The 72,089-nt window shown below is 38.9% G+C and overlaps 1 protein-coding gene across 3 annotated transcripts; it reads right to left on the bottom strand.

The window, feature by feature from the left end:
- Positions 1-18,836: 18,836 nt before the first annotated feature.
- Positions 18,837-64,723, bottom strand: adamts18 (ADAM metallopeptidase with thrombospondin type 1 motif, 18). 3 transcript variants are annotated; one of them, XM_043243445.1, is made up of 23 exons: positions 64,405-64,723; positions 64,239-64,311; positions 63,095-63,414; positions 50,803-51,076; positions 50,241-50,440; positions 50,044-50,127; positions 48,898-49,057; positions 48,186-48,291; positions 47,347-47,484; positions 46,866-47,019; positions 45,718-45,813; positions 44,821-44,969; positions 39,880-40,052; positions 37,773-37,903; positions 37,519-37,642; positions 36,622-36,869; positions 32,398-32,518; positions 31,631-31,757; positions 25,431-25,635; positions 23,710-23,904; positions 22,329-22,565; positions 22,055-22,232; positions 18,837-20,389 (listed from the first exon to the last, which is right to left on the bottom strand). In XM_043243445.1, exons 1-23 carry the CDS (start codon positions 64,504-64,506, stop codon positions 20,271-20,273), a joined length of 3,714 nt encoding a protein of 1,237 aa, XP_043099380.1. In that variant the 5' UTR covers positions 64,507-64,723; the 3' UTR covers positions 18,837-20,270. The 3 variants fall into 3 exon arrangements, with proteins under 3 accessions (XP_043099380.1, XP_043099382.1, XP_043099383.1); XM_043243447.1 differs by having other exon boundaries at positions 37,773-37,900; XM_043243448.1 differs by lacking the exons at positions 64,239-64,311; positions 64,405-64,723 and having other exon boundaries at positions 50,799-51,076; positions 63,095-63,230.
- Positions 64,724-72,089: the final 7,366 nt, after the last annotated feature.

Here is a 72,089-nt window from a genome sequence, read left to right as displayed (position 1 = left end):
GCCGAGAGCATATGTCCTATCTTTAGCACGGGGCAAGGTAAACACTACAAGCTGACAGATTGCCATCCTAAAACAGTGCTTGACTAAATAAGCTGACTGATAGTTTTGACCCCAAAAATATGGCCTTGTCTTTGTTCTCTCATATTCCTGGTCATAGCCTCATCTCACCTGATCTACTTGCCGCTGTTATTTGATGTCTGTTAAACTAGGCTGGGTCAAGGCCAAACATGTTTCTGAAAATACATTTTGACACGAAACATTGTGCCGTTTTTAGCTGCAATGCTCAATGTTTTTCTGATCAAGAGCATTCTTAGTTTGTTTTTTTTTCAAACATCGCTGAAAGAATTGCCGTTACCAAAGACAGCATCACTGTCTGGATAAAATGAACGCCTTTGACATCAAAAACAACACCCTATGAGTAATGTATCGGTTATGGGGCAAAAAACAGTGGGGGTTCCAAAGTCAATGAAGAACAACTGAGAAGAGAGAGGGGGCGATAACTCACACTTAGCAGATTTGCTGAAGAAACCCATGCTTTTGTCAAATAGACAAAGCATGGGCACAGAAATTTAAATGCTATTAAATGCTAAGATAATTGTGGTCTCCCAATTTTGTTAAAAAAATGTGTCCATTCATCCATTCTCAAAACTGCGTATCCTCTGTAGGGTCACAGGGATGATGCTAGAGCCTATCCAAGTGTCTTGGGCCAATATTGTAGAGCACCCTGGACAAAAAAAAAACAATTGTTAACCATTCAAACATTTTCATGCTTGCAGCATATAGCCATTTTTTCACTCATTACCAACTCCTACATACTATTGATCATACCATGACCTGCATGCTAGTCAATATGACCCTTTTAAGCCCTATATATATATATATATATATATATATATATATATATATATATATATATATATATGTGTGTGTGTGTGTGTGTGCAAATATTTTATATCTGACATTTACCTGTATGTATGTATGTATGTATGCATGTATATATATAAAATATTTGGATTGTAGAAGCTTATTATCTCAAATACTTTGTTTAAATATGACCTAAAATAATATATAAATGTACGCTGAAAAAAAATAAAACAGTCAAGTTCCACAAAAGAAAGTAAGTCACACAGATTTGGAATGGCATGAGTAAATGATGATGGGATTTTCATTTTTGGCTGAACCGTCTTCTTAGTCCTTACAAGAATACATTTCTTTGCAATGCTCAAGTAATGTCTGTAAAAGAAAGATATTTTTGATAAATGCAGCATAAAATGGCTGAAGTTAGTTATTGTGTCTTTAAAGTCATTGTATTCATCAAAGCAGACTTCTTTCCCCTTAGCTGATCTCTTACAGATACGATCGCACGCCTGAAGCAGTCATCTCTCTCACCGAGGCGATGCAGTGCCATCTTGTGTAAGAACATGCAGTTCACCCCTTACATTCAAAACAAACTCCTCTAGATGTATAAAACCTGAAATCTCACAATAGACTGAAAGATGCGGTAACATCAAACATTTCAAGTTTTTTTTATAGTGCTGGTTTCTTTTTTATCTCATCTTGAGACATCAAACATTTTGGGATTTTCCTCTTATCTTGCTCCTATTCTCTCCTCCTGATTCGATACTGCATTATGAGGTTTTTATGAAAGAAACACTAGCGCTTCTACATGTTTTGCAGAAATGGTAATAGCTCTGGCTAGGAAATGAGAAGATAAGGAGCGGGAGCATACATTAGTGCTGTGGTTATACGGTGCGTATGTTTGCCTTGTTCTTTCAGAGAGGCGTTTTTCAATCATTATGCTGTAGTGTCTATGTATGGTGATAAATAAGATGTATCGCGTTTCTCTGGAAATCAAGAGAGAGGAAAAAACCCAACTGGAATTAGATCCAGAGTTATCAGGTTCCATTCAACAGGAAACGAGGAAATGTTTTGGCTTGAATATTTTCAACGCTTTCCATCTCCCCTCTATCCAGTCCTCTCCCTCTGCCCTGCATCTGCACCACAGCACCTCTGTAAATCAGGCTTAAGGAGTCACGCCACTGATGGACTCTATCAAAATATTATCACAGGCCTGCACACACTTTAACACAGGATTACGCTCTCCGCCGTACGTTATTCTGCGACGACAGAGCCGTTTACATGAACAGCCTCGTCCTGCCAGAGACAGGTCACATTTACTGCACCCACGTAAATATTTATGTCTTACAACAAATGCACTTTTTGGCAGGGCCCACTATCAAACCATCAAAACAAAACTAGGAAGGAGTGAAGAATCTCGCCAAGGCTGTGCAGTTTGCTTGCACTCCAAAATCTAGGCGTTTTGTTTTCGCTTCAGATTGTGAAAGGAACGACCGCGACGAGATCATCAACTCAAGGTTAATGTGAAGAGGAGTTGGTGATATGCAGCTCCAATCTAGGCCCACTCAGCGCTGCTGCCTTTTCATTTCTAGTGTTCATCTTGTTATCTGTAATTGTTAAGGGATGAGAAGACCAAGGCCGGGGCATTGGCTGATAAGCATTTGTGTGACAGCTTTGCAAATTGATGCTTCTGGTCCAGTGCTGAAGGCTGCCGGCTGAGGATTGTGGGTGGGAAAGTGAGCTGCCTGGGCATAAGACAATACAATTATGAAAATGATCCATTTCATAATGTGTCTTTTAAACATTGACTGATCATATAGCTACAGCGGCAGTGGATGCAATAAGCGGACGGCAGAATGGAGTCAATTTGCCTGGAAACCTAAATGTAAATATAATGAAGGAAGTGTGCACACCGCGAGAGAGGGAGTTTAAAGAACATTGGTTTAAAATGTTCTCATTTCATAGCCACCTCAGATTGGCAATAAGCACTACCAATGATGTTTTATTCATCTACATAAGTGAGAGTCAAGCCAGTCCCCGCTGAAATATTACAAATTATCATTTATATTGCTTCATTTTGTTGGTGGTGGAGAGTGGCTCTCTTTAGATCTAGTGTAGAGGAGACTGATAGAACGGCTCAGCTGCGGTGGGACAGAGCTTTAGAGGTCACTAGGATGACAGCGGGCTGGTGTTCAGGAGATCACTCAGAGATGTGTGAGGTGTATGAGAACAGCAGAGTATGTTTGTAAATTCATGTACTACATACGAGAGACAGTGACCCCACTGAAACAAAAGAAAAAATGAAATCAGAATTTAAATATGAATTAAAACTGCCCATAGTCATTCATTCAACCAGCTAGTTCATTCAGAAACAAAGCAGGTGACTGTCTTTATGAAAGGGCCACTAAATCTGCAAAACTAACTACATCAAAAACAGACAATATTAAAAGAAGGGTATGTACAATGTAACTTGCTTAATATTAGCTGCTTGTTTATTGTGTTATACAATCCAATACCACAAATGCTACGGAGCTGATATTAGGTAAAATGTTTTTGCAAAGTTATATTTGATAATGTCAGCTCACACAATATTAAAACACAAATTTTAATATTACCATAGACAACAGATATTGCACACCCAACTTTAGTCACAAAGTTTGAAGTTTCTCTTAAATTCCAACACATGTCCATCACGCATATTCCACGATTAGAAAAGTACAAAGGACCATGTATTAATTGTGAACAGTAAATCTATTGCTTTATAAAAAATAAATAAATAAAACTCTGCTTGTTATGCATTTATACAGCTTTAATTGTAGTAAAAATGACAGAGTCACCCCAGCTATTAGAGCATACCACAACACCACCTGATACCACCACACAGGGAAGCCACTGAACTAAAACGTAGTCTTTTCACACATTTTTTCCAATTGATCTTACTGCGTCGAAAAGGTTAAGCCAAAGCTGACCTCCTAAGCCCAAAACTCTCAACAGCAACCTCACTCTCATCCACCAATGCAAACATCACTCATCCCGCATCTGCATCCAGTCATTTAACGAAACCTCTCTATGCGGTCCTCCAGCACGCAATATGCACAACTAAACAACAGCATGAGTGCAACGCACTTCAGACTAAATTAGTCGCTTCCCTTTTCCGTGGAGCGAGGCAGGGGAAAACAGATGACAGAAGCCCAGGATGTTGTGCTCCTATTGAAACAGGACTATGATTATAGATTTTATCCAGAGGATAAAAACAAGACAGCAAGCCGTGATCACTGTGCGCAGCCAGGATATACATCACAGGACAAAGTTGTCCTGCTGAAAACATGCATTCGCTATGGCTGCAAAAAAAAGGGAGGCAAAGTAAAGCGTGTGGGTTAAATAAAGGTTTGTGTTGCCAGAGGGGACAGGGTGGTAGCAGCGATATATATCACCCAGCAGATATTGTGCCTCCGAGCCTCCTGGGATGGGGAATCTGTGACTCTGCATGGGCGGTGAGTCCTGTTTGATGGACAGTGCTGTGACAGGCGGTGTCACACAAGCAGTGTGTGGCGGGTGTGGGCTGGGCAGGAGGTGATAAACTCTGTCACTTTTCCCAACTTCCAACGTTGATGAGAAAGGCATCTACAGCTGTCCAGCCATTACCATTTCAGAGTCTCCACCTGCACTGAGCTTATGATAACCAACAGCTGGTTAGCCTGATAAACCAGCATCTCCTCTGGCCATAAAAGCAATTCTGAACATTGCTTTGCGGTTGATATATAGCAAATCTGAACACAGCGCTTGGGCAGTGTGTGCATGTCTGTGTGTCTCTCAGTTTGTGTGTGCGTATGTTTGTTTTAGGCAGTGGTGGGGGTGTCTCTGCAACAGTAAAAGGTCATGGGTAATAGTTTTGAATGTGTGGAGGACTCCTGCAAATCCGGATGTGTCGTGCTGAGCTGATGGCCCTGTCACTGTGCCATGAATAGACCTACCCCTCCCGCAAACCACACACACACACACACACACACACACTTCCATTTAAGAACAGGATAAGAATAAGCAAGAGGAAGATATCGAGACTGACAAAACAACAAAGGAATGAATGAACAAACGAAGGCAAGGAAAAAAGGATGAGCGGTATGAAAGAGTGAACAAAGGTAGGAAGCAAGAGAGGAAGGATAGAGCGAATGAAGGCTGGAAAGAGCATGAGAGGAAGGGAAGAATGAACAAATGAATAAAGAAAGGAAGGAAGGATGAATGTATGCAAGTATACAAATAAAAAGAGAAAGGAAAAGTGAAAACACAAAGAAAGCAAAATGGACGAACAAGTAGATTGAATGAGAAGTTCACAAATGTAGACAAGAGGGAATAACAGATAAAAGAAGAGAAAAGAAAAGATGAGAGGAAGGAACAACTAAAGAAAGAAGGAAAGGATGGCAAGAAGGAAAGAGCCAACAGATAGCATGAAGCATGAGACAGAAGAAAGTAAAAGGAATAACTGAAGGAAACAAGAATGAGAAAAAAGAGAAAGGAAGGAAGGATGAAACAAAATAATCTACGAGAGACTGAAGAAAGGGAGGGAGCAAAAAGCAGTGAGTAAAGGAAGGATGAATGATAGGCAGAAAAATTTGTGAATGGAAGACAACAGAAAGAGTGAACAAATGAACAAAGGAAGAGAAGGAGGGATGGAGGAAGAAAGAGTGAGGACAGAATTAACAAAGAATGAAGGATGAGGAAAGAGAGGAGCAACAGTGTGGAGGAATGAAGGATGAAGGATAAGAGGAAAGGAAAACAAAATGGATGAAAAGTGAATAAAAAAAGAAGCAAAGAAGGACAGGACGGAACATGACAGGAAGGCAAGAGACTGAACAAAGAAATAATGAATAAATAATGGATAAGTAGACAAAGCAGTGGGAAAAGAGTAAACAAATTATCAAATGAAGTTGGTAAATAAGGATGAAAATAAAAAAGGAAAAAAAGGAAGACAAAGAAAGAAAGACAGCCAGAAAGCTCTCCATGTACGAGTGGAGTAGCTCACGCTGGATTGTGGCTGCAGGATTCAGTATCCAGGGATTCAGCCATGATGCAAAAAGCTCTCGTCCAATTAGAGCACAGCCCTGTAGCATCCAGAGCACATGCAGGGCAGCTCTGCCCGGACCACCTCTCCCTCTCCCTGTGTCTGTGTGTGTCTCTCTTTTATCAGCAGCCATTTTCTTCTATCATCACTGCCGTGGAGTTTCAGGTGATGTGGCGGGGCAAACAAGCAGCATTCTATTTCCTGTTCTACGTGTACGGTTGCCCTTTACAAACACTACAGACCGGACCCCAGCTCTAGCAAATATTTCAAAAAACAGAAGATCAGAAGTAATATTATGATAAGACACAACGATGATAGAATGTGAATTTCTTCCATAGTTCAATATTTTATATAACAGTTTATGTTTGCTTTTCATTTTTGGTTGCCCGTCCTCAGCTTTCTTTGACAGTGAGAGAAACGCACATCAAAAAGAAAGCGTGCTGGGCTTCAAGTCAATATTCTGTTTGTCACAGGTTTATTATTTTCCTTCAGCTTTTTTTTTGTTCAATTTCAATTTTAAATTGAAGCAAGCTGCGAAGCTCCATTAGAGTGATTCATTCTTAATTAAGCCGAGGACGATTTTTCATCAGCACTATTGTAAAATGTTATCAGAGCAGAGTTTGAAATGACCAGAGAGAAAAGACTTCCAGACTCATTTATAATCTTCATAATAGGTTAGACCCAAATTAATGCTTGGCTAAAGTCAAAAACAAAAGATTAAAAGCAAAAATGTCTATGGTTACTAAGGTGTCATCAATGAAATGCATTTAGGATTTGATGGGAAACCTTTTTTGCTTTTTAATTATTAGTCTCGCTATGCAACTAATATTTTACAACTTACCAGATTACTGGCATTATCTCGCCTTCTCTTTTCACTCTCAAACCTCTGACAGCTGTAAGGGCTCATATCAAGGTGTTGACCTCCAATGTGTCACTCCCTCTTTCGTTATCCGCATCTCTCCTTGTCCCTCTCCGCCTCTCTCTCCCATCCTCTCCTTTTCTTTCTCTCAAACCCTGTTATCTGCCTGCGATCCTCTGCTGATAACAATGTCTTTTATCTGCGGGTTACCTGCACAAAGGGACCTCCGAATTGATCAAATGCCAGGCGGCTGATGAGCCCTCAACAGAGTGCTTTTCCAAATCCCACAGGGCCAGAGGGGAGGGCGAACTAGGAGACGGAGACATGGCGTGCATGGAAAACACAACTCCTGCAGCTCGCCGGACCCCCGAAGCCATTAAAATGCATCATAAACACAAAAAAACCCCACTTCTGCTGTCATTCTCTCTAGATATACCCCCATTAGAGGCCTTTCCGGCTGCCTGCTGCGAATCCTTTCTGTAATTCCGAGAGGAAAACTCCCCCGCATAAGCAGAGTGAAAGATAGAAGACAAAGAGTTGTAATAGAACATGCTATTAATTTCATATCTACATATATCAAAGAGCATAATAGTAGGGACCAATGATTTCCACAAAATCCATGAATTTCTTGTTAAACATAGAATGTCACAATTTATTTTATTATAATTTTTTTGATGCTCGCAGTGTTATAAATTATAAAAACAATAAATATTTCGGGGGAGGGGGAGATGCATTTAATTGGGCCATAAAAATGATATTTTTGTTACACTTTTAATAATGTTGTTGAATTGTATAAATTTCGTGATTGTATACATTTCGTGGATTAACCGGATATGCTTTTTAATTACTGAAATTCATTCTAAACTGCAGTTTAAGAATAATTAACACAATCCAGAAAAAAAAAAAAAAATCAGAAATGGATCTTACAGGGCCCTCTAAAAGCACACAGAGAGAGAGAGAGAGAGAGAGAGAGAGAGAGAGAGAGAGAGAGAGAGAGAGAGAGAGAGAGAGAGAGAGAGAGAGAGAGAGAGAGAGAGAGAGAGGGCAATGTCATCCCCTGAGCTACCTAGGAACAGGTTTGGTATGGATCAGACCAGCTTTGATACACCGACACAATCCACAAATCCTCTTCCTTGTTTATAGGTGCATTCGTGTTCACTTTTCCGTTCGCTGCATGTTCGTGTATGCCGTGTATATGTGCACATGTTCGTCTCTGCAACTCAACGTACAGCGCTTGTTTGGATCTGCCTATACACCTGAGACTAAATATGCCAGGTTATATTTGGACTAGGATGCGCGTTTCTGTTCAAAATACACCCCCTCACCTATATGCATACACACAAACATGCACAGCTGGGCACAAACACTGCCAGCGAGATGTCTTTGGCAAATTAAACCCCTCCGCCTCACCTGTCATCTCACTAGTCAGCAGGGAATGAGAAGGCTTGTGCGTCTCTGGATGAAGCGACGTCCTCATCTCCGGGTTCTGTCCTCCTGCACGGCTTTGGCCCGTGTTGTTCACTGACCCTCTCACACAGCACAGACATAAATAACCCATGCTGGGTGAGAGGACTGCAGTGGCCACAGACGCTCTCGGGTATTCAGGCAGCAGACACTCTGCGGCAATATCCAGCACTTCCAAGCTAAAAGCGGGGCTGAAAATAAGCTGAGTAGCGCTTTGGGTTTAATGTTCTGTTCTGAAGAGGAGCAGGGAGAACAGAGCTGCATTATCATCCCTCATCTTTAAAAGCTTATATTCAGATTTCTGAAAAGGGGCTCTATTATAATAGACTAAAATAGCAGTGGATTCTCGACACTACAGAACATCATTGTCCTAATCAGCATTTTGGCTGGTTTCCCTGTAAAATGAACTACCATTAAAACAAGATACATTTACTTGACAAGCAAAAGTGTGTAATATAGTAAGACTTGTTTTCACAGAATTATCGCTTGAATTAAGTGTGTTTTTTCTCCGATCTTGCTGGCAAATTATTTTCTCGCTTTAAGCATAAATCTCATTAAATGTTGTTAGATTCTTGCTTTTAAAGAGAAGAAAAAATGCCAGTGGGGCAAGAAAAAGTCTTTGTATCATCATTTACTCACCCACACATTGTTACAAACATTATTCTCTCTTCCACAGAACACAAAAAGACATGTTCAGCAGGATGTTCTCACTGCTATTTCATACATTTAAAAAAAAAAAAAAAAAAAAAAAAAAAAAAATTTTTTTTACAATTAAAATTTGAATGACTCAAATGTCATTGTTCAACGACTCTCATCTCCTCCACTGTAGCTCTCAAGAGTCATTCATAAACTTTTAAAATTTGCACTTTTGTGCGTTTGGTGTAAAGGCAGTGAAGCAAATAATGCAATAAAGCAAATACGATCAGTGGATAACAACTTTAATTTCAGTAGTTTGTTCTTCAAGGGCTTTCATCTGCTTACTGAAAGAACAATTTGAGGGTGAGCAAAACCATTACTTTTTGTTTTGTTTTGTCTTTTGCCGTTTCTAAATAAAGCTATGGAGTTTGCTTCTCAGTTAACTATATTTTTAGAATGGAAAATGTGTTTATGGCGAAAAGTACCATGTCAAAATAAATTCAAAACGAGATTATACACTGTTTTCATATCAATTTTTCAAAATCTCAAATTCTATTACTCACAAAGAAGACAGTTTTCAAGATGTTTCTTATAATAATAACAACAACAAAAAACTATTTATAGCATTTTACACACACACAGTGCATGCAGAATTATTATGTAGGTGGATATTCTGATATTTTTTTACAAGCATATCAAAGCATTTTTACAAGCATTTAAAAAATGATTAAATGCCCATGAGAAGGATGCAATACTAATGCAATACTCGAAATTACAAAATGAAGGCGGGCAGTGAGATTCTCAGTGGTTCAACAGGGTCACAAAAAACAGGTATAAAATAAAAGAAGCATGTTAACTCCAAAACAATTATGAAATCACAAGCTGATGTGTTGTGAAATACATTAAGACCAGGCTTGACATTAACTTCTTTGTTCACAGGCCACTATGGCTGATGGTTTTCAAATTTACTAGCCACTCAGCATCGACTTACTAGTGCATATAAAATGTATTTAAATCAATTTCCAGATAATTTTTACCTATTTAAAGAGCATTTTCCTAGCCAAATTAAATGCATGCATCATCTTACACTTTGTTAATAATTTCACTTACCAATAATACCAATAACATTAAATGAGTATCTAGAAAATTGATTGTTCCACTGCAGAAACGGAAATGACAAGAGAGCAACATTCAGATGCATCTACAGTACACAGACAATTCTATGCAGCAGAAATATAGCACAAACGTTTTTAGACTGCGTGCAAATTATAACAGCAAAAAAATGTGAGCTCATGTTTTAAAATGTATTTTCATACGCAAATAAGAAACGATTCGTTCAAACGGCTTATTCATTCAAGTTCTGATTCAAGTTTTTCATTCATGCAAGTGCCTGTACTTGTGAATGAACCACTGAATCACTGACTCGAATGATTCAAAAATTCTCTCGGTCATGTCGTGTTGCTTAACTAGGCTGTATGTTATAATTGTAAAAACCTTTTAAATGTTTATGTTCCTTACACGCTAATTTAAGATAAATATCTGAATGTGCCCCTCTCAAACTTTCTTAATAAAACTTTCTTGTTTTATCGAAGTACTTGTCTAGTCGGTCTAGTTAAATTATTTTCTTTCACTTGCCCTTTGAAAAGATGTATTTATCCCAGACAATCATTGACGTCGAGCTCTTTTAAAGCCCATGTAAAAATTCAACCCACCGAAGTGGTCAGGGGAAGTGACTGGGTTGGTCATTTGTGGGAAAAAAAATGATCAGAATATCGACTTGCATAATAAATATGTAAGCGCACGACTCGTGCTTGATAACAGCTGTGAGGCTGTATGCACTCGAGGAGAGAAGTCCTCTTTATTGAGTGTGCCTTGTTCCGGCTCCAGCCTGGAACAGTGGGAAGGTATTAAGGAGTCAAAACAACTGTCTCTTTTTCTCCTCTTGTTGCGTCTGCGGTGGAACTAATCGTTGCGTCCTGCTGCTCTCCAAAACTCCACTTCACAGCCTTTTTTCTGAGGGTTGGTCTGGTAATCACTTCTCCACCAGCATGCTCCGCTCTGGACTAATTAGGCCCCCCAACCCCCCGAACGGGTTCCGGCGAAACGATTCTTTAAATCTCCGCTAACTGATGTGATGCCAGGGATGTGAACAGGTAGACGGTGGGCTCTTGGGGGGGGACCTGGCAGACTGCAGAGAGGAGAGTAAACTTCCCACAGCAAGGGCTTATGGGACTGCACTCATCCCCCTCTCCACCCCCGTTTGCGGATCCCAAATGAGAATGTGAGCCTCCCAGAGCAAAACAGACCTTATTGGCGCAGGAGAATGTTAATGATTGTTTATTCTCTCTTTGAGAAGGTGATGGAGGGGGGGTGGGGGCTGGAGAGGTGATTGATTTGCTTCATTTGCCGTGATATCTATTGTAATTGTTACCGTGTTTGACAGCTGTGCCTTGGGCTTTGGGCACATGCCGAGAAGGAGAGTGCGCTCGTGGCGCTCGCTGTCGCTCCCCTTAATAATGGAGTGATTTGTAAATATGATTTATTTATTCGAAAGTTATTAGAGGCGCACACGCTTTATTTGTTTTGTGTTTCACAGCGTCACGCAAAGGCTCCCGAGCCCGTCAGGAGCGTGGCTTGGCTTTCAGTGACAGCTTGTTTTGTGCTTTAATAACGACAACGGGTAGCAACACTGCCACAACTCACCACTTTCATGCTCACTTTACCAGAGGCGACGAGTTAAAAAAAAAAAAAAAAAAAAAGAAAAGAAAAAGAAAGAAAGAAAGGAACGAACGAACACGACTTAAGTGTGAGCTGTAACTGTCATCGACACTCCCCTGTCTCCTGCTGACAAATTTGACAGCTCTGAAGCAAAACAGTTCCAGGTAGCTGAGATAGTAGCGTTATCTTTGGAGATGGCAGGCCAGTTTTGAGTTATACCTGCCTGTCACTTGTCTTTTAGAGGGATCTTCAGAGACGGCTGTGTAAAAATAGCTCGCCTTTAGAGTGCTGAACACCATCTCTGTCAATTTCTATGAGTTTTTTTAGACAAACTATGCACAATGTCAGCTCCACCAAACAGACACTTAAACAAAGATGCACAGCAGCTGCCACCAACTAAAGTAAAGGAAGTGTGACAGCTCCTGTATACGTACTGAAAACCGAAAACTGTGATACCCCATATACATTTCATAAACGTTTAAATGTAAAATGTACTAAAAGTATCTGGGCTGTGTAAAAGAATTTTTTGTTTGCAAAAGTGAGAAGTCTGGCCTTGCTGGATTTCTGGATCATTGCTTTCTGGATGTGTCATTGAGACAAAATTACCTCTGTGATGAGTATCTTATTTTCTTAATTTTTATTTTATTCTGTTCTATTTTCTTTTATTATTATGAAGAACAAGAAGAAATATCGTTGAAAATGTCAGGTTCATATAACTGTCTTGATAAGATAATGAAAGAAAGCAGCCGTTTAAATTAAAAATAAATAATTAAAAGAACTATTTGTTTATTACCAATCGCTGAACCGAACAAAACTGAAAGAAAATTGTCTGTTATGACAAACAAAACTCATGTGGTGCAGCCAACCCACATGCACCATACAGGAGGGAAAAAACTAAAACCTGCAGACCCATGAGAGTGTCTCTTTTTTTTTTAAATCAAAATTAACCCATTAAATAAGGTTGTGAGCATAACAATATCAATTAATACTTTGTTTACATTTGTAAATTTTTGGATTTAACCATATAAAAATCTTTTAAATATGCTTTACAGCACTTGTGTTCAATTGTCATTTAAGGTGGAGACTCTTTTGTTACTACTCAAATGAAGCGATCTAAATGTAATGAATGCCTCTAAAACAAATGTTAATGGTCAAACAGGAATACATCAGTCCACAGATCTTTTATCCGAAAAGAAAGCCATACAAGCTGCATCTACACATCCTCTCTAAATGCTTGTGTGATCACTTCTTCATCTTTGAAGGAATCTAATTCTGGTTCCTGTCCTCAGAGACAAAGCCTGCAGCTCAACAGCAGGTAAGCACCTCCCTCTACTGGAGTCAAGCGGAACAGTGCTGCTTCACTTCCTGCTTCCACTCGAACGTCCCCCGTTCTAAAGGGACGGCTGGCATTCTTCACGCGTACTATGAAATATGCAGCAGCCACTCAAGCAGAAAGGGCTTCACTGACCTGTGCCATGTGCTTCATACCGACGCACAGGTGGCAATAGCTGAGGTGACCCGTTCCCTCCCACTGTTTGTATTACTATGTAAAATAAATCGATGTCCTCCAACACACAGCATCTCAGGGGAGACGAAAAGAGAGAAGAGGGTAGGTCGGTAGGTATGTGTGTGTGCAGGTACGAGGCTGTTTTACAATATCAGGCACATCAGCGCCTTGAAATACACTGACAAGAAATGGATCTGCTTTTGGCAGTAAATTGATTAATTCTGGAGTGTCAAAAGGAAGGACTTCACATTGCCTGTGGTCTTTAAGGTAATACACCACGACGGTTTAAGAGTCATGAAATGCATCGCAATAGCCTTGAAGTGGAGAGGTTAAAGCAGAGGAGAGAGAGAAAGAGAATGGGGGACAGAGCGCTTCTCTCGTCGTGCGCTCGCGTCTTTTTCTCTGCGCCAAGGTCAGCGAGGCTGAAGAGGAGGCAGCGGCTGTCTGCAGCTATAGGAATTGTAATCAATTCTTACATTTCAAGGGGAGCAAAATCTGAACAAGTCGCTCAAAGGAAGATAGATGAGAGAGCACAGCCACAAACACACAGATCAATAATATTCATAGCGCACAGGAAAAAAAACCCCAATAAATTACAGTTTTAATCAATGATCTGTGGAGGAGATGTACAGAGACATGCTGCAGTAAATTTGCCCTTAACCATTGCGAAATGCATTATTCAAAAAAAGCCGGGGGGAGGGGGTGTTTGCGGACTTCTCTTTTTGAATCGCCGACATTACCGCACTTCCGCGACACCACTAGGTCTACGTGTAAGTGAGGGAACATGAGGAGGAATACTTTGGGACTTCGTACAATCTCAACGAGATGTGCAGACTTCCAATTAGAAGCTAATAAGATAAATAATAACTGTAATTGTGTTCTATCATGCTGTGTCTGGGCATCTCTGACTGGATTTTCGCAATGGGATATGGGGCAAAAGAGCAAAGCTGAAAGGAAATTTTCGAAATAGTAATTTTCATTTCAGTCAGCGTGACGGGCTGCATCTTCTGATCCTAGTGCTTTCTAAGTTTGATAAGGTGAAAATACTATCCCAGTGCCACAAAACATCTAGCTCCTTTATCTCTGTCTGTGCAAATTATGTGAAAATGTTCAGTTGTTACCTTAAAGGGATGGTTCTGTCATAATTTACTCCAAACCCGTATTGCTTGCTTTCTTCTGTGGAACACGAAAGGAGAAAATGTGAAGACCATTTGTTTTCAATGATCTTTTGCGTGCGATTGAATGAACTGAAGCTTTTAAGCTTCAAAAACGACACAAAAACAAGATAAAAGCATCATGAAAGCGGTCCATGTGACTTGTGTGCTAAATTTAATGTCTCGTGAAATTATTCAATGTTTTATGAGAAAAAGTCCAAAACTGAAGTCATTTTCAATGATAATCTTCAGATCAGATCAGTCGATAATAGTACTCAAAATAACAATGCTTTTATGATTCAGATACCTCTATTTCTCTCGTTAGTGAGCCAAGAAAGGTTAGCAAGGGTGTTGACATTTTTAGCTGATTTTAGTGATTTGTTTCTAACACAAAGATATAGTATTGCTGCAGAAGACTTTACATATATAGCACGAGCTACGGACTGCTTTTATTACGGTACTTGTGCATCCTTTTTGAAGTTTGAAAGCCTGAGTCTCTATGTAAATGCATGGACATAAGCATAGAAGTTTTCGGCTTTCAATTTCTCCTTTTGTGTTCTGTAGAAGAAAGTAAATCAGCATGGAGTGACAACTAAAAGATGAAAGAATTTTCATTTTTCCCTTTAAGGAGCAACTGTATTTCCTTCCACCTGATCTGACCCTTAAAAAATATATTGTTGTTGGTATAATCCAATATAGCCAAATAAATAATATGTTTGCCTTGAGTAAAACCACTTAATTGAGAGTTTACCACAAAACCATTTTTACTGGGCAGGTTATTAGATATGTCAAGCTCCATGATACAGCCCCATTTCCCTCCAAAAGCCTGTAAAATGTAGGTGGCATTCCACAAATCTTGCCTATATAGACTTTCTGACAGGGTTTTAATGCCACCAGTAAAACTTTTCAAAGTCGCAGAGCTTCCAGGAGTGGAGACTGTGGGGGTCGGGGGTCTTCCGCTCAGCTGGAGAGGCAGCCACACAAAGGTGGAGCGAGCCGCTATCAGTCCCTTTGAGATGATAATCTGCGAGATCGCTCTTGCAGCGACAAACGGGGCCACGGAGACTGCCATCTTTACATTACTGAGAAAAGGCCAATGCCGACTGACAGCTACAAATGAGCCCCGCTCCTGAGCCTAGACACAATCACAGCCATCTAAACCCACACTGACGTTTTAATCCTCCCGAAATAACCTACGCTGAAATTCTCCCACAGAGGCAATGAGAAAGGGTGTGTGTGTGTGTGTGTGTGTGTACGTGTGTGTAAAAAAAAGCAAGAAATAGAAAGAGAAGCGTAGACATGGACGCTTGTGTGAGGTTTTTGTATGAATGCAATTGTGATTCGAGATCAGTTCACACCTAACAAGGGATTTTATTTCTTAAACAACGACAGGCATCACAGTAGTTAATATTTCTATAAACAAGACTGCTGCAGCACCAAAATATTAGTCACCGGTTAAAACATTCTGATACCACAACAAAAATAAAATAATAGCCCAGATCTTTTTCTTTCATTGTTTGATAAGCACACTGAAAGCATCAGGTATTTATATGAGGCCCCTGTCAATTGTTTACATCCACTTAAGCATAAGTGTCTGTACACACACACACACATACATACATATTGTGTGTGTGTGTGTGTGTGTGTGTGTGTGTGTGTGTGTGTGTGTGTGTGTGTGTGTGTGTGTGTGTGTGTGTGTGTGTATTTGACCATCCATCCACAAAAGCTGTTAAAAAAGTACTCAAAAAAAACTCAAATGTCCATAAAATCAAATCAAAAGCCGTTAATATGTAAAGCACCAGACACCTCAAGACGCCGCAAGCAACAAGCAGGTAATTACTGCGCGCGCACAATTATACGTGATTGATCACAGATGATCAAAATCGCACGTGGACGAGCTCTCGCTATTTTAACTCTGTTTAGCAATCCCAAACACAAAGAAAGCGAAAAACACATACCTTAAAGTTTCACAACTTCCGTGGTGCTTTTTTTCTTCAAACAAGTCGATGGGATGCATCAAGTAATATCCAATTCCATACTTTTCAAGTCGAATTCGAACAGTCTCTCTAACATCCGACCACATTTGTTTATTAATATGCATAATTGGTAATTCAGTGAGATCGCCGGATGGGCGGGGCAACCTGTCGTAGTTTATTTATTTTTTTTATTCTTATTTTTTTAAACAAAACATGACGGATGTATTTATGCTATAAACTAATAAAAGTTTTTATTTAGTTTGTTTCCTTACACTATACACCATTATATGAATAGTTTTTCTCTATCATGTGTTTTCTGTCCTATGATCAGAACTGACCTGTGACCCACCTGTTGTGAACGACTATTCTATAGGATCCCTTACATGTGCATTCACCCTTTGAGTGATCTATTGTCCGCAGGGGCACAGAGTGAATGCTGGATGATATCCTTTAGCTGATGATTGGAGATACGTCTGGAAGAGATGACAGCTCTCACTTCATCTGAGAGCTGGAAAAGAGTAAAAGAGAGAGTGCTCATGGCCAGTGTCCTGTTAAGATGTGATTAGAAAGCCTGTCAGAAGTGAGGGGTACTCTAAAGAAGCATCATACTGCTAGAGCTGAAGTGACAGTGAATTCTAGAGAGTGAGGAGACTGTGTGTGTGTGTGTGTGTGTTTGTACGAGCAGGCAAGGAGAGAGAGAAACAAAGAGAGTTTGCACCATCGCAAGAGGATATAGAAATGCCACAGACGTGCTTGGTATTCAGTCTTCATAATCAGTGTCTGTGCATCCAGTGACACGGATGAGGAATTGCTCCTTTCTTTTACGAGTCTCTCGATGCTGTCAGAAATTATCACAAATAATTGTACACACAGGAAATTAAGAAATATGACACAAATGACAAATGCGTGCATATTATGAGGAGGAAAAGATATTCAAGAGTGTCGAGGGAGGACTTAAGCAAACTCAGTGTGATTTACTAGGGCATTTAGTACATGCAGGAACATTTTGCCTGGAACACAAAGCGGAAAGGGAGGAATATGAATGTTTGGGGTATTTAATGTTACGATTGGTTGGGAAACATTGCTATTTGTATCAAAGGATTTTTTTCGTGTGTTTATAGCTTATTATATTATTATGTCTGTCCCTTAGTGGCACATTTTAAATAAGATTTTATATTTGCACAGAGAACAAGTCTGTTTTCCTTGTCGATAATATGCTAGGGAGTATTTTGTCTAAAATCCACTTTGCTTCTGGCTTGATGTTCGTAGTAATTTGTTGTGATGACAGCATATCATTTTTCATTCCTTAAATGTTGCAGCATTTTCATCATTCAAAGGCTTCCTGTACTCATCTCAATCTCTCCGAGCACTAGTGGAAAAAGCATCACTAGAGGAATACAGTAAATCAAATACTTTTTATTATAAAACTTTCAGTGAAAATATTAAATATCACACTTCACAGTGTGCTATTGTACAGAAAGCTCCTCTCCAGACAACACTGTAGCCCAGGAACTATTTTTGACATATAATAAATTACACACCGTTTTCAATTTAGACAGTGATGAAAGACATTTGTACAACATACGTAACATCACAATGTGGCTAAACTATGAATTTTTTTCCCATTCGTTCATGATTAGAAACACTTTTAAAGTCAAGTAATGAACAAATGAAACATACCGTAAGAGACCAAGAGTTCACTAATGGAGATCCAGAAGTTATACAACTAATAAACGAAAGTACTCTTTTAAATGGTTCGGGAAAAAAAGGACAGAGCACCCTGCAGTGCAACATCTACTTTTAAAAGTGACCTTTTGCACTTATTAGTGTATGCAAATGTCCCTTCAAGGGATTGGGGACTGTTAATGAAGTGTTCGGAATGAAATGAGGACAGAATGAGTGCTTCTGTTACACCTCATGTGCCATCTGCTCCAATGTTTATTGTCAGAGCAGGACCATCATACTTGAACCCTGGGAAAGGATTACTAAGCTGAGACTCCGCTCTTCGGTTAAGCACAAAACAGTGGCCCGACGACTGCGGCAAACACAAAGAGATGAAGAGAACTAACAAAGTAAACTGAGATGAGGTCCCAAGTCCTGAGAGGCTTGGGTTTGTTAGCTTCTCCTCCTCCTGAACATGACACTCACTCCTGCACACTAATTGGTCCCTACAAAGTGACTGAGAGCAACCTACTCTGCTCTCTCTGACATACATCTGGGATGAGCCCGGTCCTCTCATACACCGCGTGGGAGACAGTGCTGCATGAACCGCAGACAAATTTCACACACATGCCGGCAAGTCATACACAAACTTAGTTCATCTGACAATGGACCCGCTATATATTTCAACAGAAGCTCTTATCTTCATTAATGATAAATCTATCCTGTCTGCTTTAGTCTTCTGTTGGCGATCAGACTGGATTGTGACTCAATCTTACAGGTCGCACCAGTTTCACCGACAAAACTGATGCATGTTCATGTATATTAAAATTAGAAGCCTGCAATGAAGGAGATGCATAATCTCTCTTGACAGAGGCAAAAGTTGAAGTTAGTTCATATATATACAAGAAGAGTGTTTTTTGTATATTGAAGTAAACACATGAACTAATAAAATATATAAGTTTAATTGTTTTGAATAAAAGATGATGGATTGAGAACGTGCGCTGCACTTCTTATTGCACCAAAAACACTGATTCAACAGATTCACTGATTCAAAGCAGTCATGTAAAGCAGGCGGTATAAGGTGTGGTCACATTTAAGGTCATTGCATACTGAGTCTGATATTTACTTACACGTTTTTCCATTTTTATTTTCATATTTGTCATCCTTTCCTATCAAAATGCTTGTTACAGATGCAAAAAATCTAACCTGACCAGTGTGTAAACATGATTGACACAACATGAGGTTGTATTTATTTTTCAACGTGCAAAAATTTCAGACAAATATTTTGGACTGTGCAATGACCTTTACCACCGTTCTGCAAATTCCAGTAATTTCAATAGGAATCCATTCGTTCAAGACTTTTACATAAGAAAGAAAGATTTCCCTATGCAGATTTCGTAACAGGTTCAAGCTGCAAAACATTTTTACGAGGCCAACAAATAAAGTTGCTTGTTTTGAAAGTGACTTCTGTATATATGTTCATATATCACTACACTACATTAGACAAGGGATCATTTTGATGCAAAATTTCACTAGTGTGACCACACCTTTAGACTAAATAATGGAAAGCTAAGAATTTGCTCAGTTAAAATGTACAGTTTTTTAAATGAAGACAACAAAATTATTGTGTATAATAACTAAACTCTTCCTCCAACAAATGATGAACAGTTTTTACTATAAACACCTTTATCTTTGCCTCATTCTTGCTTTCTACCGATTTTTCATCTGATTGGTCCACTGTTTCGAAACTGACATTTATGAATTGTGCTGTGTCAAACATTCAGCTTTTCTTAACTTGACACTTAAAAACAAAGCATTCACCTGTGAGAGGTTAAAAAAGCAGCAAGATACAAAGCAAAGGACAACCATTGAGAACATATGTACATGGATGCAGCTATTAAAAAGCAGTGAAGTGGAATGGCCCTTAGTTCTGTACAGATCTTCTGGTAAACATACTGTCTCGTGGGTTCTAAGACAAACTCTAGAGTACTTCAGATGTGCACAGTCACGCCAGTGTTCACCTGGTGCTCTTCAATGTAGCATACAAATGAACTGATGATGGAAGTCTCTTAATGGCTCTAACCGCTGATAACACCTTCCCAATCATAAGAGAACAAACAGAGATATGTACAACATAAATGTTCTGTAGATCCACAAATCTACTTATCATACACCACTGATGAAGCCAGAACCGGGAGTAGATTTTCAATGTACAGAGTTTGTCGAGTTCCTCGAATCCCAGGTTCTCATTATCTCTCAATGGTCTACTGGAATGCCTCTTTACCACATCTTGCAAATATCAACTTTGTCCATAGTGGTTATCTGTATGACAATGATTTACAGATCTACGAGGAGGCTCGTGGGAAGATCTTCTGCTTTAATGTCTTTTAGCGGAGCAGGACTTGCAGCATTGTTGACCATAGAATTTGTGATTGCAAACACCATGCTGAGGCACCAGATGACACCAGCTGAAGAAGTCGATGCAAGGCTGGTCTTCTGTAAAAGGAAAGACACATAATGACTATTATTTATTCTAACCCTTAAAAACAACAGTGCTAACACAAACACTCAGTGTTTTTGTAAGTGCTGTTTACTCTGAATAGAGACATTGTGTGGATGTTGCAAAGCACTTGGAAATACTGCACCAGCATACCGATAAGGACCTGACCTGCGCTCTGAAGGCCCTCACACTCAGTTCTCCCATGAGAATAAACAATTATACACACACTTCTGTTCTCTGTGGAGGAGAGATCTTTATGTTTTCATTAGCATTATAATTAAGCTATGTACAGTACATGACTATTATGATTTGCTCATTTTAATGATATTGTTTAATCGCACAATGAATTTCAGTTTCTTATTTAAATCATGGCAGACGTTCATTTGACCCGCCAATGTGGTTTCAAATCAACAAGTAAAAAGTGCATTGTTTTCCCCACTCCTTAATGAATAAGTGTAAACACCACTGATGTTTATCAGGCACAATAATTGCATATGATACACATGTAAACAAAACAACAACTAACAATTAACACCGTGGCTGTGGAAAATATGCATACATTTATGTAACTGGTAGATATTTTATCTAAAGCAATATATTTTATCAGTATATGTTTACTGAGAATCCAACCCATGACATTACTAACTTCATGCTTCACCAGCTGAGCTACAGAACAAGATATGAGAGTTCATGACAAATAAACATTCAGCAGAATATCCTAACCAATGAACATTCAGTGGTACAGCCCATTCAGGCATTACAGGTACTGTTGAGTGAGATAAGAGTTGAGGAAGTTGGAGTCGTGTAGTGTTCAAAACTCAGGGATTTCAACCAAACCAAATTGCAACAATCAATTTCCTGGTTGTGTTCTATAACTGCAAAGAAGGGAGGGAACTAACAAAGCAGTGCAACCTGGTCAAGCAGATTTATGTACAACTTGGAGAAGATCAGACCATTCATACTTGATTCTGCACCACAACTCTTTATCTAAACTCTTTAACCTCTAGATTATAATGCTTCACTAGCCGACTGGCCCACATGCCCAACAAAACCTCTGCAAATGATTGACTCAGAATACAACTCACACTTCTCTTTGTCTTGTTTCACTGGCAGATCATTTCAGCTCGAGACACTGATAACTGCACAAAACAATCATCTAAATATCACTTTCTTCTCTGTTCTATTCTGAAAAAATCTCACATCGAAGCACATTTCATGTTAATACCTCTTAAGGAGAAATTGTTATGTAGTATTGCCTAAAACATCGGAGTCTTGGTTTTTATTCTCAGGAACACTCAAGCAGATAACACCCTGACCGTGATCACATATACACACTAAAGTCCTAATGTTTAAAGGTCAGAATAATTCAGAAACATTTCAAAAATGCTGATTTGCTGCTTAGGAAACATTTCTTATTAGTAACACAGCTGAACACAGAGACACATTTTTTTAGCATTCTTTAATAAAAACTAAACTTTAAAAGAGATTTTTTTTGAAACAATGTTATGTAATATTATACTGCAACTTTATACTGTCACTTTTGAGTATCCTAAATAAAAAAAACTACAAATTTCTTAAAATTTCACCAACCTCAAACATTTGAACAGTAGTGTACATTGGATTTAATGGTCTTCTAAATCAATAAAGCAAAACCAGCTCACCTTTAAGTGTAGGTGAGGGAGGTGGGACAGGGACTGGGATTGGACCAGGACAGAAATGTGTATTGCAGGCTCGTGAGCTTAAGGGTCTCTGATGAGGTAAACAGCCCACCGATGGACGCCCTTGTCTCAGACACTGAACGCTTCTTGTCTGCACCCCACCACCGCAGGACACCGTACACTAAAAGACACACAGACAAGACAGGAAGATTAGATGTCTAGCAAAACAGAGAAAGAACAGCACCCTGATTCGTTGTGAAGAGCTATTTGAGCACACCTGCAGCCAAGGAGAAGAGTACCAGCCCAGAGTCACAGACGCACCGCCAGACTGGTGGAGCTGAGGAGGTGGGGGCTCTGGGCAGGGGCCATTATTACAAGCTTGTTCAAGGTCTGCTTGGGGCTTGCGGAGGTTCCTGCACCTCCTCGCAGGGTACTCCGTGTAGCCTCCGTGGGAGTCTTTCTCCCCACATTGCAGCTCTCTTCTCTTCACTCCACCTCCACAGGAGGCCGAACACTGCGTTAAACAACATGACAATCAGATCATAAGGTATTTTATATTTATATATATATATATATATATATATATATATATATATATATATATATATCTATACCTATCTATACATCTATCTATATATACATATACACACACACACACACATAAATATTCCTGACTCCTCACTACAAGATCATCTCGTTCCTCCATAGCAACAGGTTAAAAATGCTGCTAGTTTGGAGGAGAGAGGTACTGAAGTACAAATGCAGAACGGAAAGTGCCACTTAGCTGTCTGGGATCAAATGCTTGTTTGTGAATAAACATTGTAAGGCTGGAATACACTAATGAGATTTTAAAGTAAGAATCAAACGCTTGCTCACTTTGTAAATGGCTGCAGAGGAAAAACTGCTCATCACATGACTGGGGATCACACACACTCAGACTTTCAAGTCAATTCGAACACAACAAACTAAAGCAGAAACATTCGCCTACACACTAGGAAAACCATAATAAAGGAAAACTAAAATCAGCTCACAATATCAAATTATAGTCTGAGGCTGAAAAATTCTGAAAAACCGTCAACTTAAAGGAATAAAAAATTACAATTCTGTCAAGATTTACTCATCCTCGAACCAAAACATCCAAACCTTTATCAATTTTGTTCTTCTGCCAAACTCAAAGGAAGAAATTTTTGAAAAAAACGTTTGTAAGCAAGCCGGTTTGAGTCCCCACTGATTTCCATAGTAGGGGAAAAAATACTATGGAAGTCTACAAATGATTTCAAAATATTTTCCTTTGTGTTCAGCAGAACAAAGAAATTCAAACAGGTTTGGAGCTACTTGAGAAAATGATGACAGAATTTTCATTTTTGCAGCAGCTTTACATGTAAACGTCTAGATGTTCATTAACAGCATATCACTGCAAAAGTGTTTCAAAAAACATTTTTACCCTTAAAATGAATTCTCGAAAAACTTATATCCTCCCTGGCTATGGATATAACTTAGCATTGTGAGATTTCCATGGAAATGTCTCTTTAACATGCACTAACATGCACATGAATGATTTTTCATTAGGGATAAATGGGTGAAATATGTGCATGCTACAGATGTTCGGGTTGTGTGAGCGCTTACATAACCTTTGATATTCCTGTGAGGGGCCTTACCTCTCCCCAGGTGGTAGTTATCCATTGAAGACGCTCATTCTTGGGGCAGCGGCTCAGCACACAGGTCTCCTGGGCTTTGGGCTTCAGGTGTAATTTACACATGCTGTCAGGAACCACCACAGCCCTGGCACCTGGATCGGTGCTCCTGCAGAAAACACTGCGTTTCTTCAACCCTCGCCCACAGGTCTTAGAGCACTAGAGAGAAAGAAGGAAAGCAAGACAAACACGGAGAGAGAGAGTTACCCTCATGTGGTCTTTGAGTGATGTTAGTTTAAACATTGTAAAGGTCGCAGTGGCATGCAGTTCACCTCAAACAACAGTTGATATGAACTCTGGAGACAGGCGGTGCGAACTCAACCTGACCTTTAGGAGGAATTCAGTCAATATCAACTACTACTGCAAAATCTTCTCAAAGATTTATGATTTAACATATTACGTAAGATTAGACTAAAAAAAAAAAAAGGTTAGAGAATTCAGCAATTGCTGCTAATGATGAACTGAACTCTGGGAATGTGTTTCAACACTCTCCGGCTTCTGTGAGTGTACTTGGAAACTTAAAGTATACAGAAGTAGCAACGGCAACAGTTATTACAAAATATTAGATTAAACCACATGAGAAGCAGTCATTTATCTGAAGTTTCAGAGGGAACTCTTTTAGAAGCCCAATATATGCAGAACAGTTTCTTAATGGAAACAATACAACAGTAAGACGTATAGCACAATGTGTTGCATGAGCACTAACAGCAGGGGGCAGTAGTGTTTCAGCACTGATGTGACGTACACGACGCTTTCCATTGTGTTGTTCTGGGCATCTCAAACCTTCATCTCATATTTAGGTCACTTTTCACAATTTAATACGCCTGTGTTATGATTTAGGATGGGATTACTATAAAAGGGTATAGAGAAGAATTTCAGAAACATGTTCTGGTCAAGCTCAGACAACTAAACTTTATTCAACATAAATTGATTATTTACACAACGGCAGGAAAATGAACAGGGGCAAAATAAAAGACTTAAAATTGCCCTTTTTTAGCCTGGTGGAAGGAAGGAGAGTAAGCTTACATCATTTAAAAAACACCTTTTACATTATTTCTGTAACTTTAGCAAAAGGTTGAAACGTATGAAAACGAGACAAACCAATTAATACCATAAAACAAGACAAAATGCACTGCTAGTGCTTTTAAGGTTTTGCTAAGGTGGGATATTACAAAAGAATAGCAGAATTTACAAGAAATATTTTATGAATATTGGGTTTCGTACATGAATTTAAACATTGGTAATTGTTTTGTTATGCTCACAAAGGCCACATTTATTTGTACAAAACTACAATAAAAAATAATATTGTGAAATATTTCTATTGTCTATTTAAATATATTTCAAATGTTCATTCATTCCTGTCACTGTAAAGCTGAATTGTCAGCAGACATCATTTCAGCTTCCAGTGTCTTATGATGCTTTAGAAATCATTCAAAGATCCTAATGTGCAAATCATGAAATCTCATTATTCTTAAATGTCTGAGCAGCTTAATATTTTTGCGGATGTGTGATGTTTGAGGATCCTTCGATGAAGAGAAAGTTCAAAAAACATTTTATTTGAAACAGTAAAGGCTTTATTATCATTTTATTTCTTTTGAATAGTCACACACACACACACTTGAAGATTAAATCCTATTTTTCCGCTGTCTGTAATGTTATGTAGGTTTCACATTTCGTAAACGTACCTGTGACCAGGAGCCGGTGCTCCACTCCGGAGGACATGCCTGTGTGTTGCAGGGTTGTAGTTGGGCGGGAGCCATTACCGGACATAAGGAGTGAGCCGCGACCTCTTCACGCTGGTATGTCACCTTTCTCATGCAGCGGATGTTTCGCGTCTGCTGCCCACCTCCACATGTTCTACTGCACACTCCCCATTTACCTGTTGTCCAACTGTCAACACAAACAATTTGACCTTCAGGCATGAACCATGCGTTTGAAAGTTTCAGCACATTTTAGGAAGAAAGAGAACATTTTACACCCATACGACACAGACACGTGAGATGCGCGCACAAAGAGCCTTCTTCAAACAAATCTACATTATGTGATGATTATTAGATTATGACCAACACAATTACTCCGTAAACCTCATGATGGAAAAACTAATGAAGAAACCACATATATTTGTGTACACCCACCCCACCCTCTCTTGTGGGCTCACATGAGCATATACAAACGTGCGTTTATCCTATATGTTGAAGTTTTGGAGAGACGCAGCAAGATTTCTAATTATGCAACATGATCATTACAAAATACCGTTCCAAGGTTCTGTAATAGATTAGTCAGTTTCACTACAGCAGTATGATTAACAACAGTTGGCAAGCATCAATGTCTTCCTTCTAAATTCTTATACGAGTGCTTCCACACATTATTTGTGAAATTGCAACAGTGCCCCCCTATGGCCAACCATCCAGTTAAAGCTGTGACAGCTTTAATCTTTCCAATGAAGTTACTGATGAACACGTACATTAAAGAAGCCCTTTTTGATTATCAGTGAAAACGAAGAAAACAAAGACAAGATTAACTCCCCTAAATGCATTCTGTATATGTTTGATTTATCAGCACATCAAAACAAGGACAATAAAAAATTAAAGCATAAGGAATACACACAATATGTTATTCAGCAGATTTTCGCAGCAAGGACAGTACTTGCATATTTTGTTCAATGTTGGTATGTTTAATTAAAATAAAAAATAAACTATAATTCAAAAGTCTGGAGCCATTCATTTTATTATTCTTTTCTATTACATTTTCTATGTTTCTGACTTTTTTGCTCACAAAGGCTGCATTCATTTATTCAAAAATACAGTAAAAGCATTAATATTGTGTAACATTACTACAATTAAAATACCTTTTTTTTTTCTCTGACAGTAAAACAAAGTTTTCAGCTTTTATTCAGCAAATCCTTCTAATATGCTGCTTTACCACTTATGAAATATTTAATATTATTAGCCATATTAAAAATTGTCCAGATTTTTAAGCATCACTGTAAAAGTCCATGTATTTCTTTCAAATATTTATATATATATATATATATATATATATATATATATATATATATATATACTGAACCACTGAACCCAAACTTTTACTGACCCTAAAATATGTCTTCCATCAAATAAGATGTTGTTTTTGTGAAGTATAAATAATGGCCATTTTGTTAACTTCAGATAATGGATATGGCATGATAAAATACTGATTAAATTTGGAGTTAGTTATATATAAAAGCCAAAAAAAAAAAAAAAACAGTGTAAAACTCATCACTAGCTGCCAGAGAAGCTCGGCTCCAGTGCTCACATTGCAACTCTGTCCTTGCTTCTCTTGGCTGTAGATGAAAAGAGGCTTTAAAATAGAGCTGGGAAGGCCGGGGAGAGATTAGAGCAAATGACAGCTATGACGAGAGCCATGGCCGCAACACCGGACAGACGCCCCGGGTCGACTTCTTAAAAGACCCAGTTCCACCCAACCACTCACACAGACCTGAGCCACCGAGCTGAGAAAAATCCTTTAATTTTCTCTCCAGCCATCTGACAAATTGGAAGGAGATGGTTAAACTGCTATTTTAATTGAGAGAAGAAACACGATCTACAGCACAATATGCCTTTTCACTCCCCGTCGTCCTCTCCTCGCCACATAAATGACAATGTGTCATTGGTCAAAGAGCTGACTTGTCGTGCCTCACTGCAAACCACTGCTGGCGCTTGTTTTAATTTTGTATTTCTGGAATCTTTCAATAACTCGCATATTTCAAGCCATACAATTAAAGAAGACATATCTTTGGGGACAATACTGCAGACTGCTTCACATTTCCGGATACGGTCTGATTTCACTGGCATTTTCTCCATGTCTACCCAGAATGATTCACCCATAATAGATACTCATTCTAAATCACTCAATGAAATTTAAGCTACCATTGGCTGTACTGCGGGACAAAAGCTGAATTTTTAGCGCTCTCTGGGGAACGGTTTGGGTTTGGAAGTATTTGTAAGTTTAAGAGCACTAAGAGAACCATGTATTTTCCTAAACCCACGCGACATTTCGCATTTTTGCTAAAAATATTACTTTAAACAGACCAAAGCATGTGCTCTAACCACTTTAGCTATGTTTGGTTGTATTATATTGGAAATTGGATTATATTGTTATTCATACAATACTCTTTGGTCATTTTGGGTGATCATATACACAACAGTTCAAAAGTTCAGGGTGAGTAAGACTGTTTAAAGTTACTAATGCCCACCAAGACTATATTTTCTTTTTTATTAAAAATACTGTAGTAATATTGTGTAATATTATTGCAATTTTGAATGACTGTTTTCTATTTTTACCATACTTTAAAATGCTGTAACGGTAAAGCTTTTCAATTTCCTTCAAAAATCCTAAAAAAAATTTGGTGCACAAGAATTGTTATTTATAAAAATATTTATTATGTTGAAAACAGCTCTTTTTTAATTATTTATGCATATGTATGCAATTATTATTGCAAATTATTAATGCAAAAATGCATATTTGCTAAAGAAAAAAAAATCTGGTAGGTAATTCCTAAATCTGTCCAAGCTTGAAGAACGGTGGTTAAACAGAAAAGCAAACATGCAATCATGCAACACAACAAAGAGAAGGAATATTCAGAGGGCACTGCAAAAGTCTTTAAAGCATGTGCATTTATCTCTTTTCGTGACATTTTAGGGAACAAACCAAGCTGGCCGCTTCTGGGCCCAGCCTGTGTTTGAAGTCTCTCCGCTCCACGCTTCACAGAAGCAGCAGGGCAGCGTTTGCAGCCGGGAGCACGTCGTCAGACTGAGTCCTGTAGGCCATAGTCTGGAGATTAGCGCTCGATTCCTGGCCAGCTAGACGCGTTCAGTTTCCCACAGGGACACGGCCTCTCTTGCTCCATAATAAAACATGGGCAGACCTGTCAACACTGAAGATATTTGCTGGAAAGATAAGCAGAAGCTTCTGTCTTGCTCTCCTGTTTTGAATGGATGCCCATACTTTTTTCTGGAAGTGTTTCCAAAGGTCTATTTATTTTCCCTTTCCTGCACCCTTTTTTTAGTTTTCCTCTTTTCAGCAGTCATAAATCAAAGCGCATAATGCCTCAAACAAATAATGTTCCGGGAGTCTGTAGTCGATATCGTAAGGCCGTGATGTCATTCAGTATGGAGGGAAATGGACTCAGCTCTGCATACAGTGGGGGAGGTCATTAGTAACTGTGGGATTTAGGACCTGTCTGTCTGAACAATAAACACACTTACAGAATGACCTACACAGAGAGAAGAAAACCCGTTCTGAATGGTGGGAATCTCGTAAAGAGAGAAGAAAAAGCACAAGGCCATTTAAGATTTAACATAATACCCTGACGTACTCGTACCTACACTTGAAAAGCACTTAAATGGATGAAAATTAAAACTCTGTCATCATTTGCTCACCTTCATGTCGTTCCAAACCTGTATGAGTTTCTTTCTTCTGCATAACACGAAACAAAATATTACGAAGATAACACTTGCTTTCATTGTAAGCACAAAGCAACACTGAGACATTTTTCAAAATCTGTTCTTTTGTGTTCTGCGGAAGTCATACAGGTTTTGAAAAAAATTACAAGGTAGAGTAAATGGAACTATCCCTTTAATAGCTTTCCCAATGTAAGCTAACTAACTCTTTGTGTGACCCGCAGGATGGTGAAATCATTGAGTCTGGAATCACTAGTAATCTCTACTGGCAATCAAAGCCTCTCACCAAGTTAAAGTGTCATAGGGTTACAGGCAGACACTGGTGGTGAGTGATGGGAACCTGTGCAGTCTTTCTCAACATATCCAGCACCACCGCAGACACGCTGCTCTCCCGTCAACCCTGCCGTTGTTTTCAATTACAGTGTTATTGGACTATTTGTCAGGCTTTGAATGGGACAAGCCAAATCGGTTAGAGCTTGTTGCTGTAAGGAAACAATCATATGGTCTTGATTTCCCCTTTTAGCATCGCCTCGCACATTATAATCGGTCGCAGCCAACATTTCACACGATGCAAGGCCAGAGAGAAAGAGAGAGCGAGAAGGACTGAGGGAGGAAAGCCAGGAGGGGTGATTTGTTATCCGAGTTCCAGAATGGCGTGTCAATGCCTTTCACCCTGGCAAGTGAGGGATGCTGGGTATGTAGATGCCTCTGTAAGGCAAGAGATCAGTAAATCAAGGCGAGTTGAGTGTTGCTCTTGTAAGAATGGCAGCAGGACTCTCAAAAGGAAGATGGACCGGCAGATTGACTTCAGCTTTGAGACAGCCAGAGAAAGGCTGTTTTGAGCAGTTCCTTTTATAGTCTCCAGAGCCCAGAGGAGGTTTCTGACACCTAAACTGAGAATGCTTTTCCCAGGGTCTCTAGAGAGACGGTCTCTGCTTTTCGTTCTCTTTTTTTTCCATGCTAAAGGATCATTAAGCATGTTTTTCGCACAGCACAATGCCTCTATCCAATTCATTCATCAACTTCTATAAGGTGCCTTTTTACCATTTATCTTCCACAATCCAAATATAACACTTATCCTTTTCACTCACAACTCTCGTTGTAAATATAGTGGGAGTCTTCAATAAATATGGCTTCAATTCATGGAGTATACGAAAGGTAATTCACTGTATTCAACAAAAAGACAAGACAGAATGAAAGACTAGTATTTGTGTATATATATGTGCCTTATTATAAAAGCTGCTGTGTGTTTATGTATATATGTGGGTTTGAGTTTGCATAATTTAAAAGGTGCGTTTGTGTGGCAGGCTGTGGCTTGGAGCAGGAGTTTGGGTAGTGAGGGTACAGTCAGTCACTGTCTGGAGGCTATGTTAATCCTGTTTTCTTTAAGGAATGAAACAGAGAAAAGAACTCAAAGAAGAACGTGACTTCTCAGAGCTTTAGGCTGGGTTCTGCTCATGCTAAAGCCACCAGAGCTGATTTCACACAGACATACCAGGGCACCGTGCCCACCAATAGTGCTGGAAAGCAGGGTTGTACACCATTTCTATTTACATTTTTGAATTTGAATGGAAATTGAATTTTTAGCTAGATTTGCAAAGGAAGGTCTGCAAAGATCAAATTAGTACGGAGCCCTGCACACGACATGAAGGAAAATAATAAATAAATCGTCCCCACGGTTTACTAAAAGTTGTATGTGATTTCTGTTTTGTTCCCTCGATTTGCTAAATTGCACATTTGATTTGCTAATTCGTCCACTGGATTTGCTATTTGTGCACAATTTTGTCCTGCATGTTGTGTACAGGGTTCCATAAATTAGAACTACTTGAGATCAGCATGGAATTAAAATCCACATTTTATTTTCTAAATGCGTGTTATACCTACTGTGCATGATTCATTCATGCATGTTTTTTTTGACGTTATATTTTTTTACTGTTTTACATGTGATTTTTTCATTATGTCATAACATGTCATAACGTGAAAGTAGTGACATATGATCAACCTTGTTGCATCCACTTAATCACTGCCCCTTTCTTATAATCAACCGCAAGCTTGCATTCAGGTATGCCCCCATTCAACCAAAAACCCAAGTACCCACCCTACATAACTTTTCTTTTTCTGTTTTACAAGGATGCATGTAACAATCTGTTGCTACTTCCATTATATCAAAACTTTAAAGAAGATTCAAAGGTCTTATGTGCAGGATTTATGTATTGTTTCTTTGCAATTCAACTATAGTGTTGGGTGTAACCAAATTCAAACTTGAACTTTAGAAAGATTTAAAAGTTAGATAAAACTCTAACTTTGTTAAACTTATATCCAACCTTGGAAAGAAGCAGGCAAAGGACAAGGAAGTCAGACAGAATATCACACCCACAAGTACACCCAAACCACATGCACGCGCACACACACACACACACACACACACACAAAAAGACTCTTACTAGGCAGGGCAGGGCTGTGTGTTGCACAGGTGAGAGCCCACCACAGGTCTGGTCTCAAGGTTGCAGAGTGAAGAGTTGACCTGCGTGTTCTGATCCTGCAAACAAATGGCTTTCGTCGAGACCCGACCTGAGAGATTTATAAAGAGATACAGAGAGATGGTGAGCATAAACACAACTACTCTCTTTGGATATTTTGGCAAGATCTATCTCTCTAACCCGGCCTAACATACGTCTTTATAATACGATAAACTAATGCATCCTCTGAGCAATCTTTTGAAAAGGAAAGCTTGGAGCACACTGTCCGTGAATAGTCTTTCTGGGGATTATGGGAGCTCAGGATGAATGGCAGTACTGTAGCGTGGCTTCTGTTGTGGCAAACAAAGCCGGGCCTCTGTCAGTGTGAGAGGCCAGGAGGGGCGGCCCAGAGGTCCGCTCTAAAGAAAAGCATGAATGAAACTGTGTGAGAGCGCAGATAGAGATCTGTGCTCTGGGCATGTCATAGTGCTGTCTGTCTGCCACCAACACTCAGACAACTGACTGTGAATGGAGGAGCCACTACCACAGAGATGAGCCAATGTGATTCGGAGGTCTGGAGGAAGGAGGGGCACACTTTTGTTTTTACTCTGCTCACAAAGGTGCGTTTGATGGACCTAGACAAATACACACATACACTTCGTTCCCCACCGACACACAACCATGGAAATTTTGGCTTGCTCACACTTGAGTCAACAAAGTAAACATTTACTGGACATACAGTATCCACTCACCTCCAGCACAAGGCGCAGAGCAGTCAGAGCGCACTACGGACCAGGTGTAATTGTGCTTCTTCTCCGGATGGGGTAGAGTGTATTCCCATGATATACCAGGATTTTTACCCTGAAGAAGAATCTGTGGAGAAGAAGAGATGGTCATGGGTTAGTGAAATCAATCGAGTAACAGGTTTCTGTTTTTTTAAGTATACACAACTGTTCAAACGTTTGGAGAAACCGCTAGAAATATCATAGAAAATATTTGGATTCTGCAAAGGATGCGTTAAATTCATAAAAAAAACAATTAAGTCATTTATAGTTTTGCAAAAGATTTCTATCTCAAATAAAGACCATTCTTAAAACATAAAAGAACCCTTAAAAACACAAACACAAAAGTCTATAATGCATTACCATGTATAACTGTTTTCTATATAGAAAATGATTACACATAAGAAATATTTTTGTCAGCATTTTAGAATGATTTCCGAAGGATCATGTGACACTGAAGACTGGAGGAATGATGCTTAATATTAATCTCTGCAATCACAGGAATAATTTCTATTTTAAAATATATTAAAATATAAAACAGATAATGAGGCCGCTAGTAGTCTTATTAAGATACATACATGCTGGAGAAAGTCTAACTACAATCACATTATGAGCTAATAGTCTGAATATGCCAAAATTATTGCTTAAATCTGACTGAAACTGAATTGTTAAAGTGCATGCAGTCATGCTGATTGTCTTGTTAATGTTCTCATATTCCAGCAAGGCAGAAGGTGCCAGGGTGTCTGCTGCTGTTTTGTGGCTGTAGCTCCATTGGGACTGTGAGATGACACCACAGTGCTCCTAGTGACCCTGATTTAAAGAGATGCTTGAATTAGACTGTCTATGTGTTTGAACTGAAGCTTGTCAGCTTGCAAAACGGCACAAGTGGACCAAACTGTGGGTTGGGTGAATCTGAATATTTTCACATAGCGGTGTACTGTGAGACTTTATTTCCCACCAAGTTTCACATTGATGTTTATATTTCAGTAGGCCTGTATGCTGTAGTTTTGGAGGTTGTTCATGGAGAAGATCCTGTAGTCGTTCAAGTGAGACTAGACCACAGAGGAAGTTCAGCCAGTTCCTCACTAAATCCGTGCCCAAGGCCACTGAGGACATCCTGAGGATACCTCTAAGTGGAAATGTTCTCCGACAAGAAGAGGACCTTTGTTTTTACTCAGACTTTGCCATACTGGGATTTTCCTCAGACTATTTGTAATAAAAATGCAATGACACCAAATTCACTGGAACTGGTAAACCACCAAACTATATGTAGAGAGTATAAACAAAGCAGCTAAACAAGGATCAAATCTTAAGGGTCACAGAAGAATTGCAGCAATGTTTACACGAGCCAAGAGTAATTGAAAGGCTGCCCAAATTTCTCTTAAGTAAGAGTGTGAACTTAAGCAGTGGATTAGGCAGATGCCACCCATCCTCTAATTACTATGGATTTACCCTTAGTTAATGTTTTGAACAGGAAGTGTGTGGCAGGCTGCTGCTGATGTGGGAAGATTATCCTTAAGTCAGTCACACAATAAATGCAATAAACCATTCTCAATGTTCTGTCAGATAACTGGGTTATCTAAAAACATTCAAAATCTTTACTAGCCAAACCTGGGTTCAATTTACTGTCATGGCTATGTATTGAACATTACAGATGGAGCAGTATGGATTCATGTGAATTCAAGATGCAGGTGAATGTTGAGACTGAACCACTAACTGAACGTAACACAAGTAAGTCCAGACCTGTAGAGCAGGAAAGAATCTATCAACATAACAGCAGAAGACATTGTGCAAATCAAACAAATGCGGCACTTGAAGAATGGAGAATTTCCAGAGGAAGTAAAATAAGTATATTGAAACACAGTGGCAAGTTAGCAAACTTTTAAACATACTGTATCTTGGCTCACTCTCCCACTGAGCGTCCAGGCTGAATCTATTGCCCTGGAAGCAGTCCATGAGACCCTGCACGCTAGCCTGTTCAAAGCTGGTCCAGATTTACAGTTGGCACTAAACACAGAGTAGCTATTCCAGAATCAGGCTCAGGAGGAGGTCTCTGATCCATCTGTGATCCAGCTAGCCATCTGACTATGGATACAACACATGGGGAAACTCTACCTCTTCTGATCCAGTGTCAAACCCCACAAGAGTCCATTGCACCATGTCTGTGCTCTGATATAGGAAGTCTAGAGTTTCACTCTTAACATATGTAACAAGAATCACAATTTCAACTTCCCAATCCAAATACTTTAAAAGCAAGTTTTCCAATGCTTCCTTGCATCGTCTTTTGTCTTGTGTTGCAATGCTTCTTGTTCTAGATGCATCATCTCTATCTTTCACTATAGTCATTCTGAATAATGACGGAAAAACTGGGGTAATTACTAAACTCTGTTGAACAGCACTACTAGGACAGGTTCGTTATCAAGCACTCTCAGTATAGGGTTACTGCACAAAAATCCATCTGTGCTCTGGCTAGAAGTGCAGCAGTTCCTGTGGTCAAGAAGAAACGAGAGAAAGAAAGACTGATGAATGCAAGCACAGATACCACATCTAAATGAACTGGTATGACATTCCTCAAAAATGCCAATACTTGAATAAATCATTAAAAGTGTTTAAACCAGAAGCACGTCAAGTTTGAAGGAAACTGCTCTGTTTCATTTAGTGCCTCCCGGTCCACATTGCTGAGCCGATTACTAGCTCTGGAACCAAGTCAACGTTTACATTCATATTTCTCAAAATGCATTTTCTAAGCATTCGGTAAAGGTCTTGAAGCTGATACTTATCCATTTTCCATAGCAGGTTAAACTGAGAGATCCAGCCAAGCATAATTGACCAGCTGCTTCCCTCGAATCATGACCCCAAGCTTCTCTGATCTATTGAGTTCAATTGCAGAAATCTTAATCTTTTAATCTCTCTCTACCCTCCTCTTCTTTTTGAAATTACAGAGCATACTTAGAGAGATTAATGCCAACTCATCTGCAAATCAGACCTCTGTTACCACCACCCACCCTGGGGAAAACGTAATGAAGAGAGGGCATGTGGGCTGAAGGGGAATGCTGCATGAACATAAAGCACAGGTTGAGGGAAGTGCAGATCAAAGGCCAGTAAATAAGATCAAAATGAAAGAGTATTAAATGAAGCATGCCTAACTTTTGTACAACTTACACAACACAATAGTATCAAGGGCAAATGTTTTTTAACAACTTGAGGTATTGAAAATCAGAAGTATGAAACAATGGATCTGCATTTGTTTTAAGTTATTCAAATAAGACATCATATTAATCGCTCTTAAGAGATCAAACGATTTTCACAACAACATTTTGATTGATTACAATAAAGATGTTGCCAGCATAAATATTGAGTTGTTTGGTGCTACAACATTATTCTTCATTTTAATGTTTTCTAGATTTTGAAATGACATAGACATAACATTTATTTGAAATAATTTCTCTTCAATGAGTGGTTGTCTTAAAATGTTATCTCCTTATTCATTTACCCGTGCCTCAACATTTTTCTGGGACATTTTTTTCTTGGCCTGGAGATAACAAACATGTAATATGCAGAACTGTAGTATAAGTACAACTATAGTATATAAATAATGCGGCGTAATGGATGAGCAAATTACTATTTTCAAGACCTAACGTAACGCTACATATTAGCCCATGGAACTACTACAGTACATTGATAAAATGTAGAAATGATTCTACTGAAATCGAATGATCTCTCTTATCCCCACTTCAGATGTGTGCAGATATATGAAACATCCTTGCTATGACTTAAGCTCAAGGGTCATCTGAACCCATACCCATCACCCTTCCTATAAGTGGTGCCCTGCACTGCCCATTAGCAAGAGCACAGAGTGCAGCGAGTTCAAAGCTTAGTGCTATTCACATTGTCGCACCGTTTGATCTTGAATCTCTACATACTGAAGATGAAAGTCACAATGACCACGTCGGCTCTATCCTGCAATTAATCCCAAACTGAGGCGTTAGTCTGCCCGTTCAAATCATTTGTGTGCCTTCTCTTCCATCTCTATCTCTCCTATCCTACCCTCATTTGTTTCTCATCTCTCTCACTCACCCACTGTCCCTCAGCCTTGTTTTCATCTGACCGAATGGCCACAGCACTCTTGCCAAGACCCTGTCACGGCTAATTCGCTAACAGGTGTCAGGCCGGACGGGGACGGGGGTGACTCACTTCAAAGAGCAGGGTCTCATTAGTGGGGCCTGCGGCGTACAAGGTCTCAGGCCGGTTGAAAGAGCGTTGATAGTTGAACGTAGTGCCTGCGAACTGGAACCTGCCAGGCCAGTCTACTGTCCAATCCCCCGTCAGGTAGTAGGTACCACGTTTCAGGCTGCGGACAGCCAGGTAGCTGGTGGAAATCTCCATCTCTTGCACCCTGATGCTCCTCGCTCCAGCGGGTACCATCACAACGGGGTAATATTCTGAAGAAATGGAAAAATAGGGAAAATAGGTTTGCCATGTCTGCTCACTTTTGCAGTTTCTGCATTTTTAAAGGCCAGAGGGAACAGACATCTTTGAGCTGATGCATTATCACCTCCTTCAGTCGGAGGAGAGCAATGAGGTGCCAGACTTGCAAGAGCTCCTGCTGTGTAAGTGCTCTAAAAAAATATATCGCAGTTTTCAGTTAAGCCTGAGGAAAGGGCTCTAAAGTGACAGACATGAAGATTTTTTTTCTTGTTTCTTTTAGACACTTTGATTTTTTATTATATTTTATTAAAGAGCACTCAAACTACTTTGATCATATCAGAAGAATTTAAAACTTTGGGGTCAGTAAGATTTTATTAATAATTCTTAGTTGTAAAAGGTTGAATCAAAAGTGACCTTAAAGGCATTTACAAGATTTCTATTTGATCAAAAAAAAAAAAATGTGACATGGTTTTCAATAAAATATGAAGCAGCACAACTGTTTACAACACTGATAAAAATAAGAAACACCCCAGGTGAGAACCGGCGCTTTAGGCACTTTTCTATTATTTTATAATGATTTATTCCTTGTTTCTTTCTCTTGAAGCCTGTTATTCTCTTCAAAATATTGATTTCTCAGAATAACAGAAGTTATAAAAGCCTTACCATTGGCTCTGTGCTGGAGGGTGTACTGGCCACTGTAGAACTTGCAGGTAGAGTTGTCTCCTTTACACACTCCACAGGCATCCAAAGTAGCCTTTGATCCCAACACCTGGTCACAGCCCACTGGCTACACAGGAAAAGTTATTAAAACAGCATTTTTTAACTGACATACACAGATTAGCCCACTGGGCCTGATGAATATAACAAAATGTTTATGTCAATCAACTGATGCCTGAAATATGACCCCCCTCATGTACCTCACATATCCCATCAATGCAAACGCCTCCTTTGTAGTCAGAGCAGGATGTCCCATCTTTGACTTTGCTGGACATAGCGAAGAAAAAATCAAAGTCCTCAGCAATGCAGTACAGCTTACAGATGTCCTCTTCTAGATAAGAGATGAATGGGGTCATTAGATCTTATAGCATCAGAGTGATTTTATGTTAGATCTTCTGAGTCTGTGTACTGGTACCCTCAGCATACTGCTATGATGTCTCACGCATTGTGACATATGGAGCGATAATCCTGTGAACATTTCTCAGAGTGAGACAATATGCAGGTGGACTTTTATGTAAAACGGAAACCAATTTTTTGAAAAGAATGCACAAACCCAAACTATACAATGATTCCCAAATATTTTGGTTTGAGCTTGAGAATAAGATCGCTCTATCAGCACTAATTGCTAAACAAAAAAATTTAAATTATTTCATTTTAATTAAAACTTTTTTATTAAATTACATTTAATTTAAATACTTTATTTTAACCTTTTGTCTGAGAGTCATCAATACACAAAACACAGAACTTTGCTGTCCGTTATGCATCATTCATTTTTAGCAGACACAATGCAGATGTGTACTACTGTCTAGTGCTAATTACTGGGCATGTTTAAGCTGTGTGTGGTTGGCTGTGAAGCAACTGGAAGGCTCACCATGCTTTTGAGAACACAGCCACAGAACACATGTTACACTAAAATTTAAAACTCTGTTACAAATGGGCCCATAAAGCTGGAATGCAAGAGAGGCGACTCTATCCAACTCTCCTACCGAGAGAAAAATATGGACCTATCAGAGATGCATCCACACACAAATCCAGACTCATTCAATACAACGGCTCAGTAAAGACTGTCAGATTTCTTTTCAAGGAAAATATTAGAACCTAATTATAGTGCTCTTACTTCAAAGGAAAAAAATATGTTGTTACAGACTTAGAGGTCTAGCTGAATAGAAAACTAAACAACAGTTTAGATTTCCCATTCAGAGAGTAGAAATGGAGGGGTTATATTAACACCTGCACTAGCCACTGAAACACATGACCTACTGATTAGAGCATGGAGCTCCATTCACCTCACTGGTCTTTCTCATTTGTTTAAAAAAAAAATCTGACAGTATAGTCCCTAGTATCCTTTGCCTTTTTCACTCTCAGTCCGCGAACTCATAAGAAAGCCCTAATACACTAACAGGGGCGTATTCAGGTCCAAACCTGCCCACAGGGATGATCAGTGCACTGCACTCACAGAACGAGTGGATACATGTTTCCCGTTCAAATCCATGCACAGCTTAGACAGCACACAGTAGGGGAGATGAATTGCTTGGGTGGAATATATTTGTCCTATGTAACAATCTCAATACATATTGTCAGAAACTAATAAGAATTATTACTATTTAAAAACACAGCTGTTCTTGCTGACTCAGATAACAGAGGGTATTAAAAACTAAGCAGGTAAAGTCTGAGATTAATGTTTTTAGATGTTTTTGTTAGTTATGTCAGACAATGTTGCATACAGGCTACCGTAAAAATTCTTGAGGGTTATTAAGTTCATTACATTGGTATTTTTTTCAACAATGTTGCATTAAATTGATAAAATAAAAGGGACAATACAACTTTTACACAATTAAACTATACTATATTTATAAAGGAATTGTAAACAAAAATGTATAACTATTTCCACAGTAATATTAAGCAGCCCAACCAGTTTTCAACATGGATAATAATAATACAAAATGCTTCTTGAACACCAAATCAGCATATGATTTCTGAAGAATCATGTGATACGTAAGACTGGAGTAATGGCTGCTATTTTAAATACAATATTTAACAATATTACTGTATTACTTTATTTTTGATTAAACAAAGGCGAGAGGCTTTTTTTTTAACTGTTAGAACGCATAAAAGCTGACCGAACTCATACATTTACAATACATTCCTTTTTGAAAAAAAAAAGTGTTAGTCTCACTCGTCCAGTAAATGAAGACGCATGGGGATTTTGAACCCACAGCAGAGGTTTACTGTGCTCTATTCCAGCTGTTAATGAGACATTTGCTTTTGTTCGTAATGAATGCATTAAGGCCCAAATATCTCCCATACCTTCCACTTTGGTGTATGGCTTCCATTTGTAGTACCATCCCCTGAAGGGTTTGCTGTTATACTCTGCGCACTGTTGAGCTCTGAAGTCCACTCCATTGGGCTGGCATGGCTTGGTGTTACACAGCTGGTGCAGTCGACCAGGGCCTTGGCAGAACTTGCCGTTGTGCTGTGGGCTTGGGTGAAAAAACCAGCAATTAGCTGAAGCGAACATGGAAACAAGGAGAGAGAGCGAGAAGCAGAGAAGAAACAGATGTGCCTCAGCAAGCATTCAACACGCGAGAGGAATGACAGCCATTCTGTATTTTTTTGGAAGAGGGGCTGGTGAGAAGCATTTCATATGATGTGCATTAGCATCTGCACTAAGGGAATGTCTTTGTGCGTTATCGTGATGTTTCTGACTGAATCACATCCCAACTGACAGCTGTAAAAGATATAAAGTGCTTGGGATACAATTCCATTCATGACTTGGACTCGCCTGTGTTTTCAACAGCTATGATTTTTGAATAATAAACTTCAACGAGAACAAGACAACATGCAGCTGTGCTGATGTACTTTACACATTGTGTTATCTGAGTCGACTTGCTCGCAGCCAAATAGAAAACCTGGTTGAAAAATGGTTTGTTTTGGATGGCCGCAACAATGATTTCTTAACTAGTCCGCTAGTTTGATAAGCAACCACCAAGCTAACAAATACTGGCTTGGAACAACATAGAAAATCATTCATTTGTACTTCTCTAAAACCTGTAATGGCCAACTCATGCAAGCAAGGCTGGATATCATAAAAGGTCAGCCCTGAGGCTCTGGACAATGGGTTCAAACCATCACCCTGTCTTGCTGAGGCAGCTTGAGGCTGGAGAGGAGCGGTAGCCTCCTCCCAATGCCACAGGAATGCCTCCAAGTGCCACATGAAGCAGACAGTCACCATCTTTCCTGAGGGAAAAGCGGTCCAACAGCTCCTGTAACTGAGGCTGTAAGAGCAGAGGCATGCTTGCGGCATGGCTGCATGTTTTAAAGTGGAAGACTCTTGGGTACCCTCTTGTAGCCTAACCTCAAAGCAACGGACTCGCCATGGGTCTGTCAATGTGTGTGTGCTTGTGCTTGTTCCTTTAGTTTCTGGCCTTTAGCTTTTTATTGCATGTTCACACTTGAGGTTAGGAAACCACTCACAGAGAGGACAGATGAGCCTTCCACGCACTTCTAAAAATCACTCATCATCTTGCGATCAAACAGAAAAAGCATTGGGAAAACACACAGTGAGATACATGAATAGCTTATCTTTTTTAACACTGACTACATAGTTGCAATGTCTAGAACAGCGCTTTTCAAACTGTGGGTCTTGACTCTGCATTATTTTAATGAATTGTTACATTGTTATAAAGTTAATTGTTACAATAAATTGTTACAAAGAGTTATCAGTCTGAATCAAGTTGATAACCAAAGTCAAATCCATTAGAGTGCCTACTGAATCACTTACTGAACAGTACATTTGTGCATTTTTGAATTTCTGTTTTCATCCTATGAAGTCAACAGGGTTTTGGTTAAATGCCAGTGGTTAATATGAGTATTTTTAAGTTTTATTTTACAACATAAAATACATCAGTAATACCCCACTTGTTGTTTGAGCTGTTTTAAATTTAAGCACATTTTTTATGTGCCTTGAAATAAGGTTACAGCTAACAAGTTGCTAAATAGGACTACAGAGGTTGCAATGCAGAACTCGCCAGTGTGCTTTTACAACTTCATTGTGTTTATACTCAGCTCCTTGCAAACGATGCTAACTAAAACATTTCAGCTTGTAAATTTAAAGTAAAGATCACAAGATTGGTTGGAAATTTGCAGGTGACTTTGAAGTTGTATGACAGTAGAGTATGTTTATAGCTTATTTTAGTTCATAAAAGCTGTGTTAATTAGTGAAGATTATCTTCACCAAAACATAGAAGAATTATAAACATTTTCAGGTCACAAAGCTTATTTTTTGCAATAATCTAAAGACCAATACAAAATAATATTGTTTTTTTTTGTTGTTGTTGAGGGAAGCAGACCAGAGTAGCTCTACAAAAACATATAGGCAAATACTATATATCCAATTATTTTTAAAGATTACACTTTTCTATGTGCATCCTGGAGTGAAAAAAGTCTGGAAACCCTTGATCTATGGGTGCATATAAACATGTTGCATTGGGAAATTATGCCTCACTTTTCAAGAGAAGTCAGTGAGATCAATGATAGCCTAACAGTGCTGTCAGACGGCTGTTTGTGCATGTCTGCTTTTGTTTTTGGAGCAGGTTTTCAGGCTGATCCTATTAGAGCTTTAGCGACAGTGTACTATGGGCCCATATGGTAGAGCAGTTACAAAAACAGAACAGAGCACAGAGAGAGATTGAAAGAGAAGGGGCGGGAGGGAAAGCCAAGTGCATGTTTTCTGATTAGACGTTGAAATAACTCTGCCCAAACTAATTGTGTACTACATGCTAAACTCCACACAAAAAGTTGTTGGCAAAAGTGGACATTGTTTTCTTTTTCTCTTTGTCTACAACGCTTTGTAGCATCTTCAGAACAGCACTATAAGTGCAAACTTCTGAGGAAACAGGGTCACCCTTTTTGTCTGCTTGCTTGAATCTCTCCAAACCTCTCCACATAGACCCACATCCTTCTCTACCCCACTCTCTCAATACATCTCCCTTGTCTAAGACCTCCTTTTTTAATCAAACCCTCATTATGCCCACACTGTTAGCCATTAGATATCCACTTGAAAGTCATCTGTAGAGCCCTCTACAGATAAATAAACAATACCAAACAATGATGCAATGAAATTTAAACTTTGTTTGTTAGGGGCTTTCCAAAGTCCTGAGGGTGATTGTACATGCATCCTATTCTTTCAACTTTGCCCTCTGATAATGGTGCATTAATGCTACCCATATTCTGTTAGTTAAGACTGTATCCTGTATGGTAAACAAACTTCAAAAAGGCAATCCCATCAACAACCATCTCCACTGCACTGTTGCCAAGAAATGTATTCCTCAAACAATCATATCAAAGACATATGAACCTGTAAATCTGGCAGATGAGTATGGATAAAGTCATGGGAGCACATTTATCAGATCATATTTATTGATAAATGTTGTTTGAGTGAGATGACATCTCATGCCTCTGGCTTCAACAGCTGTCTCCTGAGGGTTTATATTGAAGTGATGAGTATGGGGATTCCCCTTGAACCTCACCACCACAAACAGAAGACATACCAACACCTATTCCGCTGCAGGTGCTGTCTGAGAGCCGCAAGGGAAGATTGTCTATCAAAGTGCCTTTTTTTCATTTCTGAGTGAAATGATATAGATAAGATGTTCTGGTCGACATGAACTCTGCTTTTCATGCAGAATGGAGGCAGATGTTCATGGTTTGCACCCCAGCTTCTTAGTAAGGAGACAAGTGAAAACCATTACAATTATCACAGCACACTTCACTGCAGTGTTAAAAGCAGCAATATTGTCTAATTTTTACTGAACCATTAAGGGTGACACTCATACAGAAAATGGAGGTTAATACCTCCCCAAAAATCAGATTATAGTGCAAAATAAAAACATTCATTAAAAACAAGCCCAGCTAAGCCGATCTCTGTGAATCAGATGCCATTGAACCAACATAGACCAACAAAATTAGGACAAAACAAAAGAAAAGAAAAAATATATATAAAGCACTCACACTAAAAAACATTTTAGTGTCTTACAATAGAGAAGTAAATGCCTGGTCTTTTCTAGCACAATGCTTCCAAAAAAGCAATCATTTTGCAGCATTTGTCCAAATGTTGTGCATCTATGTGAAGGATTTTAAAATCAACCTAATCTTTAAATGTACCTAAACACTTTGTATGAGATCACAATGGATAATATAGATCATATGTGCCCGGTTTAATGTTTCATATAACCCCAATTTAACAAACACACAATGATTTTTGTTCTGGGTATTTCCAGGGCATTAATGAAATTCTCCACTTCAACTCGCATCACTTTGAATAGTTTCTTTCTTGCTTTCTTGCTTTCTTTACTGGAACTGTTCATGTCAGACATGTTGGTCTGGCTGTCTAAGGCATTATAAGTATTTCCTATTCCAACAGAAATATGTTAAGATGCTTTAGACAGCCAAATGTTGATGAAGCACAACTCCATGTTCCATCAGCTTGACCAAACCACATGTAGAGCCACATGTGGTCTATAGAAACCCAATCTCAAATAAACCTACCACCACATACAGAGAGGAAGCACCTGAACCTAAATGCACAAAAACTCCATCTACTATTTGACAGACACTTGAATAATCTTTATATAAGCTTTATATGACATATATGAAATGCAATGTAATTCACATTGATACATACATCTTATTGTTTATTTATTGTTTGTTTGTTTTAAATGACTTTCTATTTTTTTTCTAGAGCTGGAATGATTATGAGCTGCAATTATCTGAGTACTCTAAAACAGTGAACCATGACATACCAAGATACACTTAATCCAAGATTACTCAGTGTGTCAAAGTTCAGGGGTAATCTAGGAGTCTCAGTAGGTCAGTTGGTCAGGAAACACATGTGCTTCTACCATTCACAGCTAATCTACCATTCATGGGAGCTTTGAGATGAGAAATGTAATTTTTACTGCAATGAAAGTTTTAATTAACATAAACAACCAACCAAAGCACAACATTCAAATAAGGTAATTTTGCAAATTGATGCCACATTAATATGGATTTCCACTCTCACATCAACACAAAACTGAATTTAACCCTATTCTTTAAATGGATGGTTCATTAAAAAAAAATATATATATATATATATATATATATATATATATATATATATATATATATATATATATATATATATATATATATATATATATATTCATTCTTTTGAAGCATGATGAGTTTCATCTCTGAGTTTTTAGTTACCTGGGGCTATTGCAGGATCGTTCTCGGTACATGACCCCTCCACCACAGGTACGTGAACAGTCAGACCACTCGGACCAGCCCGACCACTGGCCATGCACTGCTCTAGGACCATGATCACCAAATTTGACACACTGTCCTTTCCGGCACCACTGCAAAAAGAAAAATAAAGAACACTAATCAGCAACGTATGCCTGTTTTATGCCATTAGTGTTCATTTTTTTAAATACTGTGACTTTTACAACCTTATATCTCACAATGTTATTATATCTTACAGTTTATTATATCTTATACTTATGTCTTTTTCTCGTAATAATTTATGTTATTTCATAACTTCAATTTTAAGTGTGGTTATAGTGTGGTTAAGTGGGTTAGTCTTGGCTTGTCTGTCATATTTATCTTTTTACTCTTTTTTGTTTGGTTTGTTACTGGTTACGTTTTGAAGCATGGCAGTTGGTTGGAGCTGGTTTAAGCTGGTCCTGAGAAGAGCTATAGTTGTTTCAGACCAGCACATGACAAGCTTAAAACAGCTGCCATTCTTCAAAACACATCTAACCAGCATATATATATATATATATATATATATATATATATTTTTTTTTTTTTTTTTTTTTTTTTTTTTTTTTTTTGACAGACTACTGTAAGACAAAATGATTTTTTCCATGTCAAAGAGAAGAAAGGAGAAAGTATCTTGAGCCTAGCCAAGCCACAAGGTCCCACACATCAGCACCTCTCATCCCCATCAACCAGTGGAAAAGACCAACTGTCCTTACGAAACACACAAAGCAGAGAACAATACTGCAGGTGTGCATGAAGAAAGATGGCAGAGACTGGTTAGTTCATGTTCCTCCTTAATAGCGGTTCAGTGAGTTCAGGTTGAACAGACAGGCACTCACTCACCATGTCTGGTCCGCAGATGGTGCCCTCAGCAGCAGGCATGAACTTGGTCTCACACCGGTGTCCTGTTCTGTGGCACCACAATGATTTACAGATGTCCTGGTGGGCACGAACACACAGAGAGCACAGTCAAAAACGGGCCTACACCCGCTGGGAACCCTTCAACCTCCCTGGCTTGCACCTCAACACGCCGACCTCTTGTTTCTACAGCAACGGCCAATCAACTTTCCCAACAAATAAAAAAGCCTGTCAAAATCAATCAATGTGCTGCCCAAAAGAAACACGCTATTATCGTTGCATTTTGTTTCTTCCCACAATACGACGATAATAATGGGTGATGAGGGGTTGGGAGACCGGCCACTGCTGGCTGACAGCCCGATTGCATCTGGCAGACAGAGAGAGAGACATGGTTTACAAAAGCTAGCAACACTGGTCTCTGCATCAGTGGCTAGCTAACACCGCTAGCTCCCACGGCTAATTACATCTCAACGACTTTGTGACAAGGACAGGATGGCTTGGGGGGATAGAAAACAAAAACATTGGGTTTTATCTCCACAATCGTTCTTAATTAAGATGTACAGCTACCTTCCATCAAGGTCGATGTTCAAGACCCTTTTCAGTGCATGGACAAGGTCTCAGAAGCGCACAAAGGCAACAGGGATCTCTCAAAGAGGAAGTCCATAGCATGAGAGCTAATCCCACAGATAGACTCTCGCAATGTTCATTTCCCAAGCATAACTATTTGCATATCAATGTGTGCGTTAAACGCGAAAGGCTACAACGGATGCCAAAGGGGGCCCTGTCCATCTTTGTTGAACCTGTGAATGAAGACTTAGAGTGGATTTTGAGGCAATGGGTTTCCTCTCAGAAGATTGTTTTCTTTCCGAAGCTCAGATGTGTGTTTGTGTTGATCATGATGTCTCCACACACAAACATAACACGCTGAAGCACATTTAAATATTCAAGACTCTAAATTAACTCAATCTCTGTGGATTCTATTGGAGTAGTGTATTTTGTCAAAAGGATTGATTGAAGTCAAATTGTTTAACAAGAGTTGGTTGACGTTTCCAGTTTGCATTGAAACAAATTTCAGCAGATCTCCAAACACGAAGAGAAGCCTAGCATAGCATATTTTATACACTATTGGTTACCTTTACAAAGTCCAAGCTGCACAGTTTAGCTTTTGAGCCAAACTGCCATTTGCACTGTATATCAGCATCATACAGTTGACCTGGAAGCTGCTCAGGGTACTTGTACTGGCCTATCTGCTTGGGCTCATCCACTAAACATGAAGCCTGAGCGGTACTGTGAACACAAACACATTCAAAGAAAGATGAGAGCAGAAACAGACAACATTACATATAACTCAAATGGGACAACATATTGAATATTTGTAAAAGCATATGTATATATTATATAATCAATCATAAACTACATACTTATAGAAATATATGATTCTATATTTGATACTATATTTGAAGAGCATTCACTCAGTATCATTATCTAATTTTTGACCAAGATGGCTTTTGCATCTAAACTTATCATCTAACATACAGGAAATTTAATACTAAAATAAAAAAAAACATTTCTAAAATATACCACTTTTTGATGATAAGTGAAGTAAAAGTTTACCCTAAAAATCGGTTCAAGTATTGCCGACTACAGGCAGACCATGAGAAAACACCATTATTCCCAGCCAATGTGGGAGACATTATGTTCCCTTCAGTCTTCCGGCAGGGATTCCCCTCTCCGTCATGGATCATTCCAAAACTAGGGCAAAAAAAGCAAGGAGGGAAAGAGGGAGAGATGGAGATTATGAGTTTTACCCATTGAGACTATTAATGTACAACCTCAGGACAAAAAGCACTCCCGGAGTCAGGTGGGACATTACCTCTATAAACAAAAGCCCTTTCATCCCACAAGCCCCTTCAATGATTTCTGTACTCTAATGAATATGTCACATGATTCACGCTCAAACATTTAGATGTTTACTTGTATTATCTGTGTAATAATCAAACCTATTAATGCATTAGAAAAACCATATTCACTACAGTCATGAAATTCAGACAAGAGCAGTGTTGGCAAGATGTGTCATGTGTTTCTAAATGACCACACCTCAATAAATGAGTGATTGACGGCTGTTGGCTGGTGAAGATTTTGCCCTAAACACTGTGTACATTAAAGGCACATGTTCATTTAATTTGACCAGAATGTTCGAACTGCTAAGAATAACAAATCCCACAACGTGTTATCAGCCCGATGGTTCTCCAGGACAGATTTCGTTCCAGTTTATGTTGAGAATGAGCCAAAGGACAGAAGGACTCAAAATATGTCTATCATAAAAAACAAAATCTCATACACCCCCTTTTCACAATGGCAACCAGCAAACACAAACAAATGTTTGCCTGTTGCAAGGCATATGGTTTTCTAAATTGAAATAATGTGAGACCCGAAAGCATAAGTTAACGTACTTATGTCCTGATTCGTGTGCGATGGTGAAAGCGAGACCCAGCCCTGTATCTTCATTAATCGTGCAGCTACGATACTTGCTACACATTCCACTTATTGGAGCGAAACCTGCAGAAGGGAAGTCAGAAAGGACAGAAAGATCAAAACATGGGCTAATGAAGAAGATATATGAGTGACAATGCTAATTTCTTACAGAAACTTTAAAATCCAACATGTCTTGTTGAAAACAGTAATACATTATTTAAGTATCACTAAACACACCGTAATGTTTTCAAACCTATAGAATTTGAAACTGGATCCCTTTACGCATAAACACACTTTTAGGCTATGTTTCTGACTGTATGGTCTCAGCTTCGGCTTGAGTTTCACATCATAGAGAGGCAATTTAAAAGCAGTGCTTTCCCCTTTGCCATACATTCAAAGAAGTGCATACTTGTGGTTTGGAGCTTTAGAGCTGAATTCATTACATTTGGCTGACGCCTCTATAGCAAAAACTGAAGAAGCTGCCAACTGACTGCAAAGTGGATTTGAGCTTTCTTGGATTCATTCAGGTGAAGTTCTGTGCCTGAGGGCAGACTAGGACACACATCACCAACCACCAGCTTTTTCTAACCTTGGCATTGTGTAATTCACCCTCCTGCATCTCGATTATCCGCTGACATCACAACATATGACCCACTTCTGCTATTGGAAGGTAAATGTCAAGGGCCTTACCCAAGGTGTCACACGGTTCATTCTTCCAAGAGCAGATGTCCAGTCCCGTCAACAGTATGGCATGGTCGTGCCGCTTGCCGTTTTTACCTATCAGGCCTGATTGCCACTGGCAGAAACTGTTGAGTGATTGGTCTGCGTGGTGGTTGATAGACAGACCCAGCTGACAGCAGTGAAGCCGAGAGAGATGAAGTGTTCAGAGGGGTGGTGAGAGAGAGAAGACAGAGTAGTGAATGATCGGGCATCTTTCAAGTATGAAAGAAATGAAAAAAAATGTCTGGGAAACATCAAAAATGACATTCAGTTTTCAGTTTGTGACCAGTATAGTTTCATTTCCAAACAAATGAATTTTAAATTAATCAAAGATTTCAGTAACCACTTTATATAGTCATTTCTCTTTTTTTGTGAATCAAAATCATACAGCATGATTAGTACAGAGAATGTGAATCTACGTCACGCCGCCATTTTGAAAGGATCGCCCTCTCCTGGAGCTACTTTTGCAATTCTCGATGTACCATGAATGACAAACAATGGTGACGTTTTCCACAATCGCAACAGAAAATCAAAATCCTGTCTTGAACTCAACAGTGGAGAGGCAGCGCGGTCCTTTCAAGAAGCAGTTTCCCAGAACTCTATGTAGCATGACATCAGCATCACATTCTCTACAGTCTGATTCCTTGATGAATTATTCTAAGAAGTAAATTCTTTGTAGTGAATCATAAAAGCATGCAGTGACTGGAATATTCTAATTCACAAACAAATTAGTTTTTTTAACAAATGAGTCATTTTTTTGGAATAAAAACATAATAGTGTGATCGGTATTCCCAAAAAATGCCTTTTGTGCCTGTCAATCAAAAACATACAAAGTGAATTTTATACAAAAAACACTTATGAGTTCACTGTTTTTAGTCCGATTCAAAAACAAATGACTGTTCAAAAAGACGAGTCACTTGTTTGAATCACCAGAGCAGTTAACGAATCAAGTGAAGTCTGAATTGTTTAAGTTTTGTGTCAGTTTCATGGTTGTTTAGATATACAGACACACAGAGACAGACATACAGTTACTAGAGCGTTCACACTAGTTCAAAATGCCTAGTCTAAAATACATATCTGAAAGAATGTGTGTATTTGTGTATGTATGAATCTTACCGGATCCTTCTCAAGTAGGAGGAGGCTAACCACAACAATGTTGATGTCATTTCCAATAGTTCCGTCTTTGAATAGACTGGAGACCTGTTTAGCAAAAAAAAAACACTTTGCATTACTATAGGTACAGAAGTAAAGAAAGATGTAAACAGTCATATGCTGCATATGGTGTCTTCTTCACAACTGACAGCTCTGCTCACCATGTTCATGACAGTAAGGACATAAGTAGTAACATTGTCTCTGCCATGTTTCTCTAGCATCTTCCTGTCTGCCACCACCAGAGTTTCCACATTCAAGCTGCCCTCTTTGCTTGATGTAATCTCTGAGCGTTTCACCCGGCTTTGCTGCTCGAACTCATCAGGCATGACAAAATGATCCTCAGTAGGAGGCTTGGGAGTATCTGCAGTTAGGATGAGGCGGAGAGATAAAAGGACGGAAACTCATGAAAAAGGGTGAGAGAAACTGGAAATGGCCTCAAATAACTGATTTTCCTTTTTCCAAGCTAGCTCCCTGATAAAAGCGCCAGAGAGGCGCTGACAGACCAGGAAATACACAGTCATTAACTTCACATGCTGTTTCCAAGCTTTCATTCAATTTCTTTCAGTACAACAGATAATAATGACACAGTAGTTTTGCTTTTGTAATCATTATAAATATCTCAGAGGGCTTTACAGTTAAATGCGCACCAACGTATTTTACAAGTATATAATGTGTATTGAACTTTCCATCTACAAATAGCTAAAAGGAAATTCCCTTACATACATTGCTTGCGGCGTCCGCAGAAGTGTTGTCTCTGGAGCTTTCCGTGCTGGTATTCATGGTGGCGGTGGTGGTGGTGATGGTGGTTATCATAGGGGTTTGATTTAACGCTGCTGGACCAGTCAGTCTTATCGGTGTGCACTCTGTGCTCGGCTGATCGCTTGTAGATGACATGTGGGTGATGTCCAGAAGGGGCGCTGTAGTTGTGTTGTAAAGCCAAATGCTGCGGTAGCGGAGTGATGAGAAGTTCCTCGCCGGAGAACCGGATCAGACCTGACTGCAGAATACAGAGGAAGAGGAAGCTAAGAATTGGCAACCAGTAACAAACACTGAGGTTGGACCGTACCTCGAATGCATGCTATTGTTTAAAGAATTTAGGTCAGTAAGATTTTTATGTTTTTGAAAGAGGTCTCTTGTCACCAAGTCTGCATTTATTTGATCAGTAATACAGATAAATTAAATGAAATTAAATTAATAAAAAAATTACATTTTTATTTTATTTTGAATTTGAATTTTATTTTACATTTTAACTTTAAAATGTAATTTATTTCTGCATGGCAAATCAAGATGATTTTCAGAAGCCATTACTCGAGTGTGACAGTTCAGAAATCATTGTAATATTCTGATTTGATACTTATCAAACTTTTTTTTATTACTATTAACATTGCAAACAGGTGTGCTGCATAATTTTTTGCTTAATATGCTATTAATTAAAAATTGGCCACTTCTGAATAATTGAATCCATGATTCCTAAATAAATATATTAATTTAAATGACCATTAAAATTCTGTATAATTCAACACTAATCATCTAAAAATAATAATAATGATTATTTTTATATAAAAATATAATTATTTATTTATTATTTTTATATTAAATAAAACTGTCAAATGCTTTAAATTCTATATGCACCCAGGCATAACAACATTATAATGTCCAATATGAAAAACAGATTTATATTAAGACTTTAAAATAGAGGAAATTGGCTTGTAAAATTAAGTATCCAAAATAATGAAGTATCCTATTTACCATATTTACAATATTGTTCTCTAATATTAGCTGATATCAAATACAGTACTGATATACTGTACATTTCTAATTGCCATCAAAATAGCAGGTTAAGAAAATAAACACAAAGCTAAACACAAGTTAAGCTCTATTGATAGCATCTGTTGCACACTACACAATGATCGTAAAAAAAATCATGTGTTGACACAACTGTCAGCATGTTTATCGTTTTATTTTTACAAACGGGGTTGATTTGAACTTGTTCTCTGTGGTAATAAACAGCACGAAACAGATGATGTTGACAGAAGTTGACTCCTAGTTAACCAGGAGTATTCCTAAAGGAACACATTCACCTTGAGGTAACCCTCCAGACCAAGGTAAAATCAGAACGCACAGATGTGGGACTCAAAATATATTCAATCAAAGAAGTAGAGGTATTTAGGTGGGTTTAATGTCATGGAAAAAAAGCCCTCCAGGAGACCATCAACTTTTTACATTCCTGGTTGTGGGGGATTCTTGGTTCCTCCAGCTGAAACGTCGGTGGTTAAAAAAACAGCTGTTGCAGAGTCACAAAAAAGGGCATCGCCATAGTTACAGCTGTCAGTACACAATAAACAAAAGATGACATGGTGGGATGAAGAAGAGCCCGGGGCATCTAAAAGCATCTTCAGGAGCTGCCCATTTATCAAATGTTTCAGTACAGAGCACAGAGAAAAGTTCATATGCAGCATACCTTTTCAGCAGCTTGTTTTACTGCGATGATTAGCATGGCCAAAAGCCAGGCATGTCAGATATGATAGACTATCATATCTACATCCTCTCTCAACAACACTCAATCCATGAAACTCTCTAATGAACTCGTTTTAAAGCAAACCTGAGAGGTAAAAGTGAAGCAACCTACTGTACAGTTGACAGCTGTATTTATTTGATCAAATAATTATTGATCAGTATTACAAATTGAAATAACTGTTCTATGGGTGAGTTTTACATATCTTTTAGAGCTGAATTAGATGGCATGTTTGAGAGGTAGGTGGAGGAGGTCAGATATTGGCGAGCAGTTGATTAATGAGGTGTGGGGTCAAAGGCGAACCCAAAGCTTATCGTCTGCTATGATAGTGACACGCATTGGTGCCCTGGGACACATCCGAAGCAAGCCAACACATGCGCACATGGAGCCATTACTAATAAAACATGTCAGAGCTTAATTGCTTCATTATAAGTCATATACATGTGTCTCCAGATTTATTTGGCTTGGGTCAACGTTTCTACGATGCCTTTCCAGCAAAATGTAGCAATATTTCAGAGCAAACCACTTTTCGCTGTACTGCCAATTGGAAAAGCAATGTTAGCTTCAAGCAAACTTGTACTAGGTATTCAGACCTTTCTTTAGGTTTACATGATGAATCTTTGCAGTGTTTCAGTGTACAGTACAGTACACTTAATTCAATTGAGATATGAAGTAGTGCCTGAGATTAACAAACCGTAAAAAGTGCTAAATGTGAAATCTGTTCTGCTCTGTGTGTCTCTGTGTGAATGAGCGTGCACCGTTTCATACTAAAGTATGACTTTTCAAATCTAATCAAACTATTACAACAGTCACTCTTACTAATGTGAAAGAAAAATCTTAAATACTATACCTTAGATTGGTTTTATGTTAAGTTTCTTTAAGTTACAGGACATTTTTCTATAAAGTTGGGTTCTTTAGGTTCATGTCTTTATTGATGTGAAAAAAAAAATCAATGAGTGCTTTACTGCTCTTGCAGACAAGCTAAAGTGGAATAAATGATAAAATAGGTGTATCTTTATTGCTTTATTGACTTTTGTCTCTTTCCTGTTCAATATTTGCAAACAAACTTTGTATGGTAATATAAAATATGACCACCAACCTATCATTAATTCAGAAACAATGACTACACTCAGCACCTCCTGACAGGCCTGGTTTAACTAAGTGGGTAGTGCTGCAGTTGTAAAATAGGTCATATTACTCCAGTCATTTGTGCCTGGACCATATTCAGTCTGGCAGAGCCATTAGTGCCAGAGACAAACTTCTGAGAGGGCAACTGACTCCCTCTAGGTTTCTAGGTAATTGTGAACTAAATGAGGTGGATATTTTACGTTCATAACCACGAAGATATAATAAACATACCGTGCTAAAGATGAGCCACACTGTCCTGTCAGATTGGCTTGGAGATGAACTAAATATGTTTTTGTAAATGCTGGTTACGAGACACAAATTCAAACATAATATTTGGAGACCTGTGGTGTCGTAAACCAGTGGTCATGGGACGGTGCATCTTCCTGAATGGCTTGAGCTGCTCTCATCACTGAACTGAAGTCATCTTCCCTCTTTAAGACTAGAATTTTAACCTCTGTCTCCCAGACTGCTGAACCTCACACATTCCGTCTGGCTTTGGAATTCTACCTAATCCCACCCTCCACGAACAGGCAAATCCTTGCAGAATAGCTGTGCATTCAGTCAGTGATTTAACCCCCTTCTTTTCTTCATGGCCCTGTGTGTTTGATCCCGCGTACCCCGACCCCTCCCATCTCGCAGGTGGCAAAGTAAACACAGGGCACTCCCAGGGCTGAGGCGGTGCCCGCAAAAGCACACGCTGTGAAAACAGCGGTAGACCGTGGCAGGCTACTGCAATGATCTGAGGCATCTGCTCCCACCATTAAACACAGGGCAACAGGGTCACTCGTCTTTCTCCACCCACGCCCGACCTCTCCTCTTATGGCTAACGGCTTTCTTCCACTGACTCAAGTCAATGAGATGTGAGATAGAATTTGCCAAAATATATAAAAGTGATCACAGTAAATATGGTGAACTTGACTATTCCTTTTGCAATGCATTTGATTTTGAACATGGAAAAATAATACTCACATTAAAAGAGTATAACAATGTGCATGCTTTCCTGCATGTCAATAATACATGTATATAATACATATATAGTACCTAAGTAGCTAAATTTGCTATCCAAGCACTCAAACAGCATGGCATAAAAATAGAAGCACAAAATCAGTAGCAATGCAGCTTTGGCCTGAAAGTGACAGATCTCGTTATTTGGACTGAAAATCTCTTGACAGTGGCCTCAGATCAGTCGGACATCCTTATTGTTGAGCCCACTGAAAGTAAAAAATATTACAGCACTTGGATTCAGTTTATTAAGAAACTCTCATACCGCTACAACTAAAAATGTAATGTACACATACTGGATGCAAAAATGCATTGCACTGCATTTCTCTTCTCTATTCACACTGTCTGTGTTTATGAGTCTCATTTCATTGAAGTCAGAGTCATAGTGTATGCCACGGTAAAACTGAAATCTTCATTCAAGCATTGAGAACATCAAATACATTCAGACGATACACATAACGCAAGTTAACGTCTGCCACATACAAATCAGCCAAAGAAGACCACTATGTAATTTACTTTCTTTAAATAACAGGGTTAACATTCTTTTTTTGATGATAATAGTGCAGAATCGCCCTATTATTAGTGTATTGGAATTACAGTGTAGTTTTGCATTAAAACTTTACTCACAACCAGAAAACCAAAGCCATTGATCCATGTTATGCACAAATGATGAAACACTACTTTCAAAAATAACTGGACAACTCCCCACACTATGATGTGGGTTTGCGCACATCTTTACATTTAAAACCACACTGGTAAAAAAATTAACACTTTTTCTTCATTCTTTTCCACTCTCTGTAAGATAAATAAGGAAATAAACCTGAAGCATAGGAGGATGGAAGATTGAGACTATTGACACATTTGAAGAAAAGCCACAAGATTTCAATCCTGACATTTTCTCAATAAACCATGTTAGCACATTATTCGAGATGAGCTTCCTGCAGTGAAGCCCTCCCCGTACAGGGCACCCCGTAAGCATGTATTTAACCAACATCCTGCAGGACCTCTGCAAGTGCCCTGCAGTCCACCTCACACAATTATCACACATGTATTCCATTTATTTTAGAGACATAACAAACTTTACTGTCAAATATCTAACAACTTAGTCCAGCAGTTAGCAGATGGAGGTGCTTTGCTTCAATAATGGGGGTAAATGGATTCCATCTGGGGCCAAATTTTTTTAGCTTTTTGGCCATTATGTCTGATGATGGGATGCAGAAAGAAAGAAGCTGGCTGAAGACATGAGAGAGGAAATAACTGAAGCACTGCAGGGATCCTATTATCACAAAATATTTTTTTTTGACACAAGCAGTAAAGATCACCAGTTTCTACTTACTTTATTTATATATATATATATATATATATATATATATATATATATATATATATATATATATATATATATATATATATATATAAACTAATATCTGCAAAATATGACTGTGCAAATGTATTGTTAAATTTGATTGTTAAAATAACTGTACTCTTAAAATCGTGGGTTTCTTCAAGTAAATATTTATCAAATGGGTTCAGCTGGCCAAAAGTTTGTGAGTCTTTCCTATAGAATATATTAATGTCACTGCAATGTTTTTAATATAATAATGTATGACAGGTGATCACATAATTACACAAGTGCCTAATTACAGCCTTCTACAAAAACCACCTGACTACTTAAAGCCTATTACACTCGAGGGAACGAAGGGAAGCACTCAACCACAGTCTCTTCTTTGGATTTCACATTCATGTGCCAGACTTATAGTTATCTCCTTCAAGAAACACTTGTAAGAGACGTAGATTAGAGGCCAATGTCTGCTGCCAGATAAACATGTTTCATTTTCACAGCGAACACAGAAACCATGAGAGCTCTTTTAACTCTCACTCTACTCATTGATTCAGAGTCTTCACATATTCAAAGGAATATCAGATGTTGGGAATTAACTAATAAAGCACGGTCCTCAAAGCACTACTCTATGAACGAATTAACCGCTGGGAACGTCTGTTTTATGTGGTTTCATGAGAACTGTCTTTGACTGTATCACTAGTGAGTCTTCAGTGCAAGTATAGGAAATTATTTATTGCCTGTCTATGTGATTCTATGAAACGTAATTAGCATTTCTTTGTGTAAACTGTGAGTGTTTTTAAAGCTTCCAACCGTGGTATTATGATCTAGATGAGTAAGTGCTTACATGCTGTAAAAGGCTGGAAGGGAGCAGTGAGAAACCCAAAGCTGCTTATTACCCAGCTTTAAAACACATCTGCATTCCACCGCTGGTTACATCTGACCAGAGCATCAACTCTTCTGGATTCAGCGGGAATTGTGTGTGTGTGTGTGTGTGATGAACACTTCAGGGGAATTTGGATATATGAGATCTATACAAAGTAAATTTTTAAAATACACTTTTAGCCCTGGGTCATGAAACACTGGTATTTTTGCAGTGCTAAAATGATTAGGTCTGAAATGATAGAGTGCTAGAACGTTACATGTTATGCATGCAATACACAACCAATCATATAATAAACACTGTTTTTCCTCATTAAATACTCCTTTGTATTTGAAAATTATATGTGATGAGTAAAAGACTAACATCAAGTCAATTTCATGTAAACAATTAAATGAAAATCTGAATACACTAGGATTAAATTAAAGAATTCAGATTTATAACTCTTTTTCTGGGGACATGTTTTGGTGGATTCAATTCAAAACAGGAAGTTCACTATTTATAGCACAGTCACACCATAATACCTAGATATAAAACATAAAGGAAAGGGGAGAAAAATTGGAAGGTGGAGAGAGGAAGACTGATCTTGCCTCAAAAAGAGGCCAAAAAGAGATTTACTGCAACTCTTCGCTAAAGATTTGGGATGCTAAAGATTTTAGCATGCTAAGCTAATGCAACACTTTTGGTTGTAACAGGTTGTTGTACAATTATTATCTTCAAAACATGACAACTTCATGCAAAAAAAGATGTTCTGTCAGCTCAACAGTTGTCATGTTTTTAAACTACAGTACAATCGATTGTTTGCACCCTTACAACTTTGTTTTCATTCCTCTCACAAATTAGCCTAAATATGGCACAACCCCAACCAATGTCTTAAACCAGCTGAAGATGACAAAGAAAGCTGGTCCAGGAAATGACTAAAAAGAAAGAAGGAACTGCTTTCAAAGCCTTAGATATCGCAAAGCTAAGTTTTCAATGACAAAATGGTGTCCTTTCATAACTCTATTACTTTAAGAAAGATGCATGAGTTTGAATAACATAATTAAACCTCAGTGGAGAAATGAGAATTATAAAATGCCTGTCCCAAATGGTCCAAGGCACGAGATATGGGATTCCTTATAATATTTATGGCTTCTCGGAGCTGGTGCGACAGCCACTTCACCACTGCCCATTAGTTTTAGGTCTTCAAGTGAGTGAGAACAAGAGCTATTACAGGACCAGCGTGCCTTTCCTCTTCCTCACTCTCTCCCACAGCCTCTCTCTCTCCCTCCCTCTCTGGCATCCCTAAGCAGCCTCTACATCACTGTCACCACACAGACCACCAGGGAATAGCCCCTGGCAACTCCTATAGTGCTAACATGGCATAACACCCCGTGAATTATGAAAGGGGGAGTGGGGAACATTTGTAACTACAAAGGAGCCCAGCATATATTCACTCTGGTTTCAATTTGTCTGCCTGCCCTCCCAAAACTCAGACAAGTATAAATGTCCACCACGTCACCTGAGCATTGTCTCCCATGGTGCAGCGCATTTGAGTCTCAGCTAGCAGACTCAGAGTGGTTAATCCAAAGGGATTGAGCCTAATAGTGGCAGGAAGAATCACAGACTGAACCCAATCATGTGCCTGTAGCTGTAGGGTACCACTATATTGTGTAGATACATCATTACACAAATGCTATGGTAACCAGATGCTTGTAAACTGACCAAGCAAGAGAAATTAAAGCTGTGTGCAATATCAATCTGAGAGTTTTACATCAAATCCGGGATTGGATGTAAAGGATACATAACATAATAATATTGCTCGAGAAGGACTCCGTTCCTGAATTATGAAGGCATGTACATAATTTAAGATCAGGTTAAGATGCCGTCACATTTACCTTTGGTCAGCAAGTTTTTACAAGCAAAATCCATTTATTTCAATAAAAAATCCTTGTGGTAAGGAATTTCATGTGAGGGTGTGCTTGAAGGCTGGTTGGTTTGCAAGTAACGTTTCTGTGAGGTGTGCTTTGTATACTGCTACACTACATGGTCCTTTTTATGGCTAATACAACCACACTTGTATACTATATAAGAAAAACTATAAATGTATAAAACAACATTCAAATAATTCATGATTCTCATTTATGTTCTACAGCCATAAGAAATATATATATATATATATATATATAAGAGTATAGTAAGAGTTATTTGCAAAAAGTCACGATAAAAAGAATCATAGAGTCTGGATATTAAATTATAATGCCACTACCCAATGCATTTATACTTAATTTATGATGCCAGGATGAAGGTCTCAAACGTAAATGAAAATTTCAACAGCATCTCCAAGTACCAATCATGACAACAAACAACTCTGACAGAAACCCCAAAGCATTTTCTCACAATTTCCTGAGTCAGATAAGCACTACAGATCTGCTCTTGGAGTCTGTATATGGTAAATCACAGCCTCTCTCTTCCATTGATGTTTGAATGGCCCGGTGCTGTACTCTCACTGCAGTGTATCCACACAAGCTTTGAGCACACTGACAGCTTTCCTCCTTTCCAGTCAGAGTGAATTAGCATCACAACTGTCCCTAAGTGCAATCCCACACGTTAGTGCATCAGCTTGAACCAGCAGGTCTGGTACTGAATAAACACAGCTGAAGTGCTTCAGCAGCAATTCACACACATACACACCTCACACATTCACAGACAGTCTAGCACCCACAAGGCTGGTCTACGGGCCGGGCTGTCCATAAAAGATAAAAGAACACTTTTCCATTCAAAAAGACTTCATGAAGCACCCCCACCCCTAAAGACCCAAGAGAGGTAGTCTGTGGAAAACCTGTTTAGCAAAAGTAAATTAACACCTTGTAACATTTGTGCGTAATACTTGATTGCCTAATTATCTGTTCAGTCATTTGTTTTTACTTGCTAGCAAAATTCAAACAAAAGGTAAGATCTACATTAATTAACACATTGAATCTCAAATCATTTCCTCAATCAGTACAATTATGCATGCTTAACATTAATTCAGTTTATTCAATATGAGTATGAGATATGTAAGTTACTTATTCAAGCCCACCTTTAAGAACTTATTTCCTATGTCCTGTCATGTAAACTTTAACTAGGCAAAAGAAATGATAGTCTGACTGTGAACAGAAGAGACAATGAGGGGCTTGGGAAAGGTCATGTCTGAGTTCAGCATGATTGGACATGTTTGGAAAGAACTGAAATTCAGTGAAGGGCAAATCTAGTGAATTCTCTGTGCTACAAAGCCCTGCTTGCAAACCATTCAAAAGACCAGGAGGATAATTAACTATACTCAGTTGTCTGCCTGGTGGACTCTGAAAAACTCTCATTTCTGTCCTAATCACGAAAAGCTGGGTTTATCTCCATATGAGACATAGAAAGGCCATGTAGCAGAAAATACACTACTATTCAAGTTGTAACATTTTTGAAAGAAGTCACAGAGGCTCATCAAGGATCAATTTCTTTGATTATTATTATCATTGTTTCATCACCCTTCAAAAAGCATTCTAATATGTTGATTTGCTGCTCATGAAGCATTTCTTATTATTATTAATTGCTGCAAGAATTAACAAATCTGAGGATTTGCTCAATTTAGAACACAAAACAGCCAGCTGACCGAGATAATTAATTGATCCACAATGTCAACATTTCAAAAGCTAAGGCTATTTAGTCAACCACTTGCTATCCTACCCAGCAGAGTTTGCTAACATGCTAATTGTTAGCAAACAAATCTACTGTCAAGTCTACTGTCTCATTACCTGCTTCAAAAAGGTAAGCTGGCAAAGCAGTTAATGTGTTAAAGTTACCAAATGAGTGGCCATGTGTTGAGCGAATCATAACAACTAAATATAGCAACACTACCAGAATAGATCATACATCAATAATCCAGTGTAATGAAAGATCTCTAAGCCTTTCATTGTGATACTAGAGCCAATTCTGGACAGCATGGTGGCTCAGCCAGTCAAAACACGTCTAGAAAGCAGGATCAGCCATTTCAAAGGGGGATGGGCTTGAACCTGTCACCAACCATATGGAACCGTGACCCAGAGAAGGCCCGAGGATGAGAATTTGTCTATGCCTAGGCTGGAAAAGCAACTCTGAACTTGCACAACCATGCGACCCCGCAACTTGATCCAGTGGAAGTTCTGACCTCTGAACAAGAAGTAGCAAAGCAGCACTTTAGAAGCTCCACCTGCTAATCAGCTTTTACAAAATGAAGCAGCTTTGGGACTGGCATTCATATGCCATGCTGGATGCTGCCTTCTAGCAGATTTTGAACCAACCTCAAAACAGCACACATGACTAAACTAATCCACAAATCAACATTTCATTACTACGATGATGTGTTTTGTTTTAGGGTTGGATGGAAGACGTTTGATCATGCCGCCAAATCTGGGGCCAGACTATCCATTCGAGGCAAGTGATAACAGCAATTGGAGGACGCACAGTAATTAAAAACTTTAAATGAAGCAGGATTTAGCGAGTAAATCCCTCTGTTCCTGATTTAAAGGCCGGGACCGCCTGTTCTTCATTTAACAACTGAATCCCTGTCCATCTGCTATGTTATGCGCTGTTTAACAGAGAGCAGGAGAACTAGTACAAGCAAATCAAACTTTCATCAACTCACTAACCTAATAGACGGCATAACCTCTGAATGTACTGACTGTGGGGGTTCCCATCCACATTGATTTTACTTTTGGACTGGCATTCTCGCAACACAAAACCTCTCTCTCTCTATGCAACTGCCTCCTCGGCCTTTCACAGCACAAGGGGTTGCTGCGGATCAGCAGAGGGATGAATGGGTTCTCATTTGTACTTAATCCAAAGCTCCTCATCAAGCGGAGATGACATGGAAGGGTTAAAGTCCTCTGTGACTCGTTCTTTTTTACTCCAACAAAGAAAGGGAGAGTGAAAGAGGCAGAGTGACAGAGTGAGAGACCCTGTTTTCTTTTGCTTCTGTACATTTAAGCACAAAATCTAAAGGGACACACAGGTCTAGTTTGGCATCCTGTATCTGAAATTGGGGCACCTTTCAGACCACCAAGAGAATCACCTAGAGCTTGGGCCATCGTTCAGAAAAAACGAGCTTCAAAAGAAGGGGGAGTAGATCAAAGAGTCCCTGCAGTCTATTCAGATGCAATTGCTCCCAAATCACATTGTGTTGTCACACAGTTTTAAAAGAATGGGTCACTGCTGTTTTATTGTGGAGAAGCTACCGCTAATGAAAAGGACAATGCAAAGATTAGCGCTGCCAACCAAGCGCCTGAAACCTCACTCTGTCTTTAATTGTGGAGAACAAGGGAGACAGGAAAGCAGGGCAAACACTGAACAAAAGAGCAGGGAGTGGAGGCAGAGAACGTCAGCAGAACTCTGTGTATGATTTTACAGTAGCCCACCATCAAAGGTGAGATGTGATCCTCTCTGAAGGAAAACAAAAAAAAGACCAGTGCTCCAGCTGACCTGTTTTAATAAGCTATATATGCTCTGTGGCACACTTATACTTCCCAAACTCCTACAGGCACAGGTATACTTTACTAACTGTAACTTGGAAATGTTTGCATAGTAGCAACATTGGTAGCCACTTACTTAATGAGTAAACAAACAATGGACAGCACATTTAACCTTTGTTCCAAAATCTAAAAAGCTGACTCCACAGGCCAGGAACAAAACAAGTGAAAACACTAGTGCAGCATACAGAAGCTGGAAGGATTTAATGACAGGTTTCACGCCTAAGGTTTTTTTTTTTTGGACAGGTAAGGGAAATGATGAAACCGCTATCTAAAACTAACTATTCATGTAATTTGCGTAAAACTACAGACACAACACCTTTCCCAAAGTATTAATAATTTAATTAAGCTACCTCTTTAAAAACTATATTTTGGCCAAGTTTAAAGATAACATCACAAGGCAATCCCGGAATCAGGATCAGTGAAAAAAATCCAAGATGACAGGTAATTACTGAAATAATCACAAACTTCCAAAACATTTGTTGAATGAAACACTTTCATGCATGATTCATAAGTTGCTGCCTATATAGAGCATTTCATATATGAGGTCCCAATCCATTTAGTATGCCTTTTTAAAAAGCAGTTGCCTGTGATACATTGATGTAGCTCATTTTGGAGTAAAAGGAGCCACTTACCAGACCTGTGCAGGTGGATATAGCCACAGAGGATTCCGAATAGTTTCGGATGGAGCCCTGATAGAGGCAGTTATGAATCGAAGGGTCAAGGCTGGCTGTATCGATGCCCTCTGCACTCAGTGTCTGTACGGTAAACCCCTCTGCTAGCACATGGGACGGCTGCAAGTCTAAGTGTAATTTCTTGCCGAATGCAGAGACATGATAGTGCACCGTTCCACCGGCTTCTGACAGGGATCTCTTGCTCCTTCCATGTCTTGACAGATCATGGGAAATGTAACCTCCACGTAAATCCACTTCCACTGGTGTGGAAAAATCGTAATCTGTGAGGGGAACAAACACATTTTAATTCACCTGACTCAATACCAATCCATCAGCAGCTATATTGATGACTCGCCCTGCACTACAACGGTTTTTGACCAATCAAACGAATGAAAAAAGGAAAACTGCACTGTCAAAGACTTTCATGGGGTCTGGTCAGAACCTGTGGCTTACTTTCTCTATATCTGGTCTAACTAATTCATGAATTAAAAAAATACAACAAAAATAAAAAGTAAATAATTTACCTCCTGACTCCAAATCGGTATATCATTATTTTAACTTATTCAATATTGCTAGGCCATATCAACATACACATGCGTCTGTATGCAACTATTCTGTACTGTTCCATGTTTCCGAACGAGATTTCAAGCATTTCAGTGACCACTGTAGCCTATGCAAGCTGTGGAAAGGACAAATAAATGAACTTATATTCCTTGTAGCCACTATTTAGTATCAAGTACTTCACCGATAGCTCAAAATTAACAGACATTTAGTCAATACCTTTTAATTGGTATTGTAAACATTGTTTTAAAAAGACAAACTCTCTGTAGTTCAACACGCGGCAGATAAGAGATGAGGGGATCCTTCTAATGCGCCCACACGCGTGCTAGCGCACGACCACCGGCTCATATTTGGGAATATATTTATGTTGTAAATCTCTTAATTCACAGGGTCTGTATGGTACGCTTCAAGCGTATTTATATCTTTATGTGTACAGGTATGTCCAGGTAGGTTCGACTAGTGCGCGAGAGCATGCATCGGCATCCATCACTGGCGTGTCATCAATCAGAACAGAAATACGGTTGCAGCGCGTAAAGACACAAACCTTGATAGAGGACGCCGGGGTCGCCGGCAAATGAGACCGATGATACAGAGTGGAAGCAACAGAACTGCAGAGCCTGCAAAAGCGCAAATAACTCACCACAATTAACTTCATAAGAACAATAAGCACGGAATATGTAATAACAGTTAATTCTCAGAGTGTCACCTGCCTTTATAAAGTTCCCAAACGACACACCCGCCAATAATCTCGCCGAAGTGCTGCTTACCAGAGGGACTTGTAAACTCCAGAGCAATAGGAAAAGGCAATCCATGTTGTCATGCACGCACCTTTACTGTTACCTCTTCAAATACGGGGAAAGTAACAATCCGCAAATCCGTGCGTTGCAATATAGAGACATTGCTAACCGTTTAAACTGCCCTGTTTCTTTCGTTGCTCAAGTAAAATCCACCGGGTTCATTAGGGTAACGCGCACCGCTTGTTTGCAAAGCGCAGGTACACACAGAACTGCTGACTGCTGAGCAGTGACATTCAGCGTGCGTGTGTGTGTGTGTGTGTGTGTGTGTGTGTGTAAACTATACTGCGATAGTGGCACCGGCTGATGGGCAAAAGGTGGGGGTCGAAATTTCCGCCAATCAGCGACGACCATCTGCGGGAGAATCAGTGTATTAGCGCTCCTCACTGTCCGACCGTCCATAAACAGATCACCGAGTTCATTGAAACGGGATACACGTTCGTAGCACTCCCTCTAAATGAACGGTCCGAGCAAGTAAACACACGCTGTCGAAAGAGTTTATGTGTTCAATGTGAATCTGAAGAGTTCTGAATGGGCTGCCGGATGATTTATGATACTGTACGCTGTACTGTTTAATGAAGCTCTTTCACGTCAGGTCTTGTTCTTAAAACTCTACTGTCATGAATATCTGTTCTGCAAGCGTTCGGCTGATATTTAACGCTTAGTCTACACTGAATGCACAAGTTTGTTTAACTGATTATTTTGGGGTGTTCTTGGTCTAAACCGGGACAGCTCATCTGCTGCACCAATTCAGCCTTTTTCAACATTGTGCAAACAGTCTCTCTAGACAGCCTGATTCTGGCATAAAGTCTTATTACCAGGCACATTTTAAGCCAAAATATTTTATAGATTTGGTTATTATGACATATAATGGGACAATTTACATATATACATTTAGCATGCTACAGTTCTTTTCAAATGTGTTCAAACAGACTTTTGATTTTTGTTTAGTTGGTTGCATTTGTATGTTTTGCATTAACTAGAACATGAAAGATTTGTTCGTTTAGGAACCGGATTGCACTGGTTGCACTTTGTTTTTGATTCGTTAAAAATCTGACTGATACGAGTCATTTGTTGGGGAATTGCACTTCACTCAAAGCACTTTTACATTCACTAGCTGGCTCATTAAGTGATTTTTTGTGGTATCGGTCTACACTGATTGCTGATTATGTTAATTTCACGCTGTGGATTCAGTACTGAGGCAATGCTGAATAGTAGCAAACACTGTCAAAATATTTTAGCACAGTGTTTTAAGAATGAGCATGCACTTGGTGAGAAAATCGCATATTTTAAAGATTTAACCAGGTCTGAATGTGAACTGGTTCTTGGTTCCCAGAGAAACAGAGAACTGCTATTACACACAGAATCCAAAGTGTTATTGCAACAAAAGCTCTGTCTTCATTTGGGTAAGTTTGAGCGGTTTCTTAAAGGAGCTCATAAAACTACCTGATTTGTATACTAAAATGTTTATGAATCACATAAAAGTTCAAGTTGAGGTTCAGCCAAAGAATAAAAGACCAAATCGAGACGTCATAAGACGTGGCTTTAAAGTAGTTTGATATTTATTTTGTTTGTTTTTCACAACGGTTTTGGATTTTGTCTCTAATGAACAGAGGAGGCCAAGATTACCGTGCTCTACACAATATCAACCATATGACAAGTAGCTCAAAGAAAGTCTCCATGTGAAACGAATCATCCAGTGAGTTTAATTGTGCTTTACAATGCATTAGTTTCTAGCCTAATTCTGAAAAGTCCTCAGAAAGAGTGTTGTCAGATGTTTTAGTAAATGTTGGCTGGGGGCTCAGCTTGTCAAAGCCAAATGCATCAAACCCCAAAGGAAGATGGTTTTGCTTTGACTACAGTGTTGTTATTTACAAAGGTTTATGTGTACTTTTTTTCTGTGATTTTAAAACTGTGCACAAATTCAACCGAACGGAGTAGGCGCAAATAGCTAAACGTGCAACACCATACCATAAAGCCATGGTTGCCATGTATACAGTACATTAAATGGAGTGTCAAAAATAGTCAAAAGGTTCACTCATAGATGCCTGTCCAACAATCAGTCAGACTATGCACACAACCAACCAATGAGCAGTTAAAGCCTCGAAGGGGGCACAGATATAATACTTGCCAATACAAACTTCTGGAATGAATGAAATGACTCTTAAAAGCGCATTTTCATCTCAGATTTGCTTTGTGCAAAAGATTGGCACATACGATCGTTTAAAGCAACTTTAGCAATTTAACGTAATGTAATAGGCAGTGAGGTCATAACTCAGCCTCTGACCTCATATTTGCTAACATTTGTTCCCCCTTTCTTTACATGGCTGTACACCATTTGTTTTATATTTGTTTGCATGTTGTGGAGAAATGGCTTTTCCAGCAGCGGCTCCAGCTGGGGAGAACCATGCCAGGTCAGGGTTGCCCGTATCTGCTCCTAATTTACCCCGGTTTGGAGTGCAACACTGGAACCGTAATGTCTGATGGTCAGTCGAAGCACATCTCCAAATAATGATGATCTGTGGGTTTCAATTTATTTATGCAGAAATACACAACAAAGCTCATCTACGTGTAGGCCTGTTTGATAACATCAGGCTGTTTTATTGTGCTGAGGAGGACAAACCTATAAATCATACAAATCGTAGAATTAAACACATTTGATTACATAAAAACATACACGCGACCTGCTTGTAAGGACCAATTTTCCTTCTACTCAACAAAACTGTTTATCCATAATAGAGTCTATGTGGGCTGTGTCTTTGGAAGTAAATGTGGTATCCAGACTAGGATGTCGAATGGAGAGGTCATAAATCTTAAACCATGACATGAATCTATACACCTTTGAGTGGCGGTTGCTCCCACTATTTATCTGACTGTGTCACCGAAACCCTAAACAGTCTAGGAAATGACTAGGAAACAACTACCTTTCAAGCCTGACCTCCTGACTTCAGCTCATACCCTGGAGAACTCCCCTGATATTTGTTGTCTTGTGCCTTAAAGGCCCGAGGAAACTTATTTTGTACATCTTGACAAATACAGCAGCAGCAGCTGCATTCAGAAAAATTCTGCAAGCTATACCAACATTTGTATTTTGAAGAATTATCAGTGTTTTAAGCATTTTTTTCAGCATGTGTGTTATGGTTCTAACAATGGTTAAATCGGCGCTGATGTGGCTGTTTACTCTCTGTTTAATGTTGTTTACTGTCTGTTTACCATTCCCTTCTATTGTGTACCTGGCCTGAGAATATAGACATCAAAACAGTGTCAGCAATCTATAAATGATCAAGCATGTTTCATAATGTTAGCACTGAGAAGCAGCCCAGTTTAAGAAAAACAGCTTGACATTGTCAGCGAAACTCCTTGAAGTTCAGGGGAATAAAAATAAATAACTCCAATACTATCAACAGGACACGACTCAAGACAAGGGTCAAATGCTCATCTAAATATATTTATGTAAATACAAATACACAGGAGAGTGGTTTGTATATGTGTAGCTCGGTTTTGTAATATCTATTTGCCTGGCCTTTGTGTTTCTAGAGTGTATTGGCCTGGACGCATACAGTATGTGTGGGGGGTAAGAGGAAAAGATATGCATTAAACAATGCCTCAACATCTGATAAGACTAATGACTATAAATCTGGGATGAAGCACCTCCTTCATTCCTTCCTAAAAGCCTTCAGTGTTTACCCATAAAACTATTGTGTCTCATTTTCAGAATGGACTTCTTTGAATACTTCCTGCCCAAAAAAAAAAAAAAAAAATAGTAATTCATAGTAAATATATGTGTTTTGAACCAGAATAGTGAAGTTCATTATACTGTATATTTGATTATATTTACATTATTTTATTTAATATTTACATTATTATTTTGTTAGTGAATGCATACTGTAGTATTAACAATAGTGAACTGATGACTGTAATAAATACTGTAGTATACTTTAGCTTTTACTACAGTACACTGTAGGGTATTGTTGTATAATATACCCTATAGTGGTAGAAAAGTGCGTTATAGTATGGTTCAAAAACACTATAGTATTTTTTTTCACGTGGGATGTACACCGCATAAAATATTTTCGTTTTATTGGGCAGATTAGCGAAGAGCAAACAAGAAAGTAAGTAAGAAAATACATTTTAATGATTGATAATTTAAGGCCATGGGCAAAATGTGTTAAAAAAAAAAGGTAGTCATAATCCCCATAAAGGAAAGTCATTTTAGAGTAAGATTATTGCGTGTATTAAAGATTAAGACAATTTTTCTTCAGATATTAGCATACATAGATGAATGATTCACAATAAGGCCAAAAACGTAGAGACAAAATATACACAGCTCTATATGTACACTTCCAATCCACAAAAAAAACAAAGTACCTGTGTAAGGTATCACTACAGGTGGGCTTTCCCCTGCAGGCTAAGATAATTTGTGGGAGACGAGGCACCTGGGAGTCTGCCGATTTCTCTTTAAAAGCCTCTGACTCTGATCTATCAAATAAACACCGGGACAGACCTACTGAGCTTATCTGCGTGCTCTAGTTTAATTTGTTCCTGTACTCACACCTTTAAACGTCAATGTTTATTTATTGTTGTACATGAAAGCTCACAAAACTACTCAAGCAGTAAACATCCACATCCTATTAGCATCTGATTTATGCTTGCCGAAGAGAATTAGCGCAAACCTCACAGCAAGTCTCCATTGTGTTCTTGTTTGCAGTGAGCAAACAGAGCAGCCTCAGTGTATTTTTAGGTCTGCGGTCTGTGCACGAAGAATCTTCTGAGTGGTGTGTTTGACCATGAGAAACCATCATCCTTCATTTGCTCTCAGACATAGAATTTTACTCTCCCGTAATTGCAGCCTAAATATTTTTGTTTTGGTTATTTTTTCCCCCCATGTGTGGAAATATAAAAATTGCAGGAGCGGAGAGGTTGGAGGAACAGGCAGAAGTTTGTTCTGAAGCCTCTTTCTTGACTTACCGCAACAACCAGAGAGAGCCGGGGGAGAAGGAGTGGCACCAAGGACACTCCAAATACAATAATCAAGATAAAGATACAGAACATATGGCTAATTTTACTCAAACAACTGGACATGTCAAGTAGACACTATATAGCACGGTACCGAACTCATTTATTTCACACCCTGGTGAGATATGAGAAAGTAATGCATCAAACAAACACTGCTTGGCATCTTTATAAAAACATCTCATCAGCATTTCTGAAGAAAAAAGTGTAGCGGTAAGGAATAATAAAACACCATATTTTTCCAACCGGAAAATAAAGTGTAAACCAAAAATGTTTAAAAAAGTCTATGAAATGATGCAACCAGCTCTGAGTGAATGACAAAGATGACTAACTTTTCATTTGAAGCTAATATGGATCTGTGTGAAAACAAATGGGATTTTAATGCAGAACCCAACTGCTGTGCCATATTTATGACCTAACATTATTATTCTTTTTTTTTATAAATGAATACACTTGATAAAGTAATGTGATGTGAAGAGGAATGGCAGCTGCACCTCAGTTTTTTCTTATCCAGAAAATAAGCTTGCATTCTCCAGCATGCACCACTCTCAGCTACTTGCACTTTGTAGACCTACGTTTTCCTTTAAAAAAACATGCACTACTGGTACTCTTAATGCAATCCAGTAAGAACATGACAAATTACTATAAAGTACTTCAGCAAGCCTGGAACAACTTAATAGCCTTGAAAAAAATCTAATCAGAGTCAAAACATAAAATACATGATTTTTAAGTGTTGCATATTCTATGTTACTCGGTTTCTGAGCGTGCAAAGTGTCTTTATATACTTTACAGATTTCTAAAAGCCAAGAGCCTCTCGTTGTTTTGTTTCACTGAGCTCTGATTTCAAGTCGCCAGTGAACTGAGTGTCTGAGCCGTGGTGGTCTGCGAGAGTAAAGGATGTGATATCGTCCCTAGTCACCTCATACATCACAGCCTATCTGCTGACCTGGGCTTGCTACTCTTAAGGATTTATCTCCTATGTGGTTACATGTACATCTGACCCTTTGACCACCCATAAAGTGAATGGCACTGTAACCTACACCCCTCTTGAGAATAAAGCTAGTCTTTGATCACACCAGGAGGCAGGGTCCATCTCAGCCCCGAGCTGGCTGCTGAGGGAACCATTCTGGAGGCTAAGATTAAGAGAGGTGAGTGGAGCTGAACATTAAAATTACCGGACAAATAAACAGCGGGGAAAAGAGTTATTTGCAGCAGCAGCTGTCCCTAAATCTAAATAGACAAAAAAAAAAACAATAATAATATAATTAACAAATAGTGTTTGAGATCGCCTTGCTTTCTGATTGGCTAAAAGAAAAAGCTGTTTATCGGAAAGGCTTAGGCTCTGGCAGGTTAACTGATGAAGCACATCATGATTTTGCTGAGTCAGATGTGTTCCAAAATTTTATTTTGACCATATCCCCTACACCTTAGCCGTCAGAAATCCCTAAAATCAGAGGAAATGACAGATGAATGACACCCACGTACAAGCACCAAGCGCTGATCGTAAACCTAAATTTCACAAAAATGTCTTCAAATCTGGTTAATCACAATGTTGTTCCAGGGTCAACAGAAATGCGGATCCAGGAACGTCACACTTCTGCAAAATCAGGTTCTGCAGCTAATGTAAACTTTTTGAAACAGTCAAGCAACATAAATAGAACACAAAAAGACAGGCAGACAGTAAAATAATGTCAAATCTATTACATTTGCTTACTTATATTGTGAATGTGTTTGTGTTATCTAATACATTTGATCAGATATAGCGCATTAATTCACAATCGTGAGGAATCATAAGTCCAGTACCAAGAATTAATGGCTGATGTTTCATAATGAGGCAGTGGACACAATCACAGCCCATAAATACAGACTAAATACATTTTTCATTGGACTCCTCTTTAATGACTTCCCACATCTCTATTAGCCAAATGTCATAGTAGCGCGAGTGTCTACAGAAATCTTTTTTATATATTCAGTTTCAGCTAGAAAAGCCTCACTTATGGCTTATTAACAGATTCAAGCAAAAGTCAGTTTTCACAAAGCCATATTTGTATTACACGTCTACTACACGTCTTACCATTTCTCCAGTGTAATGTTCTTTTAAAGCCAGTGCATTTCACTTTAGATTTTATTAAGAGGATATTGCAAAATAATGTCCATCTATAAACACAATTTATGACACATGTCCCGCTGCCAAAAGGTTTGTGGTGTGTGAATTTTGTTTTGGACATTGCAGGAGCCGGTTGACGGCCTGTGTACATGGTTAGGCGGATGTTAAAGCGCCCGTGTTTGACAGAGGTTTAGATTTAGGAACAAATGAGGACATGCACATATTTCTTTTAATCTGATCAGGATAAATTGAAGCCATTAAGCTTGAAGTAATGATCAGGTCTGCCAGGATTTAAGACTTTACATTTACATAACCAAAGTTGGCAATGTGATTTTACTAACAAAGGAAGGGGCAGTGGTGAATGAATGAGAAAAGACAATAAAAGTGAGAAGATCTTTGGTGAATAGAACTGAGGTTAAAGAGATTGGGAAAATGAGGGGATGTGTTTCAGCATGCTTTAGGAATTCCCAGTGTAGCCCCC

The sequence above is a fragment of the Puntigrus tetrazona genome, chromosome 7, assembly GCF_018831695.1.
Source record: "Puntigrus tetrazona isolate hp1 chromosome 7, ASM1883169v1, whole genome shotgun sequence".
NCBI classification, from domain to species: domain Eukaryota; kingdom Metazoa; phylum Chordata; class Actinopteri; order Cypriniformes; family Cyprinidae; genus Puntigrus; species Puntigrus tetrazona.
The sequence above is the reverse complement of the archived record's forward strand: the minus strand, read 5'-3'. Positions and strand labels throughout refer to the sequence as shown.

What these genes read in the sequence shown, in the direction of transcription:
- adamts18 (XM_043243445.1), bottom strand. Translation starts at nt 64,506, where the DNA reads ATGGATTGCCTTTTCCTATTGCTCTGGAGTTTACAAGTCCCTCTGGTA. An exon ending in GCAGCTTGGACTTTGTAAAG is followed by an intron (nt 45,814 to 46,865) that starts GTAACCAATAGT and finishes CGTGCCCACCAG; the next exon opens with GACATCTGTAAATCATTGTG. An exon ending in TCCCTCACCTACACTTAAAG is followed by an intron (nt 20,390 to 22,054) that starts GTGAGCTGGTTT and finishes TTCCTTTTACAG; the next exon opens with AAGACCAGCCTTGCATCGAC.